The following is a 72089-nucleotide window of genomic DNA, read 5'->3' on the forward strand; positions in this document are numbered from 1 at the left end:
CTGCAGCCCAGTCAAAACCAGCACAGCATTAGATTTATATTTTTCCTAACAATGAGACAAATCATAAGCTAAAGGGGAGTTCCTAGAACATAAACCAGTAGAAGCAAAAATCTTGTTTAAAAGATGTTTTCTAAACCTATGACTTCTAAAGTTCAAATCTCCCCTTGGTCTACAGACCTTTTTTTTTTCTTGGTATTACAGGCAAAACTTAAACAAAAAATTCATTATTTTTTATTTCCCAACTTGCAAACTGTGACTTACAGAAGTGTAGGAGAGTTTTGAAGTTCCTACACTCTAAATGATGGGGGGGGGGTTAAATTTTCATGAACACAAAGCAGAAAAAATGATATTATAACATATCAATATTTGTGAAAAACTAATGGAGACAAATGTAAATATAACTTGTGTGATACTGTGCAATACTTCTTCAATAATTACTTATCAGAACTAAAGAGGCATCAGAAAAGTGAAAAAAAGAATGAACAGGAATGTGTCTTGAGTACTTTGACAAGTGGCATAAAGAAAACAAGAAATAAAAATGAAAAGATGAAAGCTAACCTACTTTAAAATAGTTATGACAGCTTGCTTTTCTTTATTTTTTAAGAGTTGTTTAAACTGCTTATTTATAATTGAGCCTTTCAAATACACATGATTTGTTAGAGTAATATGTACTTCAGCTTTGTCTCTCTCTCTTTCTGTCTTCAGATTGACTGCTATTTGAAGGCCTTATTTTATATGGCTGAACTAATGCTATTGCACAAATTGCCACCTTTTCAAGGCTGTGATTTCAACCTGCCTGAAGACTGCCACTTTAGCACCACAATAAAAAATACCTTTTGTATAACAACTCTCTTCCTTTTAGGAAGAATAATGAAACAAAGCAACATAAAAAGGCACAACCATCCCTTTTCCCAGAAGAGTCAAGCTCTGGGGACATCTCCTCCCCTCTCACCTTCCAGAGTTTCAGAGCTGCTGCACTGACACGGGCACGGCAGCACGCAGCTGCTGCAGCACTGCTCCCCCCAGCACACCCTGTCCTGCCCCTGGGCTCTGCAGACAGCTGTCCCCAAAGCCAACCTCGCTATTCTGTGGGGTTTTCCAACACCCACACCAACTCCCCAGTTGCACTGGGGCTCCTTTTCTGCTTCCCCTGCCCAGCTTTCCAGGGTCCCATGGAGCTTCCTCCTCTTTTCTCTCCCAGTTTCCTCACTGGAGGCAGGTGACACCTCCTTCAATAAAATAGTCCCTGTGGGAGAACACAGGGATTTGGATACTTCAGGTGACTCCCTGGAGTGCAAGGTTGCATGTCTACACTGACCCCAGTGTGCATATCCCAGATTTTATCCATATATTAGGCTAAAAGTGGTTGCCTTCAGTGCTCTTAGATGTCCAGGTCATGTCTGCCTAGCTGTGAGGTTTTGAGTTTATGTTGTAATTACCCAGTCAGAGAACCAATTTTAACTTGGCAAAAGATCCTACACTTCAATTCTTGTTGTTCATACAAAGGTCACTCTTTAAAAAAATTAATCAAAATTTCACTCCCCCTAACCTGTATGAGAAGATGTTTAATTAAGTATTTTTGACTAATAGCCAGCTATCTTCAGCATGGATGTCCACTTTCACTGTCTTGACTCTGGCCTAATGGAGATGGTCAGCTTATTCCTTGCCAGAACAATTATTATATCAACTACCAACTTCCCTTTTGCTTTCCATTCAACTGCATCCTATAAAATTAGGCTAATTCTTAGTCAAACTAAGCTAAAACAGAGAGAACTGTTTTGTGCACTTGACGGCTTTTATTTAAATAATAAGCTAATACAAAGTTCTCATAATACAGACAAGACCCAGAGAAAAATCTTGAATAGGAAGCAGAATTTCATCCTCATCCAGATACAGAGTTATCCTTGCTACAGTTGACTTGAGGGGGATCAGAGGAGAGAAACTTGGAGCTGTATTTTTATACTGAGTTTTTTCTGTGAATAAACAGAATTTCAGTCTCCAGGACCTTACATGGTACAGCATACAGTAGAAAATTTCTCATTAAAAATATTGTTAGAAGCTGCCTTCAGATGACAGATTTTCATTATTCTCTCTCCTAGTTCAGACTTCACTGAAGAAAACAACAAACATTTCTTACATATCTGTTATCTACATTTGGACTGCAACATATTGCAATTTGATTCTATGACATTAATGAAGTGGTCAGGTGCCAGTTCTGCAAGGGTCCTAATGTCCGATACAATTAATCACTTAATATCCCTACAAATCTGTCTAAACAGAGACTGAAGTAAAATAAAGGAGGGTGTTTAATTCTTTGCCCAGTAGGCTAGGATGAGCTGCATTTTGTTGTTACGAAAGTGCTCTGAGGCTTTGCCCTTCTTGCTACAGAGCAGTGTCTTGAACCATCACCTCCAGCTGATGATCCGTGTTCTATGTAACCAGGGGTGGGAGAGGGAGAGCTCTGACAAAGAGAGCCCTGCATGCTGAAGATCTCAGATTTTGTTCCAGAGTTTCATCATGTAACACATGAAAATGTCAGAACCATAAATTGGCTTTTCTCTGCTCTTTACCACAGACATAGCATTGCCTTCCCAAGGCCCTTATTTTCTTCTGCCTTGCTCTAGCCACAAGCAGCTGCTGCTGAACAGCAATGCTCACAGGCTTTTGAGCTCAAAGGTAGGTCCATCATTTTAAGTTGTTCTTCTGCCATCAGCAATGGGGTGTACTGGTTGCTCACCTCAAGTCAGGGTTTAAACTACATAAGGCATAAAATATTTTAGGTTTAGACATGGCAAAGATTAAATTCTTTACTCAGAGGTAATGAGATGGTAGTTTGAAAGGAAGTAATTATTAGCAGTCAGTTAATGAGAAAAGTCAATCTTAACTCCTTAGGAATTTGTCTAGAAATCCCCTAGCAATATGGAATTTCATTTTATTAGTGCAAACTATGGAAAAGTTTGACTTTTTCATATCCTTCAAAACTTATGTCTTGTATTTTAAAGTTTCTGAGAATTATTTAGTTGGTGAACATCTGACTGGAAGACATGATGCAATTTCAAGAGAAATATTTTTTTTAAATTAGACAGGAGTCAATACTTTTTAATAGCAACAACCCAGCAGCCAAAGGAGTCTAGCACCTGCATCCTCCTGGGGAGCAATTTAAGTATTTGGGTTCTCACAATTAACAGGTGCTCATAAAGGTATTTAACTATGCAACATTAGTACCCAGCAGATTTTCATTGCTCTCTTGAGTACCGATATTGCACGGATACCATTTCAATGGGGAAAAAAACCAACCAAAACAAAACCTGAAAATTATACCTAGCCTAAAAATTTCAGATAGAGTGCCAAATATGTTGCAAAATCCAGCCATGGTCAGGAGTAGGGCACAGTGGATGTTGAAGTGCTACTGTGGCAGAGGGTTAGTGCAGCTGGCGCTGTTCTGGAACATCTGTAAAGCAAAATTCAGAAAAGAAGATTATACTGATATGTCATCTAATGCAGCTTAAAAATAAATAACTACATAAATAAATAACCTTTTGGACTCCAAGCCCTTGCTTAGATCCTGAACAAAAGTACCCCTAGCTTTTCTTGTGCATTTCTGTCCCAACACTACTGCAGCAGTCATTTCATAACAGACCATGCTGTCCTGTTTTTATTTTTGTATCAAAGAAGTATAAAGGAGAAAAACGCAACTATATTTAACTTCAGAACTGTCCATCAGCCATGCAAAAGCACAGGTAGGTATTTCAACTAGTAAACCGCGTACCACTTCGCTGCTAGGGCAGGCTGGCAGGGGAGCGCTAACGCACAGTACTGCGTGATGCTGCGGTGCGGGCAGCATCAGGCGGGCACACTGAACAAACGCTGCTCAGCCGCCCCTGCCCGCGCCCGGGGCGGGTCCGCAGGTGTGCCCCGGCAGCGGGGCCGCGTCCCGCTCACCGTGGGGAGAGCGCCCAAAGCCGCACCGGGCTGCAGCTCGCAGCTCGCGTCCCGAAACGACGCCCCTAACACCGCCAAAAGTTTCAGTCGCCGGCGGGCGGGGCCGGCCCCCAGCGCGCCTGCCTTGCCCCGCTTCCCCGCCCGAGCGCCGCTCCGGGAGCGCGGCCGCGGCGGGGCCCTGCGGCAGAGCCGGGCTGCCCCCGCCCCGGACACCCTCCGGCGGCGGCAGGGGCGGGCAGGGCCGCTGCTCTGCCGCCCCCCGGCGGGCTCCGCGTCCCCGCCCTGCGCCCGCCCGCACCCGCGGCGTGGAGAGCGGCAGGGAGCGCGGCAGGGTGCGCCCCGTCCTGCCCGCCGGCCCCGGGGGCGCCCGGCCGCCATGTGAGAGCAGCGGGGCCCGCGGCGGAGCCCGTCCCCGGGGCGGCGGGGCCGCACCGGCTGCGGCCGCCGCGCCGCGCTGCGGGCTCGGCAGCTCTGCGGAGCCGAGCGGGCAGCAACAAGCCGCCCCGGCCGCCCGCGGCCCCGCCATGGGAGCCGGGCGCGGGCAGACCCGAGCCGGCCCGAGCCGCCGCCAGGGCTGAGCGCGGCGCCACCGCAGGTACGGAGGTGGGAGGGAGGCACGGAGGCGTCGAGCCGGGCCACGGGGGAGCCGGACGGGCTGGGGAAGAGGCTGGCCCGGCTCCCTCACGGCTGCACCGGGAGGGGTCGGGCGGCGCTGCCCGGCCCTCTGGAAAGTTTGGGCGGGCGGCGCGGAGCCCCGGCTCCCTTGCAGCGGCCGGGCCGGGCCGGGCAGCGGTGCCGGGCGGGCGGAGCGCGGTGCCCCGCGATGCCGTCGCCGAGGGCAGGCGAGGCGGGCGGGTAGGGAGAGAGAGAGAGGCTTTTAAATGGCTTTGGGGAGCGGTACCGCGGAGGTGGGGTCGTGCCGGGAGGCTGCAGCGGCATTGCTTGTCGTGGCCGGAGTAGTGTACGTATTTTGGTTTGGGGGTTTTGGTGTTTTTTCCCCCGATTTGGCGTGCAGTGTTTCAGGGAGAGGAGCCGGGAGCGCTGCCTAACTCCTGGAGGATGTGGGTTAAATGAACCTTGGCTGCGGAAACTCGGAGCGGCTCTACCTTGCCTTTCGAACACGGGCGAGGAAGAGGTGGTGTTGTGTGATGGTTCGGGTAGTTCGGAAGGGAGGTAGTTTGTCTTTGCTCGCTTTAGTGTGCTTGGTTTTAGCTGTCTGTTACAGAAACGTGCTCGCTGGTAGGTATTTAAACAGAACCCAAACCAGCGTACTTCAGACTGAAAAAAAGGTTATTAAAAATCATCGTGTGTGCAGACAGTGACTAGCACTCAGCTGGGTAATTTCTGTTCCGGACCCTGCTAGATTTTGGGGACCTTCATTTAATTCGTGGGGCGTCCGTCCTCGTCACATGTTGTCATTTGAAAGTTAAAAATAACCCCCCAAGCGCGCTGAGTTTTGCCTGCACCTGCCTTTGCCACCGCTGACTCCCCGGAGTTCTGCGCGGTGCTCTCTCGGAGCCGAAGACGCCCGGTCCGTGTCCGGAGCCCTGCTATTTATAAGAGTTGGCAGAGCGGGGGAGGAGGAGGAGGGATGCAGCAGCAGGCTGTTTGCCTTTTGCATAAACTACCGAGGCAGGTTGCATATTGTTTGAGATGTTGCATCGGTGGAGGCGAGGCGGGGTGCGGGGGGGAAGAAGTGCAGAAGCTGAAGTATTCCTAATCCTTCTTTTCCTAGGGAGTGTGGCTTTACGAAGCGCTTCCCTCCGATGTGAATGCAGTGTCCCCTGTGGGATGCAGTAGGTGATGCCCAGCTCTACTGCAATGGCAATTGGAGCTTTCTCTAGTTCTCTTCTCGTAACCTGCTGCCTCATGGTTGCCCTCTGTAGCTCCACCGTTCCCATACAAAAACTGGCCAAGGCTCAAGACAAACAGGAGATAAAAGCGAGCCAGGAAAAGAGAGATCACACGTCTGCAAGGGACAGCCAGACGGGTCCAGGGAAAATGAATGAGATCGGCAGGAGCGGGAGGGAGGAGGGTAGCAGGGACTGGAAGAGCAAAGGAAACAGGAACTACTCGAACAAGGAGTCTTGGACTAAGCAAAAGCAGGCTTGGAACAGCCAGGGGACAAGCAGTAAATCTGGGATCGTTCAAGTGCAAGAGCAAAGGGATGCTGCTCCTGAGGAACCTCAGGTGGCTGAAGATTCGTCTCTCCCAGCATCTGTTGCGAGCGTCACTCCCGAGCCCCCGGAGGAGTACGCCTATCCGGACTACCGCGGGAAGGGCTGCGTGGACGAGAGCGGCTTCGTCTATGCCATCGGGGAGAAGTTTGCGCCGGGCCCCTCCGCCTGCCCCTGCCTCTGCACTGAGGAGGGCCCGCTATGTATCCAGCCCGAGTGCCCCAGGCTCCACCCTCGCTGCATCCATGTGGACACCACGCAGTGCTGCCCGCAGTGCAAGGAGAGGAAGAACTACTGCGAGTTCCGAGGGAAAACCTACCAGACCCTAGAGGAGTTCATGGTAAGGAATGAAGCCAAAAGTCTTTTTGTGGGTTTTTCTCTTGTTTAAAGTGGTATTTTGGTCTTTAACTGTTTTCTCAGGGAGTGTTCTGTGTCTCTCCCTCCTCTTCACATCTTTGTGTTAATATTACTTCTTCAGTCCTGTAAAATATTCCCCTTAAACATGACCTTTCTTGCTCTATGGCACTCTAATATTTTTAAGTGAGGGTGCTGGTCTTTATTAATTCCTTTGGTATTTACAGTAAAAAATGCTACTTGGAAGGATGCTGCTCAGTGGTGTTATGGATTTTGTGAAAATTTTCAGCAATTTTCAGCAATTTGTTTCCTTATTTAACTATTAACTGTTAAACTTCTGCCTTGAAGGGATCAAGCAGGGATTTGTGGGCTGACTTCTATTCCTAGTAATCAGTTTGTGATGATCCCTTCTTTTGTAATAGTCATTTCTTTTTCATTATTAACTATTTAGGTAGTGTCGCCAAGATTGCATAATGTTTGCTTTCTGTGGATGACTATAGGCCTTCTTTTTAACAATAGCATAGTTTGCAGTCTTGATTGCAGTGATACCTAAAGAAAGGACTTGAAAAGCTTCATGTTCAGGGAAATCCTTTCAGACTAGGGTCTTTTTAGCATTATTGTGCAAGGTTGTTACCATTGAAAATGCAGGATGTTACAGTGCACTCAAAAGTTTTGGAGTTGGGGCCAGTTTTCTGGTTGTTTACCTTGTCTTTTTCCATTTAGTATTTTATTGTGGTTGAGACCTGTGAGCAGGCTCTAAGATTGGCTTGTGAAATTTCTTGTGAGATACAGGGCTGTTCCAAAACCCATTTCTGAATACACTGGAGAATTTCATGCTGAATATATTGAGGGGAGTATGAAATATAATTCAAGGTTCTGGAAGCTGAGCCCCTCTCAGGGTGGAGAAATAGAAAGTGAGTATTTGAAGGCTGAAAGTAAGTTGTCACCTTTGCTCTCTGGTATTTGCACGCTCCTGAAAACTTAGCTTTGGTTCATAATGTCTTTCCATGTTCTTCAGTTTAAGAGAAAATAAATAACAGAGCAGAACTACTTTCTCCGTAATAAGAAAGAGCACTGTCATTTGCTCTCCTTAGGCAGTAATGCGCAGAGCACTGGTGAATTGCAAGGTATGGCAGAAAACATTGTATCATCCTCCCGATTTCCATGTAATCCTCAAAGGTTACATTCAACTTCAGGGTGAAGTTTTCTACTTCAGAGGGAGCAGCTACCGGAACAGCAGCTAGTTGGTGTGACCTTTTCAGAGATGGCTTTTGAGATCCTTTCTTTCCCAGTAAACTTAATTCTTGAGGAGTGGCCAAAAGATGAAGCTTCTTCGCACCTTCTCCATAGGTCAGTGTTTTAAAGGCTTCTCCCTGCTTTTCATTCACACTCTTCTACGAAATTCTGTTTCTCAGCCTATTTCTGTAGTGGTGTTGTAGTAATGGCTGTAAAGCAATCCTAAAATACTGTGTTAAGTGTGTAGTAAGTGTAGAACCTTAATGTTCCCTGGTACATTTGAATGTGACTGACAGCCTTGGTAAAAATAGTGTTGAACAGTGACATTTATAGAAATGTTCTGAAAAGATTTTGGTTTTCAGCTTTCTTTTTAACTCCATTCAGCTTTTAGCCCTTGGCTTCAGATCTTCCTCTAAAGAAACATTACTGCTTTGCTTTACCTGGCTTTGGAAACACAAGTGAGAAGGGATGTCTGCTCAGTACAAACAAGGAAAGTTATTGATGCAATTAGGTAGTGGAACAGCATCCTGATTATTTTCCTATGTGAGAACATTGTTTTTTAGTTGAGATTCAGCATTGGTTCCAATATTTTGAGCACAAGCTGTAAGTGCCACTGTTTGCCCACGCCACTGCAATCAGTGGAGCTGTCTGGCAACACAAGGTGCAGGTGTAGTCAGGTTGCTGCTGCTCAGTGGAAGCAATTGTGAAATGCAAGCAACTGCACAGTTTCAAAGGTGATTTTGTGAGTTTAAACTTCATAGTCTTAGGCTGACCATGCAATCTCTTGATTAAGGTCAGGGAAGGAGTTATAAATGGATAGTGACGTGATTTTTCTCTGCATCTGCTCCTACTATTTGTGGCAAGAGTACCAGACATCACTGAAGGAAGAAAAAGGTGACCTCCTAACATTTAAGTGACATTTTTTGTACAAACATTTATGTATAGATGTATAATTATGCATGCAAGTTTTTGAGTCTGCTTATATCAAATTCCTATATGGCTTGGCATGGCAAAGAATTGCCCTGACTGGAGCCAGAAGCTCAGTGCACCAGGGAATTTGAGGTTTGATGTGTTTCTTCTTTGATTTGCAGTCCGTCCTTCAGGCATTGCTTGCATGTGCATGTATGCATGCATTTTTGTGTTTTCAAAAAGGACATGGATATCAGCACAAAACACAGCTTGGGTATAAGGAAAGGATGAAGTCTCATAAACTTGGTCACCTGTGGGTATTGTGGGGCAGAATAGCAGTGTGATCACAACATCTATATTAGTGGAACTGGTAGCAAAATCTTTATTTGGTGAAATGCAATGGGTGTTAAAGTTCTGCACTGAAGCTGAAGATTTCTAAGACACATGGTCCAAATCTTCCAAATAAAATTTGAAAATTATGGCTGATGTATAAAGTCTTATGAGAATGAGGAATTATCTTCAGAAGTGCAATGTTTTGGAAAAGACCTGTAATTCTGAAAGCTGTTGCTTTGTGTCTTCTAGAATTTCCTTGCTACCACAAGTGGTATTTGTTTTGTGGGTAAGTTACTTGGAAATCTGGAAGTCAACAAACCCAAATGAGTTTTGAAAGATCAGTGGTATTTTGAAGGCACAGAGGAGTAAAAGCATGGCTGCTGTGTTTATTATTGTCAGTGTAACGCCATTCATGTTCTCCTGGGTTGTGTCAGTGGCAAGAAAATATTAGTAAAAATTCCAGCATGAAAGAAAACAAATTTGGAATTATGACAGGTTTTCTTTTTTTCAATTTAGATGTTCTCAAGGCTTAAGGAACCAAATGTAGATTGTATATCTGTTATTAATCCAGCTTTTTGTTGGTTTTGTTTTGATGTCTTTTTGGTTTGTAATAAAGTTGGACATTTGGTAGGGGAAAGCTCAACTTACTTTGGACTGCAAATGATTCGTCACTTCTTAATTATGACGATTTACATTAAGCTGCTAGATAGACCTACTACCCTTACTAAGCTACAGCTTTCTTCACACCACACTAGTGGAAAATGTAGCAGTTTACAAGCAGTTTGCACACTAGTTCATTTCCTCTTTTACAGTGTCTGCAACTCCTATACCTCTGCTCATAAACTTCCCTTTAAACAATTCTAAAGTGCTAGGGTTTTTTTTACCATCTGTAGTCTATTTTCTACAGGTTTTATGGCTGCCTGGTGAATACACAAGACTTCTGTTGCATCTTGTTGTCTTCCTACAGTTCTTTCATAGGTAGAACTGCTGCTACTACAGAGTTAACAGCTTCATCTGTAGACCATGGAGATGTGGTATCATTAGTTGTCAGAGAGAGATTGATATTATTTCTAGTCCAGCCTGGTTATGTCAGAAGTGCTGAGTGTGAGTGCTGCTGGTCTGGTCATTCCCCACAGGAACAAGTGGGATGCTCCTTGCAACGACTGCCACTGGGAACTGCGCTGCAGGGAATGCGCTTGCTCTGCATGAGTACAGAGGGGAAATGAAGGACCAAATGTGTCTTTTCATTCTGATTTATTTAGCTGCTGTTACATACAGGGACTGTCTTATTGTCTCTCTCTCTAGTGATAATTATGTCTCCAAGTATTAAGCTGCCATTAAGGTGCAGAAAGTGGGGGTTTTCTACAGTTCCTGCTGTATCCTGATGATCAGTAAAAAGCAATGTGTTTAGTCCAAGGATGAACAGATAATGGCTGACACTGATACCATTTTAGCAGCCACTGTGGTTTACTTGAGTGCCTGAAAAGAGCTTTGTAGAATAACCTCGTGGAGACCCTCCTTCCCATTGCCATTACTTGGGTTGGTGGGTTGTACAGATGACAGTACTTACCAAGAGTGTACTGTAAGTATTCCCCCGAAATCCTATGATTTATTACACTTGAAGTGTCTTCATTATTGCAGTATCACATTAACAGTGCACTCTTCACAAATATGTAGTCTTCAGGTGTGTATGCTATATAGGACAGAAATGTGTATCATGAATCATCAATATTAGATAAGAATTAGACCAGTTTTGTTTCTCAACCAATAGTAAATTACTTATTTTTTCTGAGAATTTCAGCCTTTGTCAAATTTGGAAATCTAGTAAACCTATATAATTAGAACATGCTTGAATTTTACAGAGGAGAGATTTTAGGAATAACATCTGTGTGTTGCCTTGTTTCCTGATTGTCATCAGATACTCTAGTTTTTACACCACTTCCAATATTGAATGACACAGCTACTAAGCAGTGTCCTGGACTAAGCAATGTCTGTTGTGGCAGCTACTGATCTCATTCAGCTTTGATAGTTGGCAAATTTGCATCTTTTCCAAGTCATGGCAAAAAGTGTCAAATTTGATTGAAAGCTGTAGGTTTGCCTTGTTGATCCTGATCCTTGGAACTGAGTGCTGGTGGTTTTTTTTCAAGTAGGATTATATATTGTATGATATTTTTATATTAAAAATAATATTTTAAAAATAAATCCTCCTTAAAACCCATATTTTTATAATTTAGTAAGTATTGTTTCTAGATATAACTCTAGAAGGAGGGATTCTTCTTATTGAGTTAATACTTAGGAGCTCAGGTTTGCTGACACTCAAAACTTCACATGTGGTTCAAGTGATTACTCGAAATACCTGAGCCTTTCAACTCTGAGCATTGGATCAGAAACCTCCTCATCTGCTGACACTCCAGCTCTGGAAGTGAACGTGACAGTTTAAAAACGATTACAGGACAAAGTTGTCCTAAAGTCTGCAATAAAGATCTTCTGCACTGGACTGTCAGCCTCCGTGTGGGATTTCCTAAACATATGCATGGTGTTATCCTTGGTAGAGTGTAAAGCAAAGAGAAAATGCAAAGTGAGTAGCCAGCAAAGGAAACCTGAAATAAATAATAGTAATAAAAGCAGAAAGCAAGAGATAGCAGGAGACTCTATTTAGGCTTTCTTAGCATTGGGAAGGGCATGAAAGATATCTGAGTACATAAGTGAATAACAGCCTTGGCAGGTGGGAAGGGAAGTAGCAAAGCATGAATGAGCATTTAGTTGGAGATGATGCTTTGCAAGCATCAGCATGTTTGAACTTTGGAAGTGAGAAGGATGTGAGAGGCAAGCAGAGAATGGATTTGAGGAAAAAATGTGATAGGCTTCCTGAAAAATAGGGAGAAGAAGCAGATGATCTGCAAGTTAGACATCTGGGTGATTCTTCAAGGCGAATAATTATTTTCTTCTTTAGATTTTATTTTTTCTTCTCTTATTGGAGAAGTGAAATGGGGGATTGTCTGCATCAGCTGGAATCTGAAATGAAAAACAGTCCATAAAAAGAACAACCTCCTCCTTAAGTAAATCAGTAATCTGCACAGATTTTAGATTTAGAGGATCACTAATAATAACATTCAGCTGCATTTTCATCCTGTGTTCTGAGCATGGGTACCCATGTGGTTTTTTGGAGTGCAGCAAGGAGATTTACAATATAGCATTTATTGCTCTTCAAATCCTTGCTTCCCTCTATCTTGTGTGGTGTGAGGATATCAGCAATGCAAGTGAGATGTGTCTGGTCAGGAATGGTGAGGAGGACAGCTGGAATTGTACACGTGGCAAATGCAGACATTTCAAAGTCCATTTTTTACTAAAGAGAGTCTTGCTACTCTTTTGTTGGGAATTAATTTCTTTGAAGTAGGTCTTTCAAGTAAGTATCTCATGGTATTCCTATTCTGCAAGAGTTCTTCAAACGCAGTAACATTTTATTAGGTAAAAAGGATTACCTGTATTTTCCTTCACCCCTTTCTTTGAATTTCAACTTTTTTCCAGAAAGTTACAAGTATTAGAAGAATTGTCCAAAAACAATTAACCTATGGGAAATAACTGAATTCAAAAGAATGGGTTTTTTTCCTGACTTCTCTTTGAAAAATGTAATTTTCAATAAAATGTAACTTCCTGCTACCAAAATACTTTCAAACCTGAAAAAATTACAGTAAGGACTACCATTACAAGAAGTTTCAAACTTCATTTAGCAAAACTTTTCTTCTTAAAATAAATTTTTTCTCTAAATTATTTTTGAATCTCTAATAGAACTGAACTAGATTATGAACTTAATTTTCAGGAAGATCATTAGAAATTCAGTAAGGTAATTTTTGTTTAATTTGTGTTAAAAGTCTTCACTGTTGTTGTTTTCAACATCCCTCTGACTTTCCCATTTGGTGTGTAGGTTCAGAGAAAAATCTGTTTTGTTTTGGTATCTTTTCCTGCTGTGGTTCTATAATCTTGAAGGAGCCCAGTCTTGCTCTCTGCATTATTTAGGCCACAAAACCCATTTGTTTTAGAGTGGGGAGGGAAAAAGACGTGAAGGAAAGAACATTGCAGATGAGAGGGGAGCACTGCACACTCCAGGAGTGCATTAAGTGGAAGAGCTAAAGGGTGCCTGGGTTTGTGTTTCAGGTTTCTCCGTGTGAGAGGTGTCGCTGTGAGGGCAATGGCGAAGTGCTGTGCACGGTGTCAGCCTGTCCCCAGACCGAGTGCGTGGATCCCGTCTACGAGCCTGACCAGTGCTGCCCCATCTGCAAAAATGGTGAGTGGTGGCTGCAAAGCCAGGAGGAGGCCTCTGCCAGAGAGATCCATGGTGCCCTGTTCTGCTTTTGAAAAATTATTTAGATACTTGTCTTTTTCCTCAAATGGAGATGGAGTTGTTCATGGACAGTGTAATCCTTTTGTGAGGAATCAGATCTCCCTTGATTGTGGTGGACTCAATTATGACCTACATGGATGTTAGTATCAGCTGTTGGTGTATCTCTTATGTATATAATTTGCATGAACTCATTGTGGTTATGTTTTATCTAGGTACACAAAATGGTACTCAGACTCTTCATATTATCCACCTTTCAACATGAGCAGGAAAAGCTACTTTTGTTCTCCATTCATATTTGTTTCCCTTTCAGATATTCTTCTCCTTTTCTTCTTTTTTTTTTTTCCTTAAGGCAAATCAAACATACCTTATTGAGCTCATCTAATTTTCATAACTAAATGAATTAAACTCCCAAGTTTAATTGAATATTTTTTGTAACTAAATTAGACAGAAAGTCTCTCTACTCCCAGCAAGAGCTTGTATTTGATCAAAGTCTTAGTATATTTAGGCGAAAGAAATTACATGACATACTAGCTCATCACTTATAAAGAAGAAATGATAATTTATTAATAGAAATGAAAGCTGCAAAATCTCAAATGAAATTATATTTAAAATTAAAAATGACATTTAAAAATACTCAGATAATGTGCACACATCTATTATTTCTCTTGAATAGGTAGGTTTCATTACATTAGCTAAAACAAACTGCTTAAAATTGTGGGAAAGTTGGGGGAGGAGAGAGTGTACAGCATATGGTTTTCACAAATTCAACAGTAGATGATAAGAGATTGTTAATTGCATTGGAGGAGTTTCATTTGTATGGATATAAAAGTAATTGCTTCATATTCCTTAATTGGTTGTTACAACCCTGAAGGAATTTATTCTTGGCTGTAGAGCTTAAGGGCACTCTTGTTTCTGGAGATGAGGACAGGCATTTTTCAAGGCATTTAGGGACAGTTCCTAAGAAAGTCTGAATTTGGAAGCTGGTGATGTCATAGCTAGCTAGCTAGCTAGTCCGAAGGATCCTTCAGCACTTGTTTGATGGCAAGAATGTCGCTGACATTGTGCGTGACATGCTCTGCTGCAGTTCCCCAGGTCAAAGTGACTTTAGCTGGCAAAAGGTCTGTTTTCAATATCAGGGATGGAGTTACAAGCAGAATGTGTTAAGACTCTGTAGTCTTTCTCACTGAGCTTGTCCAGTGGTCTTAACAGTGTTTGTAGCTGGGTTGACTGTCCATCAGACATTGACACATCTGAATGTGTTCCTCCACACATTCTCCCACAAGCAGCAATGTAATGCACAGTAGTGGCAATCTCCCATTGATGGCTCTCTTTTGGATTAAGGTGGTGTGGCAGTGCAGGGCTTGGCTTGGCTGTTCACACAGATTCCCTGACACTTTTCCCAGAAATGAGCAAAAGTTACTGAAAACTGTACATGAAACATACCTTTTGTTGTGAGGAAGCTGCCTTTTCAGAGCTGTTAAAGGTGTATTACCTGAGTTCTACCAACAAGAAAAGGATGATCTTGTCCTTAGCCTCTGAATCCCCAATATTACTTGTGTATTTCTCCCATATAACTGTGAGCTGGCATCTCTGACCCAGTTTCAGACCAAGGTGACCACTGCTGCCTGTTTCTACTCAGCTGTACTGTCACTTCTCTGCATGTCAGAGAACCAGCAGTGGCTTTCCTTGTTAGCTTTTAGATGAAGAAGAAAACCATTAGCAATAACAACAAGACCAAGATAGCTCAGAAGCAGCTCAGCTTTTCTGGATCAGCAGTTTCAGTGTAATACCACAAAGAAACTTCTGAGGAATCGTCTCCACTGGGGGAGTGCATTTAAAAAAAAAAAAGGACTGTTTGCTTTTCGAGCCTAAAGTGTGGTACACGTGCAGCTCTCTAGGAACTTCAGTGAATTGCTCAATGTTTTTAATTAGATTGGAGCAAAAACCTACTGAGCAGGAAAACCTAGCCTGCCTCATCCTCTCTTTTTCAAGCCTGCTGGAACAAATGTGCTGTGAATGTGGGTTGGAAAAACAATCATTGTGTTGTGCTTCAGGGTTGATTGTTACAGCGATGACATTAATGACATCGTGTTAGAGACACAAAAGGGCTCTGGGTGATGTACAGGGAGCTCAGCCATTTAACCTGAGTGATGGGAAAGGTGGAGCCATAGAAAGCATCCAAGTGAGGTAACTGCCATCATGATCTGCAGTAGAGCAAGAAGGGGTGGGAGGTGAAGTTTGGATTCTCTACTTTACTAGCATTGGTATATGCTTTACTAGCATTTGGATTCTTTACATTTACTAGCATTGGTGTGTTGAAAATGCACACAAATCAAGCCAATTTCCCTCCCTTTTCTGCCACTTCTTAACATATAACCCCTTCCCAGCTTGCCTGGTGGAAGATTGCTGGCAGTGACCCAACAGTGAGAGCTGAGTGACTACCTCTGTCACTGGTAAGAATATACACAAATGCCCAATTAAGGAGTATGGAGGAGATCCAGTGAAAGCCTGTGATTATTAGAAATTAATGAATTCAGTATATTGACAGGTGTGAGATCCTGTGCCTTATCCTTTGTATGTAGTTGTAGTTGTAGGTATGTAGTTGTCTTCTCTATTTTCACAAGTTTGCTGGCAGCCCTTACAAGGAGGGGAGGATGTTTAACTGCGCATTGGGCTTGCACAACTGCTCATGTGGTGGTACAGACTTGCTTTGGATGTAAGCAGTGGTGAATGGAAGACTTGTGGAATTAAAGAGTAGTTGTATGTGTAGTATTTAATAATATTCTATATCACATCCTGACTTTCAAGAAGAAACCTGGATACTTCCATAGCTGAAGATAGTACTTCTTCGTGAGCAGGGACAGGGAGTGCTTTAAAAGAACATTTGCTCTGAAAAGTAGTATATAGAAGAGACAAATGATAACACCTCACTGAGATCTTTGGATTAGGAGAATTTTCCTTCTTTTTATGCTTCAAGTCCCTGCAACTGAGGGAGCTGTTTTGTGTTTATCTTATATAAATGTCCTGAAAGGAAACAGCGTGAGGACAGAAGGGGATGGAGGAGAGGCTTCCTTCTCATGTGGATTACATGTTAAGCTTTATGCTTTTGGTAACCATCAGCACCAGCCACAAGAAAAAATCCAGAAAGTTAAATCTGACTTCAGAAAGTTACATTAAGTAACAGGTGCCCAGTTCAGATCTCCATCGTGCTATACAATATTAGCATTGTGGTTACTTTTGTGGAAGACATCCCTGTTCACAGTGATATCAATAACCTTAGATTCAGGTACAGAAATTTCTACAGTTTGTGCAGAGTTAAGGGTAAAGATAATGGGCATACAGTCACTCTTTCATTGGGAAAAGTCTGAGTACTTGTCACTGATGCATTTGGGGGTAACACTAGTAGTGAATTGTCTTTCTCTAGATTACCTTGGTTGTGTGTTCCGCTTGTATTCCCAGCATTAGAGCCCTAGTAGACATACACAGCTGAGTTCTGCTTGGCCTAAGCCTGCAGCCATGGAGCAGCTGATGGAGTCAAGGGTGGCCCTGATCCTGACGGTGTGCTTGCAGGAAGATGAGATTAAACCCATAACCCATGCGGAGCCTGAGGGGGAATCATGGTTGCTAGACCAAAAAACATTTTGATCTAAGGTCCCCAAGAGATTTTTATTTCATTATATGGCTGAAAGATTGCCCCAGATAAAATGAAATGGATCCTGTTGCCCTCCTAGCATTCATCTATCCGTGTGTCAGTGTTGTTTCTCTGTCTACAGCAGGGAGAGCTGAGCTTCTCCTTTTAGCAAAGGCTCATAGCTGTACAGTTGAAAATGAAAACATTGATGCCTGGAGGGTCAAGTGTGTTCTCAGGGCCGTAACATTTGCAGGAGATGTCTATTCTTACTGGTTGTGCAATAGGGAGACTTCACTGATTGCAGTCCTTTCAGGTGCCTTAGGTCATTTCAGGACCTAATTTGATATTTGTGTTCATAGTTACGGTTGAAATACATGCATCATTTGGTTGAAATGCTTGCTGCTAGTGAGGTGCAGGTGTAATGTGCTGTGGCTAGGGAGGGTGTGTGGTGATGGTTTTGTGCTGAGGCTGACTCACTGGAGCTTGCTTTAGTACCTTTCCATACAATTGCAGTGTTTAGGCCCAAGGTGACTTAAAAGTGCTTCTGAATGGCAAGTGGGGACCTCCATCTGAGAGAAGGAGCTCTCAAGGGAGCAAAACCCTGGTAATGGCTGGCAGAGCTGTTGTCTCCTTTTGCTGCTGTTGGTAAAACAGGGCTTTGTCTCACCTCAGGACTCAGGTCTGTTAAACAATGGTGCTGGTTGATGCAGTACTGATGTCATCCCTCTAAGATCCAGGTGGAGAGAGGCTACGTTGGGCTGAGAGACCTATCTGGCCATAAGAAAGAGGAGGATGTTTATTCTGGGCCCATGAAGGGAACTTGCACCTTGGCAGCTCTCATGTGAGCTGGCTGTTGGCTCTGCCCTGCAGCCCCAGCTTTGCTCAAGGACCATGGTGAATCTGACCTGTAAAATTTAATGTCCTTCTGCAGTGTGTTTAAATAAAACATTATATGACCTTGACCATAAATGCCTTAATCTCAGCAATGAAGAAAGTATCGTCATGCTGGTGTCCAAGCAGAGGTCAAGGCATAACTATTGCAAACATCCGGAATGTAACTGCTGTAAAATTTAAGTAATCCATGCTTTTGATTGTCCTCCCTTCCTTTTTCTATTGTCACTTTAAATACCTTTTTCAGTCATGCTTTGGCAGCTAATTTATATATAGCAAATGAGATCCAGAAGTTTTATCGCCTGAGAGTGGATTCTTCAGTCTACATTATAAGGGGGAGATCAAATCAGGTGGTTATGGTGGCCTCTTCTAGATGTAAGATATAGGTACCATAAAATGATTGTAAGTTCTAGTTGATAATATTGAAACAGTATTTATTTTTTCTTTAATAGGATGTATGTTAAAAAGTAATAACCTAATGAACAAGAAATAATTTAAAACTAATCCCAGTTCTGCCCAGACAGTATGCACCAATGTGATTTGTTCCCTTCTAACTTGTTGCATTTGAATGCTTGTGTATGCAGGGTAACATTTGCTCCACGTTTCTGTGTGCACGAATCGCTTAGCAAAAACTTCTGCATGGACTCTCCACTTCAATAGAGTGTATTTCACAAATGATTTATAATATGGGACTCCTAACCAAGAAATATTAATGTTCTGGGGGAATGAATGTTTCAGGGAGAAAAAACATTATTTAAGTTGCATGAACAGCTGTATCTGATTAAAATTGCCTAGAGATTATGCAGGTAGGTTGAAAAACTGTAGCAGATATTTCGGCAGCCATGTATTGAAAACAGCAGCCTTGTTTCTTTTAGTCTGCATTGGGTGTTTAAAGTGGCTTCCAAATCTGGTAGGTGAAGTTGGTAAACTAGTTGCAGTAGTTTTTACTCTTGGTTTCTGCTGTTGATAAAGTTGAGAGGAGGTTTGGTCTGTGTTGTCTTAATTCAAGGAATTCCTTTAAACTCATTTCATCTCTCCACTCACTTTTTCTCTCCACTGTGGGAAAGTTGGTGGCTGCGTAGGCCATGTGTGCTTCTTGTGCCATATTTTAGATCCAAAGGTGTTTAAATGCACATGGATCAGCACTGCAAAGTGGGCTGAACAAAACCTTATGCCAAAACCACAGAGGCCTTGTTGTTTCCAGCTCACATCCATGTGCATGCCTGCGCATGGATATAGGATCCACTGCTGGCATCGCTCGCGTTCAGCTGGCTAAGGAGTGATAGGTGTGTTATTTCTGCCTCCAAGGGTGTTTATTTAGTGTACAAGTTATGTTGACTTTCAGGGTATACATGTTTTCCTAAGTATAGAAACCCATCAGACCATGAAAAGGATCTGTCTGAAGATACGGCATTAGTATCCAAATACTGAGCCTAGATCAGTTACATGGATAAATCAGTTTATATAGTCTGTATGTATTTATTGCAAATAAATATAGTGTGCATTTTTTTTTTCCTTCCAGATGCCAGAATGCTCTCAATTGGGAGTTCTGCTGTCAAGAGGCCACTGTAACTCCCCTGAGTATATAATGTCCCATCATTTTGCTCAGACACATGAGGACAATCAGAAATTATACTAACCTTGGTATTTAATGTGGTACTTTATACTTAAGTAGAAGGATGTTGAAGAGCCTATTAAACTATAAAAGCAGTGTATCCTATAAAGTTTTCAGAACTCACTTTGCAATATTTTTTCTTTACAGGCTGTTACAGTGAGCCTGAAAAGCATTCAGTTTTTTTCCTATTACTTGATACTGCAGGCTTAAGTCATATAGCAAAGCTAAATTCTGCTGTTTCAGTCCACTTTTGTGACAATTGCTTGCAGGGATTGTCATTTTACTGTAAGTTGAAGCAAAAGCCAATGATGATATGCCCCAAACTGTTGTTTAGTGGTGGTGGTCCCAGGTGAGTGTGGGAAACAAGCTGCCAGTTCCCCATGGTGCTCAGAACTTCCATGTGTCACAGCTACCTGGCTTCTTAAAGTGTGTTTTGTGTCAGCCTCAGGAGCAGAAAATTGAACATGCTTACTGTGCTGATAGAAAAAGAACAGACACTGAAATCCTGGGATGGTAGGAGAACATTTTCTAGCGACTTTCATGTATCTGATGTAGCTTGCAGTGCTTGTCATGGCAGTTTCACACATCTGCCATCCTGTATAGTTCTGGATGCTGGTTAGGGTTCAGACAGGAGAGTGCCTTCATGCCAGTACCCATCAGAGTATTGGAGTAAACAGTGTGCTCTTACTTGATTTGTCGTTCCTGACACTTTCTCTGGTACATTGAGCCACATTTGGGCATTTGCTTGGTTTCTAGCAGAACAGCTAGCCCATGCTCCCCAAAATGAAGTCATCAATTGCTTTGGGGTTTTGTTTATTTGTTTGTTTTGTATTTTTAAATTCTTCATGTAAGAGTTTTCTGAGTTTATATTGAAGTTTTATTTCCACACACCTGGAGATAGGTAAGATGTAAAAAGAGAAAAATAGATCCCAGATCTCACATTATGGGCTCCCCCTGCTCCATACACTTTCCCCCAGTGTTAGTTCTTTGCTGTTCAAAGAAAACAAACATTAAGGGAGTTGCCTTGTCTCCTACATCTAGTATTTATTTTATGCTTTTCATTAGAGAAAATATTCCCACTGCTAATTTTGTTCCCCCATTCTGCTATTGGACGTCTATTTTTATTTTGTCATTAGCTGAAATTGTGGCAAACATTTGGGGGACATGTAGGCTTCCAAGGTCTGAAACACTTGTGTGCATCTTGCTGTATGCAACATCCTTGGAGTAAAATTCCCTTTGAATAGAACACTACACTATTTGATTTAATTGTGAGCTCTTAGATTCTGAAACCCTGTCTTAATCCAGATTGAGTTACCATAGGTTAATTCATTATCCAGTGTCAGCTGAGCCACTGTACTGCCCATGTGAGCTCTTAGTTGTGTTCTTTGCAGATAATCCTGTTTGTAAATAGAAGCTGTTAGCTAGCTAGGTGCTACAGTAATAGGCCTACATGGCTGATTAGTATTTTGTATTAGTATTTTGTGGTGTGATCAAAAGGAGCAATGAAGAAAGATACCTTGTGCATTTTGCTTTATGTTCTTTTGCATTTTTTCATTGCTATTTCATTATGTTCAATGAGGCATCCAAGAGTTTGCTTGGCTTTGAGGGGAAATGGAGGCTTATATTAAAGTGCTGTGGTATGTTGGTATATCTCTCTCATGTAAGAACACTTGCCCTCTGATGATTAATGATATAATCAAAGTCTCATATAGTTCTAAGTGCAGTGTAGTTTTCTCTGCTTATATTTTCATAGGAAGTTGAGATTTAGGCATTAAGAAAGATGTGAATTGATCCAAGTGACTTACTGGTTGATGGAAACAGGGAATTAGCTGATTTCATAAGATTTCATTTTCTTACCACTTTGCTTTCCTGTGGTTGAGCTTTGCAATCATGATGGCCTTTCCATGCAGTGCAGGATTGCTAATGCCAGGTTTGTCTTAACTTGGCATGACTCCTCTTTCTTTTGAGTTTGTTGAAGGTCTTACCATGGCATGACAGATGTCTCAGAAGTTTTCTTCTAGTCCTGATGGAACTGTATTTGTAAATGAAGTCAAAATCTGATCAACAACAGGAAAACTTGTTTCCTTTCCTGAAATGAGCTTGACCAGGGGCTAACTGGGAGACCTCTGCCAGAGTTTGGAAAAGGATTCTGAAGAAAAAGAAATGATGTGTTCTTAGGGAAAAGGCTAAAAGCTTATCCTATTTTTTATTAATATTTGTAAAATTGCAGTGCTTGTTTTTCTTGTTGCTCTAAGTAGCATCTTACTGTTTCAAAGTACTGCACTAGGGATCCCCCCCGTGGTGTGTGCTGTGAGAGTCCTGAATTAAGTCCCTGGCTATTACCTTGGCCCAGCAGGTCAAACACCTTTGTCGGCTAGAGACTTAAGTACTTTCCTAATTTAAAACCTTGATCTTTAAGATGGAAGGAGCTTTTACTTCATGAACCTTTGGATTACTTTCATAAGGGTAATTATCCATACAGTTTTGTTTCCTTGAGCATGTGCAGCTGTAGAGCAGCAGTGATTAAAAAAAAAAAACCAAACTAAAAAAAGAAAATAACACACTTTAAGTAATTCCTTACCTTCACCAACACAGTTACCATAATGATTAGCATTTCAAAGCTGATAAGCAATCAAAAACTTTGATTGCTATTTTCATTTAGGGAAGCAGTAATTTTTTTTTTTCTGCCTACACTAGTGCTTGTTAAATTTTCATTAGAAGAATGACTTCCTACTGGTAAACATCACTTTCTTCTAAATGTCCTGTTCTTTTGCTGAGTCTTCAGCTCTGTTTGGTTATTTCTGTGCTGCTAGCCCTTGGGTAGGGGCCCATTAAAGAACTGCATGCATAAATTCTACTTACCTTACAGTCTTGTAGGCAATGAGTGCTTTTTCTCCTGCATCATTTCTTCTTGCTATTGCACACTGGTTACTGAGCAGCTTTCTTTGAAGTACTTGTGAGCAGCAAGTCACACACTGTATTATCCATGGAAAAGATAACTAAGTCTTCACTGTGTGCTCACCCAACGCGTTATTTAATTTTAGATTTTTTTCTCTTTTCAAATGGAGTTGATCAGATGGAACAGTGGCAAGAAGAAGAGAACAAGCAGTGCATTGTAACAGGATTCAAAATACTGTTTGGTGAATAGCATTGAATAAAGAAGATCCCTATCCAAACAATTGCATTTGGGCCTCCTATGTTTCAAATACTTGCAGTGTTATTTCATTTCTCAGAGGTAGTTTCACTGAAGTGTGTTGTTAATTGCTTTTTCCAAGTTACAAGAAAAAGTAACTTGTTGTGCTCCAAAATGGTTTTTATTCCTTTTCTTTCTGCCAATACCTTCTCGAACATTTTGAATTCAAAAGGGAGATCACTGGTTAAGCTGGACAATTTTGGGGGAGATACACAAATAACAAGGACTAGGAGGAGTAGCGACCATTGATAATATCTCATGAAGCCAAACAACAAGGTAGCACAGTGGTAAATAAAATTCAACAAAACCATATGTTAAGGAGTGAAAGAAATTGCCTGAGTATTTTGATGACCTTTTTTTAGGATTTCTGCAAAGGAGTTTGATTTACATATCAGTGTGAAATATTGTATGGAAACATCTGTCAGGTTTCATTAAGAAAGGCTTGCATGTATTAGAAGTACACTATTATTTGGAGACTGGTTCCTCCCACCTGCTTTGTATAATCTTCCATGTTTGCTGATCACTCAGCAAGAAGTGGTTGCAGAAGTACAGAGAAGAGCAGCAAGAAATTCCCCTGAATATTCCCCTGTGAGAACAGATGAGGCCTCTAGTAGTGATAGTGCATGAATTAAAAATCATGTGATAAAGTGTGGTACCAGGGGAGAGCGATAGTACCAATGAAAGTCTTCCCTGTGCTCACAAGTCAAGGGAGAAGCAAGAAAATAGAAAGACATTGTACATGAGGTCTTTAAAGCACCATGTAATTAACTCATGAACTCACTGCAGAAGATAGTGCTGAAACACAGCATCCTAGGATTAGAATAAAGATCATGTCTTTGATAGAAGGAATAAAATACTTTAACCTAGCTACCATAAAACTGGCTGGGGTGGCATGCTGTAGAGCCTACCAGAAACCTGCTAATTTTTATGTGAACAGAAATATAACATTGTTTTCTATTGTCCACATCTTACAATTTCCTTTTTGAACTGCCTTTTTTGTTTTTAAATTACTTTGCAGAAAAAGAGTTGGGCTGTCTTGACTTTAGCCCAGCCAAACCAGTGTTGGATGGGTACTTTCTTGTGAAGGCAGGAACACAGAGCTAATGAGAAGATGTTAAAACAGCAGCAGTCCTTTTCCTGCACAACCATTGCACAAGCCTTGTGTTGTGTGCTGGGCCACAGTAGCACCTTACTCAGTACTTGTAGCTGATGGAGATGGGACCTAATGAGGGGGCCTTTTTGGCATGGTCTGCTCTCAGCTATTCTATCAACCTTTCTTTAAATGACCTAAAGGGAAGTCACCCATGAACTGCTTGTGTAATAGCTGTCCAGGCTAAGACTTCTGAGACTGGACTCTGTATTTACAGTTTGTGCGTGTTTAATACAATCTGCTGAAGAACTAATGGGAAAAAGAGGGCTCAGAAGCAAATAAATTATAGCAGTTTATGGAGTTATTACATCAATGTGATCCAGAATGTGCCACCCCACAATGAAAACTAATTATCTTCTGGCCACAGCAGTTGCTAACCTGATATTTTGTTAATGAATGGATTAGATGGAGTCTTGACAGCCACTAACATGAGTGAATGATTAAAACCACTTTGTGCTGCTGTCTAAGCTAGGTGATGATTATGACAACTTAGAGGTAATTCTGTATCCATTATTAAACCCCTGCCCCCTCTTTCTCTCTCCCCTCCACTCTTCCCTGCCAACCCTCTTAGATAATTAAGTCTAATTATATATGTACATCCTTAAGCACTCCTACATGCGGCTGGCATACATGAGGAAGCTTCATTTACCTACTTTGTAGCCTAGACATTAAATCTGCAAGTTGGAGTTTGATTTCAGTGTGTTTAAATAAGGTTTGCTTTCCTTCCCACGTGACTCTTGTGTTTTGCTGTGATTAGATAAGCTGTTAAGACATTGGAAGAATCATCAAGTCCAAGTACTGGGGAAAGGAAGATCCAGGTTTGCTGGCAAAGGCTGCCTGGCTTGCTGGCAGGCAGGTGTATGTCAAGTGTACAGTTTATATGCCTGTGGTGCTGAAAAATAAACACTTCCTTGGATTTTCTTGCCCACAGCTTGTTCAGCAGAGATGTTTTAACCGTTGTGCAGTCTTCATTATGAGAAGGTGATGTATTTGTCAGTATGAGTGGACTTTTTAATTTCACATCAGCTGAGTGTTTAATCTCCAGTCTTCTGAAGTTAAGTTTGTTGTGACAGCTGATTCTTTCCAGTCAGAGTGACTGAAGAGTCAAGTCAATTATCTTGATATACATGGGTTTATGCCTAGGTGTGACTGATTAGTCTTTGGCTCCACGCTCTATTGTGGTGCACGCTTCCTCAGGGCCCTGGGGCTCTCTCCCTGGCTGTGCTGCTGTCTGTGCTGTCACCTGGCCATGGCTGTGCACCAGAAGCTGCTTCCATAAAAATCCCTGTGTTACCAGCTAAGTGCAGGAGCAGTCTGGAAACTTTAACTGTCCTTTAAGCAAGCTTTTAGGATGGCAGAATTTTTCTCTACTCTGGTTTTGAGGACTCTACCAGAGACAAATATTTGGGGTGGACAGTTGACAGAATGTGAAAATCCCCCCTGATGCCAGTCATGTCCATGTAAATGATATATACACAGGTTACAACATCTGGACAATGCAAAAGGGAACATTAGAGATTCAGATAACAAAAACCCACTTAAATTTACCCTAAGCTAGGATCACCTCCAAAGGTGGTTGTCACTGTCTGAGGTCCAGCTGGCAGATTTCCAGCCTCCTGGCTAAGTACATTCTTTCAGTGTGTGTGTGTGTGTACACAGATATGTATATACACACAAACACATGGTACAAGGGTCATCAATCACCATACTTCATGGAAACATTTCCCATTTTGGAAGCCCTCTCAAACTAGTTGCTTACAGTGGTCCACAGGCATCACCCTTTTACTTTGCCTCCCAGACACTGGGGCAAACTTTTTGATTGGGTCTCTTGTGATAGGACGAGGGGTAATGGTTTTAAACTGAAATAAGATAGATTTAAACTTGATATAAAGAAGAATTCTTTATGATGCTGATGTTGTTGATGCTCCATCACTGGAAGCATTCAAGGCTTCGTTTTGGAGTGGCTGCTGTCATTTCCTCCCTGCTTTCATGAGATCAGGTGGTTGGTGATTTGCTGTAACCTGAGTATCCTTCCATCTGGATATGTTGCAGTGGGTGTGCAGGGGAAATGCCTGCCCCCAGGGACCCATCACACCCTTGTTGTGCAGAGAAAGCTGCAGGAGTATTTCTTAAGCTGCAGGGCTGCTTTTGCTGTAGAGCTCTAGAGGACAAGAGGTTGCCTTGTTATTATGGTCCCAGAGATGAAAGATGACATTTTGGTTGTTAGCCTGAAGATGTGGGCAGTTGTCTGTCATTAATTGTGTGTAGCTGATTCTGTGATGCATTTGTTACAGTTGCAAGGCTCAAAATCTAGTATTTGTATTTTGTTGTTGTTTCCTCTTTTTAATAAGTGAAATCAGAGGTTTGGATTTAATCATAACATTGCTACGCACTGTGGTGAATCACCTTTAATTCGCCTGAGACTGTAATAAATGTGATTTCAGGGTTTCTCCTTGGCTGCACATTCCTTGCAGTGGGTGTAGCTGTGAGTTGGAGCAAGCTCTGTAATTACAGAGAAGGCCAGAGATGGATTCCCAAATGGGCAGGTCCATAGAAAGGTAAATTCCCATCAGTTGTCACTAGAGGTCAGCATTAATTTTAAGATCAAATCTATTCTTACCACGTAGTGAATTGTCTGTAGATTCAAGCTGTGGGTGGTTGTGACACAGGTAGGACTTGAATGAAATGAATAAAATAGGGAGCTTATATAGTTAGGTTGAGTCATTTCATACATTCTTGTTATCTCTTGTTTTGATGGAGTGACTGCTGCTTTTGAGATAAGTAACAAGATGATATGACTTATTATCTTTTCTTTTCCCCTCCCCGCTTACCTGCCTACTTTATAATTAAATATCTGTGTTCCTTTTCAAATGTGTGGGTTAGTTTTTTAGCAGAATTTGAATTGAATAGCTGTTAACATAATTTTCAGTCAGGGGTTGGGATCAGAAGTTAAATGTACAGATACTGTTACAATGCTGTTGTGATTCACTGTTTTTTGCAAGACAGCAGCTTGCTCCTATAAAGAAGGATATATGGGAAGTGGTGTCCATGTGTATGAGTGCATCTTGTGTGGAATCAGAGACCTAAAACTTTCTCACCAAAGCCCTGCCTCTAAACTTTAGTGTAGGTCCCTTCAATCTCCTCTGAATACTCCAGCTAAAGAAGCCCTGTTTGTAAAAGGCAGGTATCGCTCTGAGTTGAATTAGAATATTTAGTTAGTTTGATTTTTGGAATATATGTGTTTTAATAAAATGAGGACTAACCTTTGATGCCTAGTTTTTCCTTTTGGAAATTACATAGATCTAAGTCTCAAATAGCAATTTGGATCCATCTGTGCCTGGGCATCCAGTGCTTGGCCAAGTGGAGCTGCCTGTCTGTGTTGAGGACATGTTCGTAGGCTGTGTTCATAGAAAGCTTCTGGATACATTAAATTTTTGGCTGCCTGAGAATGTCAGGCCATGGATGTACAAGAAAAGATGCTGCCAGTTGCTGCAGCTCACTGAGCCAGGCCTAATCTCCATGGGGGTGATGAGCCTCTTGAGGAGTTGCAGTTAACTTCTGCCTGTGAACTTGCAAATTTGCTTGTCTTTGGGATTGCGGTGTGTGCTTTGTTTGTAGCAGATTGTGCTTAGCAATAATTGGCACTGTGTCTAATCCTTTCTGGTTTAGGATGTGGAAGAGAATTACCTGACGTGACAATGCCTGGAAAATAACAGAGTAGCCTTGTGTGAATGTGGTTATTCATCAACATGGCTTGTGGTACACATCAAGGAAGGAAAAACAGAATTGATAGGGAAAGGATGGAAGCCTCCCTGATTTCAGGGAGAGTATGGCGTCTCATATGGCCTTTGAAACTCTAAAATAATGAATTTATTTTCAAGCATCAGATTATTTGATAATATTTACATTTCTAATTCCAGATAAAATGATGTTATTTAAATGGGTGCCAGCCTTCCATTTATGGAAGGTTAAATGGCATTTGCATTTTGTGATGTTTGAAAGACTTCAGTTCTCTGAAATTGTTTTAGTGTGAGAAACCAGCTTCAGTGATAATTATAGAGAGAATAGCTTAGCATAAATGCATATATATGTGCTTACATCATTTTCATAGAAGGACAACTGAGTAGTTCCCGGCAGTGAAATCTCAGTGCCTGTTTTCTGTAAAGAAATTTCAAGGAATACTTAAGAATGCCCCAAACCAAGTGATTTGTGCCCTCACAAGATGCACCCGTAGGAACACCAAGGTACTGGGTGAGTCAGTATGGATGGCTTTCCATGGACTGTTTAGGAGTTTGGTAACATGACACAGATTTCTTCAGTCAACCTCTATTTCTGGGTTATTTTTATTAGGAAGGTCAGTGATCTGTCTGAGCCTAATTATCCCATCTGGTGAGTACGCTTGAGGCACACAAGTTTCCTGCAGTTTGTGTGCACAAAGAAATGATGTGGTTACCATGTTATTTAGTCAGCTCTGATTCCTTGAATGCATGGGAAGGTGTCTGCTGGGAGCTGCCTTGCCTGGGGTAGCCTTATATGTGACTCTGGAAAAGAGTTTCCCTCTTCAGTTTTATGGTGAGAGTTTGCTCTACTGCTCTGCTATTGGGATTTGTGTTTTCATCCCATAATTTATATTTTTTAACACATTCTTTTATTGGTCTTAGTTAAAAGCTGTGTGTTGATTCAGAATTTCTCTTCAGTTTGTCAGAAGTTTCTTCCTTTCTTCTTGCACCGCTGAGCGATTAGGTGGGCAGTTCAGAAAGACCTCCAGGTCTTCCAGCTGCATCATCTTACAGCTACCGTTGTTTATTTTAAGTGTTTGTACAGACCTCCACAAGCACAGTATGAAGTCATCCCAGCCATCTCCAGTGCAGTTCAGCCACACAGTGCCTCTGTAACACACAGAACTAGTTTGGAGAAGAATCTTGGTGTGCCAAGTACCACACCATTGGTCATGTGCACATGAGACATGGATGGAAAAGGAAATTGCGTATTAACTCTTGGCTTATGTCTTAGCCTATGAACTACTTAATCCCTCTGTTCTTTCCTGTGGCATTCATTCAAAATGCCAGCTGAAAGGAATACCGATTGCTGACATGTACTGTCACTATATTTAAGCCTTCACCAAGATTATGCACAAACCTGAAATCTGTAGAGACATCTTTATTAATGAAGCTTCTCAGTCATAGGCAATAATATAGATATATATTTTAAGGCTTTTATTTCCATGCTTTGTAATCCTATTTCAGCTCTGAAAAGAATGTAATATAATTCTGGCTGGAAAATGTTTTAGATAAATCTATGAATTCAGTCAAAACTGTAAATTCTTCATCTGCTGCTAATCTCTTTCATTAGTGGCTCTTGACAAAACAGTGCTACGTAGAAGGTGACAGTGAAACTGATAAAAATCCAATTTTCTTTGTTTAACCAGAAACCAGTGTGCAGTCTGTGTATTTTCTCTGTCAGCTTAGAGATTGCTGGTGGGATTGAGATAGGTTTGTAGCCATGAGGTTTGAAGCTTCAGTTCTGTCACTGACCATTTTCCCACTGGAATGAGCTATACCTATTTGCAGAGGCACAGAGCAAAGCTGTGCCAAACTGTGATAAAGATTATGTGCACAGGAATGGGAAAAGGATAAAAACCCCACACTGATATGAGGAGAACGTGCTGATATGAGGAGATTTGAAAATATGAAATAAGGAAAGCTTGCATTCTTTTTTTTCTTTTCCCCACCTCTATCTAGAACAATTTCAAACAAGAGTGCGTTAGCCCTTGTTATGTCCTTGTACATGTGCAGACTTGTGAAAAGAGTAAACTCCTCTCTTCTGATGTTGCACAGAAAATATGGGCACTTTCTCTGCTATCATCATTGAAATGTGAAATATTTAAGCAAAAAAAAAAATTTTGTTCATTTGTTTGGAATATAGCTCAGAAAAAGCCTGGGATATGAAACAAAGTGGTATTTTTTCCTTTCCTGATAAATTTGTTCTGGTGCACCTGTCTGGTGTAGATATTTCTTGGTCATCTAAGCTGGTCTTTAATTCTGCCAGCATCTCAGTTCAAATATCACTTCAGTGATTTAAGAAAAGGAGATGGAAGGTATGAGAATGAGTTAAAAATGAGAGAGAAGGATGAAGAGAAAGAAAGAGAGAAGGAGTCAAAGAAGATGAATTAGAGACACACTTAAGAAAATGATTGTATCCCCATAGTGAGGTAGGCAAGAAGTGCATTTATTGTAGTCTGATTTATCTTGTTATCTTTGTTTGGAGAAGAAGAATATACCCAGCCACATGGTCAAGTCAAAATGATTGTCCACAAAGAATTAGGGAGTGGGAGGCATGGAAAGCAGAGCTGCGGTGGCCGTGTATTCTGCACATACCTAGCCTGCATTTGCTTGGCTGGCCATAACCCTGCAAGGCAGATGGGCACACACTGTGTGGTGCATGTGTCTCTGTCTTCCCTGAATCTGTCCTGCACCAGCCCCAGATTTATTTAATTGTTTTAATCATCTTCAACAAAGTCATCCATCACCATCTTAAAACTTTCCTCCCAGCATCATAGGAGCTAAGCAGCCATTATACTGATGAGATTATTGGGATTTTGTATGTGTCTGACAGTGTGGCTTTCATCAAACCACTGATCTGTTGATTAGGCAGGAGATTTTTTAATTATTATTATTTTTTTTATGTATGAAACATAGCAGGACTTTTGCACAGCTAAATGTTTCTTTTTAAAAGGGAATGTGGTGGTAGAGATCTGTAGTCAATAGAGGCACTGGGGTATTCAAGAAAATTGATTGGGTTTTTTTGTTGGTAATTTGATTTTTTTAATTAGTTATTGCCTTTGGTCATAATAGATTTATCATGACCTTAAAACTAATTGTGAACAACAAAGGAACTTAAGGAAAGATTGAATTATTTCACTTCTGAGTTGTTTTTTTTCTGGGTGAACAGACATGATGCTTTTCTTTGTGGGCAAATTTTCCATGCTGCAGGTTGTAAGATACCATTTCATCTTTTGCAAGTACAAAAATCACAAGTAAATTGTTTTGGGTTTTTAAAGAGCGTGTGGCAAAGAGGAGAAAGACTCCCTTTGTTCTAAGGTCAATATCATATCCTTTGTTAGGTATTTTAGGGACTCTCAGATTTTCAGTGTCTAGGGCAAGCATCCTGAACATGAAAAACTTAGAATGGGAACCCAAGGGCATCTCGTCCAGTATGAGTCCATAATATCCCTATGCTGTGTTGTTTGAGGGGAGCCCATGATGCCCAATTCTGTTTGTAGCCATCAAAGCTGGCATTGGCTGGAAAAAATTATTTCAGGTTTGGGGAATTATTTGCTTTTTCTTCCTCTCATTTTAAGGACATGCCATCCATTTCAAACAGGAAGTTCTGAAATGAGCATTTCTGATGTCTTGTGGCACCTGTAGCTCATGTGACTTTTTTGGCAATGGTAATGAATTCATTGCTTGGATAAAATTACTCCCTCTCAGCTGCTTTTGGGTGGTTTTATATTTACTTGCATAACTCAGAAAGGACTTCTAGCACAGATTTCTTGACCAGATCAATCAATGTATCTCAGCATCTCAATGCCTCCTTCCTCACACCACATTGTCAGAAATCTCTCTTGCTTAGAGACGCTTCTAGTCTTGGGGAGACTTCCACTACATTTGCAATTGGCTTGTGTTGGCAATAGTACCACAGATTCTAAATCCATGAGCATTTGTGTGGAGAATAAAAAGTAAATCCCTGCTTTAACCAGTATACAGTCTAAATGCACATTTCTTATAAGGACTGTGTTGTTATTTTCATTAATATAGTTCTTAATGTCATACTCCCCACACTTCATTACCTAAACTATTAGTTGCCTGTCTTATAAAGGGTGGTTTTCTCACCCTAACATGTCATCTTTTGTAGCCACAAAACATTTGTGGATTTGGATAGCATCGAAGGATGTGTATCAAGTAAGGAGGAAAGAAAATCCAATAATTTTATTACTTGTGACCAGAACAATTCAGTACATGATACTGATAATCCTGTGCCAATGTGAAGTTTGAAAGTATTGAAAAAACAGAGAATGGTTTCAATCATTGATCTTGAAGCTTGGCCAATGAATGAAGCAAGAAATCTTCAGGACTCCTTTAAAAATAATTATTACTTGTAAACATGATTGTTCCAGTTTAATAAGCTTGTTTGCTTAACCCTGACTTCAGTTTCTTTAGTTGTTTTTATTAAACCACAAAGAAGGTGTACATGGGGAACTTTCCACTTCCACACTTAAACCATTTATTAAGAAAATGTGTATTCAGGCATTTATTAGTGCCATCAATACTGCCATGTTGCCCAGTTCCTTTGGAAAAAAAAAGTATGAGAGTCGTTCTTGGATAAGGACTTATATCTGAATGAAGGTGTAGTGTTTCTCAGGTAGTTTTCTTGGGTTGGTATAATTTTGATTGCCAACTTTCAAACTGACTGGTTTGGGCCATAGCCAGGTTACATTTGGGTCATTGCCTATTTATAGTGTTTTCAGAATAGACAGTGCAGGTGTTGATTTGTGTGCACTCTTATAAATGTTTCCCATGGGCTTCTGCTGTTTGCAGTTGTGCAGAACAGGAGAATTCAGATTGCCATTGCAACAATTTTACAGATTTAATTTAGCAGAACTGCAAGAAAGGAATGTCTTGTCCTGGATATAGACATTAAGATACAGCAGCTGAGCACTTTGGGTTACCCAGTCTGATTTGGCTGTGTTGCACAGCTGTGATCATGCAGTCCTAACAGACTGAAACTAGGATACACTGTGCTCTAACATTACTTCTGGACAAACTAAATAAACAAAACAGAAAAACCAAAGAAGAAAATAACAAGACAACAGCACTTCAGCAGGACCCTGATCTAGGACAAGGTCTTTTGTTTTGTTTATTACATGTAATAAACACACAGAAAAAACACCACCATGAAGTGACCAACATATCCATATTCCATGTGCTTTACAGTAAAGACAGGATTTGGTTATTTTATGTTTTTTGATAATGGAAGAGCAGCTGTGAGGTGAGAAAGCAGATGGTCCATCCTCTGAACAGCTCACATCTTAAATAAATAATTGTGCAAGCATAAGGAGAACTGGTGAAGGAAGAGGATGAATTTGTGCACACATTGTCATGGTGTGGGAAGATGCTCTGTTACCCAGTACTTCTCAGTGCTGAAAGTGTTCAAGGTGTTGAGCTATTCAGATCTCTTTTCCCCCCTGTGAGTTTAAGTCTCTACTGAGCTGTTGACCTCTGTGTCAACAGACGACTTGGACTGTGTCCGACCATAGGAGATTGTCCACAGCATTCCTGTGTGTCCCAAGCTGTGATGTGGATGGCTTGGAAAGGCTTGACTCAGGAGAGGTCTCTAAACTCTTCCTTCGATCAAGGTTTCATGTTACCTGCAGTGCTGCTTAGTTTTCTCCAAGACATGTAGGCCTCTCTGTTTTTCCTATCTTTGGCCAGCAGTTTTCTGCACTTTTCAAGTTCCTGCTCACCCACAAAGGGGCAGGAACCCCTTCCCCCTCAGCTCTTCACATGTGGATTGCTGCTACCTCCTCTTCTGGCTTCCAGGTGTCCCAGCAAGCAAAACAGGGTTAAACCTCAGTCTCTGGAGCCCATGTAGCATCAAACAACTGGCAGTGGAGAAACCAAGAGATTTTCTGATGTGACTGCACAGGGAGTTTGCATGTATGGCTGGAGCTGAAGGAATGAGTGCTGCAGTACCTTAGGAAGCTGTGCCAGCCAGCAGTGCTTGACAAGGAGCCTCTGTGGCACCAGGAAGCTGCTTTCACATAGAGCAGTGTAGAAGCAAATCATCTCTAAGCCACCTTGGGGTTTAAAGGACATACATTAGTATGTGGCAGTGTCGTAGTCAGGTGTGCTCTCACAAGGTCAGGGACAACTCTGTTAAGCAGTGAAAATGAGGACAAAAGCAGCAGCAGAGAGTTGGAGCATCAGAGTTGTCATTCATTATCTCTTCAAGTCATCTTTGGATTACTGATAATTAGAGGATATGTTGACTCATTTGCCTGTGCTGTGAAGCTGACGTTTATTTGAAAAGGAAATAAAGTGACCTCTGAGAGAGGTGGTGCTAGCTGCTCTCAGCTGGGAGTTGCCACTGTGAGAATCATGTACCCAGGCATTTAGGATTGCACATCTGTTCTTTGCTGTAGGTTTAATGTGATTTTAAATAAATGGGAAAATTGAAAGGCATGAGACAAAGAGGAAAAGTGGATGTCATTTAAGTAAAAAAAAAAAAAACAAACAAAAAACTATTAGAAAATGCTAGTCTTTGATGTCTTGGTTGTTTAGATCACATAGCATTAAAAATGAGATTAAAAACAAGATTAAAAACATGCTCATTTTATACATCATATCGCCACATTGAAAGCACATTACAAGTGCTTTCAAGTTGCAGACAGTTAAGGAGCTTTTAATGATAATGATCCAATTATTTTTAAGACTTGGTCGTAAATACATCATGTCAATATTTTAAGGGTTTAAAATAATGATTTCAGTTTTACAACTTGGTAAAAACTATTGTAAGAAATATACACACCATATGAAATTTCATTGGCCAGACACCCTTAAATCATACCCTATTCCTGGTGCATTACAAAACATAAATCAAAATTAGAATCCTGTGAGTAATTATTTCTTTACTTGCTCTTTTCTTGGAATGGCATTATTATGTTCAAACCCCACATGGAGGTTGTGGTTGAGGTGTTTCCAACAGCAGTAAATAGTCTGAGTCTTTCAGAGGTGAGGATCCACAAACTAGTGTTTTCCTATACAGTATGCTGTCACGCTTGCACAATTCTTTGTTTTCCTCAATTTTATTATTAGTGTTTTTTAATACCTCCTTAAAAGTGGAGGAGATAATTAAAATGGGTATAATATAATTAGTGGATGATGAACACAGGCTCTTCTAATTATCTTTTGGGGATGACAGTGAATCTGGACAGGTGATACTACAGGTATCACCTCTATAATAATTGCCCATAATTACATGCTTAATAGTAAAAATATTCTGAAGTAGTTTATCCCTGCTTTTGAGCTTTGTGGAGAATCCAGTTGAATACATTGTGGGGATCAGATTCCACTGCTGCCCTTTGATTCCTGGCACAACAGCCCAAGTTTTGAGCCTTGGTCAGACCTTTAAGTTATTCTCTTGAACTGGCTCCTCAAAGCAGTTGCAGTTTATCCTTTAGGCAAAGATTCAAGAGAAGTGGCTGAAGACTTAAAGAGTTCATCTGAATTTTCCTCCTGTTTCTTGTGTGCAGTTGTTTGTTGTTTCAGCACAGCACTGTCCAAATAGAGGCACCTCTCAGAATGTGGATGAGAGAGGAGTGTGCTAGCTGTGTGGAGAAAGAAATCTGTGCTTGTGTACTCATTTATTTTATTTGGTAAGGGAGGCTGAGCTCTGTTTTCGTGCTTTTTTGATAGTATGGTCTTGGTTTTAAAAAACAAACTATTCACAATTAAGCCTATAGTTTCAAATTTCATCTTGCAGAACAAAAACTTTGTCAGTCTTTTTGTGCTTTCATTTGCTCTGAGTTTTCGTGCCAGATGAACCAAATCTGTTTACTCCCAGGATCAAGTATTCATCTTGCTATGTGGGCAGGTGAGCACTGGCAGAGCTGAGCTCTCTTCAATAACAGCTTTAAATGAATGATGCTGAGCCAGTGGCCTCAACACACTTGCCACAGAGTCTGGTGTTCCTCTTCTGGAGCTGGTTAGCAGGCAGCTTGAGTGTGTTTATCCCTGCAACCTGTATCCTGCTTTAGTGTTGGAAAAAAATTTCATTGTTTCTAAAGCAGCATGGTACAGAAAATTCAGATCTCACAAAAGAAGAAAATATTGTCACTGACAGGCTCGTGTTTGCTGCTATATTTGAATATTTTAACCAAATACATGCAGGTTTTTTCCTCTGATTTATAATACTAAGTAGAATACTGTCTTTCCTTTTACACTTTATACAATGCATACAGATGGTGTAGTATATGATAATTGTATCTACAATACATTCTACAATAATTTACTATTTAATACACAGAATATATTAGTTATACGTGTGTGTAGACGCAGGTTTATGTGTGCACAGAAATATGCTTTATTTTGAAAAGCCTACTCCTGCAGGGGTAGTGGGTTTAGGTGTAATTATAGCATCTCATTGGCCAGGAGAGAGTGTAAGTTGTGTATAAAATCATCTACTTACAATAAGTTAATGGCAGGATCACAGCTTAGTCCCATTAGTAAATGTCCCTTGGTACATATTCTGTAATTGCTTTAATTGGTCTCTCTCCTAGCTCCCCTGAGCAGAAAATGCCACTGAAAGGCTGCCATAATACATGGAATATATCATTCACTCCATGCTTCTAATAGAGCAGGTGTCTCCCCCAATATGTTTTAGTCATTGAGCTTCACTGAGAAATTTCAGCTTGTTACAGCCTAGGGTGATAAATTTTGGGATTTTCTTTTGAATTGTGCCTCTTTGTAGACTCTGATTTGGCCCTGATGACTACCTCTCCATGGTAGCCTAGGAGTAATAAATACATTCTTATTGATGGTTTACATCTATATGCATATATATAGAGAGAGAGCATATATATATATATATATATATGCTTGCTAGAGACAAGCTTGCTTAAATTAATTGTAAGAAAAAGGAAAAAGTTTAATTAATGTAAGTATCTGTTGATAGCTATTGAAATACCACAGGGGAAGTAAATGATTCCTGTGACTGATTTGGTAAGAAAGGATGGAAATGACTGTCAAAAGCCCTGAGCTCCATCCATGTACTTTGTTGGTCCTGTCAGGAGGTTTTTGCCTTGCAGGATCTGTCTCCAGCTGCAACTTTGTTCTCCTATCTGCTGGTCCGGTAGATAGTGAATCAGGTTTCCTTTTGACAGGGGAGTTTGCAGCAGTGTTAATTGGTAACAGTCATTGTGCTCTTAGGGATGTGGAGGTGGCACATGAATTGCTGGTTCCTTCAAGAGAACAGTGGAAGCGCTGTTCCTGAGTAGGAACTTCTCACAAATACAGAAAGGAGTATAATCCCCAATAAATATTTGTCCAGCTGTGTAGATTTCCCAATTTTCTTCTCCTGCAAGTGCATTAATTGATTATCATACCAAAAAGGCACTTTGATCTGTTAGTGCTGTGAGGATTTGGAGCCCTTGTATTAACAACATGATTAATTTATGGTTAATTTGTGTTGGATGTTTCAAATTACTGGTGCTCTTGACATGTTAGATCACCAAAAGCCCAGGCACTGTGTGTGCTAATACGGGGACTAAAGTGGGTCTGCTAAGTATAGGATGAAGCACAAACAAAGTAATTTGTGGTATAGAGGAGTTTTGAGAAGGATTTTTTGTCTTTGGTTAGCTGGAAGACCTCATCAAAGACATGGAGAAACTTGTTTTGCAGCTCCTTTGTGTTGTTAGATAAGTTGAGCTAACCTTCCTTGACCACAGGTTCATGAGCCTTCAAATGTTGATGAGATGATCGTTTTTGACCTCTATTACTGTAAGCTGCAGCTGTTTGCTTCTGTTGTGGTTTAACCCCAGCTGGTAGTAAGTACCATGCAGCTGCTCACTGACTTCTTTCCCTCCCTGCCCCCAGTGGATGGGGAGGACAATCAGAAAAAAGGTAAAACCTACAGGTTGAGATTAAAAGAGTTTAATAACTGAAATAAAGTAAAATAATAATAAATAATAATAGTAATGAAAATCAATATCTCAGATCTTTTCAGATATTAAATATAGGGCCAACATACATCTGTGCCCTGGGATTGTTCAGTATAACATGTCCCACAGCAGTCTTTGACAAGCTGACAGCCAAAAATCTGTGGTACGTATATCTGTGTAAATTCTCAAAGTGATATCAGCATTCTTATTCACCTTAATTCAAAGTATTGTCAGAAGCTGAAATTGCACTTGGAATACAGATCTGTGCAAATTACTTAAGAATATTCCGTGTACTTATGTCCTGTGATGAGCTGAAACTTGGGTCTTCTATAGTGTGACTGTGTAGTGGCCCACATGTTTGGAAAACTTTATTGAGAATGTAGCTGTGCAATAATGTGTGACACACTTCAATCAGCTTTTTTTCTTTTTTACTTTATGGCACAAAATCTTTCTTTTTTAGCCAAGTCCCTAGCTATCAGTAGAAGAGCATGAGGCTGAAGGACACTGCCTCTCAGTACATGTTTTTTCCATTGCAAGGAACTTCATTTTTCCTGTTGTTGTGAGAGCATGATCAGCACAGAGCAGCAATTTGAGGAGTTACAAGCTGGCACATTGTGAGACCAAAGACTGCCAGCTGGGCCTGAGGAGCAGAGTGATCCCTGGTTGTGTTTTCCTGAAAGTGCTTGGACAAGTTCCATGTTGTGAGCAAGATGGACAAAACTCATACATCCAAGAGCAGTCCTTGAGGCACTTTTTAAGTGTGCTCTGCTCTCCAGCTGTGTTTAATTACACCTCTAGCTGGGTAAAATTTCCCACAAGTTTTAAAAGTCCCTGGCCCATACATGAATTTATGCAGCTTAAGGTAGTTGACACTGTTTCAGACTTCCTACTATTTGTCTTCTAATCCCTAAAATAACTTCTCTCTTTTAATCCTTCACACAAACGTATTTTCAAAGGCCCTTTTTTTTGTTTATAGTCAGCTGCTAAAATTATTTGGCATCTGTGGCTTTTTGCATTAGCTATCGAGGGAGCAGGAGCTGAGACACAAATGCTGGTCCAGCACATCCAGTGATGAGTTCTAAATGATGACTGCTTTTCCACTAAACTTTTGTCTGTCTTTGTAGAATTAATATAATTTCTGCAGGCAGTGTAAAGCTCTGGTGGGGGGGAGGGGAATAATTTGTGGGGAAGTTTCTTAAAAAATCAAATGGTACATGTTTGAGGGGTCTGCAGAAAATTATTCTAATACTAAAACCAGGGCACTGGAGTTTTGTTATTTTGAAACATATGTATTAGTGAGACAAAAATCTCAGATGAGAATTGTCAGCTGTAGATGCTAGAAGAATTATCTGAAAATCCTGTCTGCAGCTGCTGGGGACAGAGCTGAGGTCAGTCAGCCTGCAAGCCGTGCTTGTTTCTGTGGGTATTCCAAATTGTCCAAATGCTTCCCCAACACTGGGGTGGTTTGGAAGGCTTGGTGCTTATCCTGCACTGTTCTTCTGGGATGTGCAGAAAGATGATAGGGGGCAGAAGCTGGTCTGTTGTGTAGTCTCTGTGTCATCAACCCCCTCTTTGCCCTGGGGGAGCTCTCTGAGGCCCGTGCATGTTTCCCTGCTTTAGTTCAGATTCCTCAGCTGTTTGCCTACCATGAGTCCCATTCTGGCTCTTCCCTTTTTGGAGTGCTGGTCACTGGGAAGGACTGGAGGACATTCTTGGCACACATGGGTCTCTGAAGAGCTTGCAAGCTGAGTCTGGGGCAGACTCATGTTTGAATCCGTTTCAGAAGATGTTCCAGAAATGCTTTTAATCACAGACTTGGCCACTATGTGTCTTACCCTGATCCATTTCAAAGGCTCATCCAGTTGTTCTCCCCAAGAGAACAATTGTTTCTCCTCGAGAACTGTTTTCTTATAAAAAAAATTCTCTCTGCATGAGGCATTTCCTGCTGTGCCAGGCTGTGTGTTTGTCCTGTACCAGTTAGGCATCACTACACCTAGAAGGTTTATCTCCCTCAGGGTGGGCACAGCTTTGCTTCATTTCCATTTGCAAAGGTATTGGCTATATGCTGAAACATTAGTCTTGCCTTCAAAAGAAAATGCTTAAATTCTCACCCCTCACTGATGATCATATAGTTAACTACTTTGCAGCAAAGTAGCACTGATCTGTGCTGGCAGCGAGGCCCTGTCAATACAGGTCATTCAAGCTCATACTTCCAAGCCCATGGAGCTCATCTGGTGTATAACAGCCATGGATCTGGCTCATTTTTCACATGCTGTGAACACTACTAAACATATTCATAGAAACCTTTGCTTTGCCACAGAGTTTCCTCATGACCTTGAAAAAAAGAATTTAGAACTTTCTTATGTTTAAAATTATGAGAATGAAAATCTCTCTTGCCTCATCTGTTTTTTTCTTGCTTGAATGTGAATTATAACAGAACAAGTTTTATTATACATTAGTGCATTGTATCATGATTAAGGTCTCTGCTGGAGCATTAAATATTACTATTCTACATAACTTTCATTTAAGCAATTGTTCTTGCTCTTCAGTTGCTTTCCATGCTGCTCCTCTGTTTATGTGTGTGTGCATAGGTGCTTCATTTCATATTGCACAGACAGGTAATACTAAATTTCATAGAAATTTGAGTGTGTGTGTCTGTGTGTGTGCCAACCAAACAGAGACTCAACAACAGAGGTTATGAGTATGATCTAAGACTAATCTATTTATTGAACAGATGTTGGGAGGGAGGAGAGTGGTCTTTCTGCAAAGCGCCACTTTTAATTGTGACTCCAATATATTCTTACTTTACAAAGCCTTGGTAGAAGTTTATTGACTTGATATATTCTTTGCAAATGAAAGTTTCAAATGCATATGGAAATTACCATAGCAAGCACCAGTGTGTGTTCCTATTTGAAAATGATCAGGTTTTGAATTATCTTAGCCATATATAACTTTTTAGTGAAGTACAGAAATTTTCATGGCATGAGTTTGGGAAGCCAGTTTGTTTTGTTCTCCCCTTCTTCCCAAACTCTTTGAAAGAAACACCTTCCCTCCATTATTCCTGGGTCTTATTTGGCTGAATGTGTAGATTAGTTCTAATTCTGGCATCTTGTTTGGTCCTTGGAAAGATCAGCACTGCCCATGCTGCACTAGGTCTCTGCAGGAGGACAGGCTGCTTTAGCCAGGTGGTCCTGGGGCTCTGACTGATCATATATTTTGTTTTCTTATGTGCATCATTAAATCTGTATCAAAATAACCTTGAAGTATATCTATTAGAAGATGACAGGTGTCTGTTTGTCCCCTCCTTGAAGTTCACAGGCTGCTATTAATGCTCTGAAAGGTGCTTTGCAGTCTGCTTGGCCTGTGATTTCTGCAAGTACCATTATTCTAAAAGCATGAATTAGGGAACATCAAAATGAGTATATCTATAATATACTAAAAGCATAGGTTATAAGTGCTCAAGTGCCCATAATTATTCACTGTGTCTCACAGTTTCATTCTTTTTGTGAAAGGAGATTTGAGTCCTCCTCAATTCACTGAACTACTTTGGAGTTAATAATTTACATGAGTGTGTGCACAGGTGCATGAAGACAGCAGTTTCCAGCAGTTTCCCCAAAACATCAGAGTTTTGGGTTGGAGTTGCATGTGCAATGTTTTTTTTCTTAAAACCTGTAGGGAATCTTTAGGTTTTTGGATGGTTTAGAAAAGCGTATCAAAATGCAGAGGAAAAAAATGAGCAAAAATGTGAATGGTCAGCAGCATTCCATGACTAAATTAGCAGTTCAATCTATGTAATGACTACAGGGCAAAAAGTCATACAGTAAGGGGCCCCCTACAACTGTGAAGTGACACAGCATATTGCATGGAGAAAAAGAAACAATTTAAACTTTATTAAGGTATTCAGTATGCTACACATTCGGTAAATCATTGAAAGAAAATGTTACTGATTGAAAAGAAATTATATGAAGCAGCTCTGTATTGCCCCAGTGGCATCAATTTAAGTCAATGACTAGCCTGTATTAGAAACATGGAAATTTTCAAGAACCTGAACCTGTCATTAAAAACAAACAAACAAACAACCAAACAAAACCACAAGGCAATTGTTTTTGTAGATTTCTGTTGGGATCTTAATCAGGCTCTTTGATTTCTTCTGGGAAAAAAAAATGCCCCTCTGAGAGATGCAAACTTACAGCAGTTGTTCAAAAGCACCAAAGTGGTTGCAGTATTTTTGATCAGCCTTGAATATACTTCAGAATATTAGTGACAACCAAGATGTCAGGACCAGCTTTTTTATCCGTGTTCTGCAGGAGTTGAGGAGATGCATGGGTGAATTCATGCAACATGCACTACTGTAATATAAGCTGCAGTATTCATGAGGAGAAAGCAAATCCCTCACCAGGGTGTGGAATTCCTGAAGTGAATGTGCAGCTGGGAATACTTGTGGTGCCTGTCTGAGGGAATGTGATGCTGGGCACCTTTCTGGTCAGGTCTGCTGTCTGGGCTTGAACAGGCAGCATGAAATGGTGCTGTTGCACAGCAGATGATGGGGTCCTGCAGCTGTCTCAGAAATCAGAAGGAGTTAAGGGCAAGAAAGGAAGCAAAGTAAATCTGACTGGAGCAGAAGGAGATAGAAAGACTAGAGGTGAAGACAGAAAGATAAATGGAACGAGAGCTTGGAGATCTTTGCTTACTGTAACTTGATTTTATCAACTTTAAAATTTATTAAAAGGTAAGAAAATTGCTTACAGATTGTACTTGTGTGTACATGGCAGGTGAGGGACTTGGATAGTAAGAAAAGTAGTGTGCTAAGGGTGATGCTGGGGGCTGCAGCACAAAAAGACTTGGCAGTGGGTATGTTTGAGAAAACTTGTTTAGATGTGATGTGCTCATGCCATGATAGCTGGAGGAAGAAAAAGTGCTTTTAAGTTTCATTTATATTGCCTGACCTCTTTTGGAATATTTTTAGTGTTTTGGGCTTGGTTTCCTTAACATGCAGACTTGCACATTTCTGCATGGGAACCTTGTAGGTTCTTTCATTTCCTTACTTTCTTATTTTTCCACTATTGTTTTTATCATTCCCTATTACTCTCTACAGCAGTATGGCCAAGGTGCTCTCTTCTCCTAAGTCTTATGCTTAAATGCCCTGTACAGTCTTCCTACAATCCTTTCACACAGCTCACATATGGAAACTGAACACAGGGCAGGACTGTACCTTAAGGGGGAAAAATAAATGTGGTGAGGGTTGAAGCTTTTCTTGAAATCCTTCTCTAAACACTAAGCAAATGAATAAGAAGCAAAGCCAAAGGTGTTCTGTCTGTGATGGGAGTCAAATGTGGTCAGATATGACCACACAGGCTGGCCCTCTCCTTTAGACATTTTTTCTCACTTTTTAACAGCCTGGAAGTGGAATCTGTCTTTTAACCAGAAACCTGTGTTAGAAATGTTATTTTAAAAGCAATGTCATCTGCAGGAAGAACCCACAACAGATTAGTTATTGGGGAAAAATAATTGACTGAGTGCAGCTTTTAGGAGTTCCACTTTGATCAAAAGTGAAAACTAATGAGGGGAAGTACCAAAAAGCAAAGTTTTTCTTCCTGCCTTCCATTATAGCTGTTATTTTATCCTATTTTAAGAGTTTTCCCCTTTCTGGCTTGTCAGCATCTGTATTCAGTCATTACTTGACAACATGATTATTTTGTTTTTATTATTAAGAATGGATATGCCATAATTAGCTGAAATATCAGTCTCATAGCTACAGGTATAGAAGTGTTTCATTTGATAAGACGACGTGCCCAGAGGATAAAAATTACTTAATGTGCCAAGAAGGCTTAAAATCTGAAATATAAATTTATCAATCCAATTATTTAACCATGATAAGGGTATTTTGACTTAGTTTCAGAATCCTTTTACAGTTCTGGTGTTGGCAGCACTAGCCAAAGATGAAGATGTATTTAACCATGGGTTTTATTGCTGGCATTTTGAAGAGATGTTTGAAGGAGATCTGTTTGTGTGATTCCCTCATGAAATCTCATGTTTGCAACTGTATTATTTTGCCTTGCTGCCAGATGTTTTTACCTGGAGCAGTGTTCCTAATACAGTAGAAATCAGATGGCAATCATGCTTCAGGAAAGAGACTCCTTGATGCATTCTATTCCTTGTTGTAATGTGCCTGGAATTATACATATTCCGTATGAAAGTTCCCATTCCCAAGTGTTTTAGTCTATTTTGGAGCATTTACATGGTCTTATTCACAGTATTGTGGTCAAGATTTCCCTTAAAAACTGTTGCGGAGTTTTGGTTTTTGGTTTGGAGTTTTTTGGTGATTTACCTCCTGTTCTGACCAATTTTCTCTCTTCTCCTGAAAACCCATCCACAGCTTTTGTTCCACAAAGATTCCCTACAGAATTCATTTTTTATGCATGCTAATACATGGATTTCAATTGCACGCGCATAAATTACATATAGACTTGGAATTAAGAATCAGAAAATAAATTACTAATCCAGTAAAGGTTGTAGACTTTACAAGTACATATCGTGCTATTAATGGTTATGGTATCAAGTGCAAAGGGAGTAATTGCAAATTAAACCCTGGAGCAAGACAGGAAGGAGCACTGCCTTGCTAAAGGGAGCAAATTAGAAGATCCGCTGCTTTCTTCCACTTGGGCTGATATCCCCCCTTTGCTAGGACATCAGTTCTTCTGCAGGAAGCATCTCCTTTCCACACCTCTGAATCTCACGTTTTACAGCATTCCCATCTACTCTGTAATTAAGAGCTTTTCATTTTAATTTAGTTTTGTTTTCTAGGGAGGTTCTTGAAAATAATAACTTCTACTCAACACAAACTTCTCAAGTCTTCTTTACACTTATGATGTGTATGCCCTTATGAACTGAGCAGTGATCACTTTATCACCAGAGGGTAGAATATCCCCAAGACAGATTGAGTAGCTATCACTGTAATCATACACCAAGTGTTTAATTGTTGGTTGTAGGACATTCTGGAGTAATAACTTTATTAGAGAAGTAAAATTTTAGGTTTATCACTTTTGTATTATTTTATTGCTCTTTTTCTAGTGCTTTTATCACTTTTGTATTATTTTATTGCTCTTTTTCTAGTGCACTAATCTGAGTTTCAAAAAAATCAGTTCAAAATGTCTTGGGAATCATTTACAGTTTCATAATGCTTTGGTTTTGCCTAGGAAAAAAACAAACATAGCTTTCAGATAAACATAAAAGCACCAGCTGTTTTCCTCCAGAACTTTTATTTCCATAATAATTGTCTTTGGAGGTAATTTTACAAGAAGAAGCATATAATATGTGGAAATATTTATGAATAGGTTTACATAATTCTATTACTGTATATACAAAGACTGGTTTTCATGCCTCAGTAGCTGCTCCAGAGGTCGTACATGTTAGGGAAAAAAAAAGGAAAAGAAAGTTCTAGGAAGCAGCCCAGCTTCCCAGTGCCAACTTGGCCATCTTGGGGGCCGTTTCTGGAATCTAATTTTATTTTTTTCAGAGTTTTCTGGGCTATTAATTTAATGAAAGTCCTGATCGGATTTCTTACTTTTCCCTGAGCATCTTTGCAGGAGCTTGATGGCTACTTCTCTGAACAGTAATAATTGGTAGTGCTTGCCTCCTCTTGGGCTTAGTGCCTTGACTTAGTGGTTGGGCATTTAAATAGTTCAGCCCCTCGCTGGGAATATCTTGTCTCTCCTTAGAGGAGCAGATATCTTTGCAATGTCCATTATATGAATTTTGGCTTCTTAGACTGTGAGTTTGCACTGGCTAAAACCAGAGGGCTGTACATGAGCCCTGGTGTTTTTTGAATGTGTCTTTATCCTGCTGTGTGACTGGGATCAAATGTTGAATCTTCCTAGCCAGAATAGCCCACCCTGTGATGATAGTGTTGGTGGCTGAGCATGCAGACTCAATCCATTGATACCCCTTAAGAAGTCCATGAGAATGTTGAAGGGAACATTGAGCTTATCATCCTCACTCTGTGTTTCTTTCACTGGCCCCTGGCCCAGCTGGCATATGTCCAGGAAGCCAGAGATCTGTCTGCTCCAAGGGAGTTTTGCTCTTTGCTGGGCTCTGCCCAATTTCTCACACCTGTGTAATGGAAAGAAAGAGCCTGCACCAAGAACATCATGGGAGAGGAGCACTGCACTATCAAATGGTGCTCTTGGCTTTGCAGCACGTGGGAAAATAAATGCTGTTTAAGACTAAAAGTGAAGAAGTTGGGTAATGTTATGTGGAAGATTTTTTTTTTTTTTGGGTAGTGTGTGTCCTTTTATGTGTGCCTCTGTGAGTGACAAAATTTCTGTGCTGCTGCACTTCTCTTGAATGAAAGGATTTGTATAACTCACAGAGGCAATTCTTACATTTAACAAAGACGGTTCTCATATCTTTCCTGATTCATGTTTCTCACTTTAAACCATATGTCTTTCCATCTCAGCAAAAAGGTGATTCCTTAAAATAATTTTGCCAGTCACCCTGCCTGCTTTCTTCCTTTTTGCTTCCTGCTTGAAATCACACTGATTTGGTTTCTTCCAACACCAATGGCTTCCTAATCTCTTGCATTTGCAATGAATCACCCTTCCCTCTTCTGATTTCCTGCTCTTCCTAGCCCAAAGCATCCCTGTTAGCTAGTTTTTGATTCATGAGTTGTGTGAGAGTGATGCAAATGGAAGTAAGAGGAAATAAACTTCAGGTAGTGATGGATTTTCATGTTGCAACTTAATATATTTAGATTTTCATAATACCTGGTCATATTTCTTAAAAGCTGGCTTTAGACATAGTCCTAAGTGCAGTGTGTGAATTCTCCTCCGGAATGGTGTCTCAGATTTTCAGCTCTGAGTTGTTGACAGTTTCTGATCAACAAAATAACTAATATTTGATGCACCCCTTCCTATCCTGAGTATTTCTTTCATTCAAATTGTGTTGTTTTAGCATCTCACTCAGTATTCTGTGCAAGACCTTGATGAGGTAAGGGAGTGATCCAAGGAGCCCATGTGAGAAATGGGGCTGAAATGTGAGCAGGATTCCTGTGTGCTGGTGCAGGGCTCGGCCTGCAGCCCAGACCAGTGAGCAGCTGTGGCAGCACCTGTCTGCAGGATGTACAAGGACTTGTCCCCAGAGGTGCCTCTTGCTTTCCCTCTGTATGTGGAGTCCGTGGGTGGCTGGCTTGGACCAGGTCCCTCATTTTTAGGTGGCAAAGCTGGGTGCCTATGCCCAGAACTGTGTCTGGCCAGAAGCAGTGTGCTGGAATAGGGATTGATGCCAAACTTTTCCCAGACTGCATCCTGGCCACCCATGGGAGCAGGGCTGCTCAGGGAACCCTGCCTGGGGTACCAGGGGCAGGAAGAGCCTGCTCTCACAGAGACATTTTTCTGTGATTTTAAATTCAGCTTCCTCCACAAGTACAAAATGCAGTCTTTCCAAAGCAAGCTGTGTCAGGGCTGTGTTTCATAACCACCAGGGGAAAATTGTTAAAGGGGATAAAAAGCTGGAATTATTGATTGAGTAGCATGGAGGGCAAAACATAACCTCTCTTTTGCTCTTTAAAATACTGTGATTTTTCTCAGTTGTGGAGTAACCTAGGTGCATCTTAAAGCTAGCTGATAAGGAATTTTTTCCTTAGGAAAACTTAAAAACTCAGTTTTTTACAGGTGTATTCACACAGTAATAGTATGACATTAAAACAATTATCAATTGCAACTGTATATTTTGTAAATTTTCACACCTATAGAATTAATATGGTAATATTTTGACTAAACAGGTTCTTCATTTTTCTCTTCTGGTTCCCATGAATTACACCTGTTTTTCACAAGGACAGCTTTTTATTTCAGTCAGTGAAGCTAACAATGCACAGCAAAGGACGTTGTTAGAATTCATTGTGTTCTTAAATGATGCATGGCATGCTGACAGTTGTAGTTCATTCTTTGGCACACATCCCTGACATTTCTATTCCTGTAAGAAGGGGTACTATTTTTCTGGTTTTAGGAGGAAGATTATTGGAAACGTTCTAAATGAGAAAGGTAGAAGAGGGAAAGAAGGTGGTCAGTCTTCAGTATATATTGAAGAATATCCTTTGTGGAACTGTTTGATTTTTTTAATGCTTTAAATAACAATTGTGCTGGTCTCGGCTAGGTACTTACCTTTTGTAACTCAAAAGAAATGGATAAAATAAGCACAAAATCACAGATACAATCAAGAAAATGCCATAGGGCCAAAGTCCTCAAGTACAAAGCTGAGCAGTTCAGATGTCACAGACCACTTATTTCTGTTACTGCAGAAACTATAACCTTAACCTCTGTTTCCTATTTCTGCAGCTGTCAGCTGTGCTCACAGCTTGTCTGTATGAGAGGGTTACACAGGTGTCTCAGATCCCAAACTGCAGCTCCTTCAGTGATAACACTTTTTTCTCATTGGTGTGTATTACTTCAGCAGCAGATTACCTAGAGGAAGGCATGTTAGGGACATCTGTGCACATACAACCAGAATAAATCAACTCTAGTGAAGAGTGGCTAGAAATCTGTCTGTGTATGCAAGCCCCTAAGTTCATAACTAAAACAAAAAATAAAAACCTGAAGGATCAGTAATGATGGCACAAAACATGAAATAACAACAAAAAGTCAAACCAAGTCTTTATAAAATACCTAAACTTGCAAGGGGACTGTATAATTGGGAGAATTGTCACTGTTTGCTGTGACGGTCTATCAGGACTTGAATGATAATACATTTAGGATTTTGATATATATCATTGTCAGTGAGAATGATAACCACTGGTTTAACTGTATTCAGTGTGTTTATTCTAAAATGTGGTGAGAAAAATGGCTGATGCTTGACTGATGATGTTTTGTTGGTTCAATTGAATGATTCCTTGTACTAGTAGGTAGCCACTGGTCATCCTCACATATGGTATTCTCAATACCCAGTGATTTATAGTGCCTGACTGGAAAAATACACTGATTTAGATTCTGCTTCATTGCTAAAGCAGAATTATACTGCATTTTGGTACCACTTTTGATTTAGTTGTAAGCTTTAGGGATTTTCTCAAAATAATTCTCTAAATCTTATCCTTCATTAGTATCCTGCATTTAGCCTGTGTTTCAGGACATATAAAATCCTGACTGTGCATTTTGCCTAAATTACTGACCACTTCTCAGGACCTAACTAGTCTAACTGATAGATACTACAGCGCCACAGTGCTGCAGTGTTTTGGCTAATTAAAATGTGTTTTTTGTTACAGTGTTTGCAGCAAATCTCTGAGGCCTGTATCATATGCTTTTGGAAGAGCAGAATCTTTTTAAACTTATAACAGTTTTTAGGACAACCTGTTGAGGATCTTTCAACAAAGGCGTTTCACATGGCTTGCTTAATCTGAAGAGTAAGCTGATGTTTCCCAGCGCAAAGAAGATGTCTTAGTGCTGAGCAGATCTTTCACCAGGCCCTCAGTTATCCTGCCAAGCCCAGCAGGGTCACTGGGATTAATAAACAGCTTAAGAAAGGGAAGGATTAGCCCTGCTAACCTCAACAGAAGGGTTTTTAAATTCCCATGCTACAAGTACTGGGGCAGGCAGGCATTTTACTCCACTGCAGCCCACAGACTGCCCCATCACTGCTGCCAGTCCTTGCAGTGCCTGCAAATGCTTCTGCAGTTTCTGTAACAGAGGGAAAAATTAGCAATGATTCAGTTTGTTTTCTTAGACGTAAGTGCCCTCTCTGGGCTTCAGAAGCAATTTCCAAGTAGCCAGTGCTACTCCCACACACTCCCTGGGCTCCACTCAATTGCCAGCATCTCTGCAGAATGCTGCACCACAGCTCCTGTCCCAGACCAAACCACCCTCCTCTCTTCCAGACTGGCTTTAGCCAGGCTGGCTCACAGGCCAGTGTGGATGGTGCAGGGGGAAGCAGGGAGGGAGCTAAGGGGAGTGCAGGCAGGCAGCTTTCTGCAGCTGTGCCTGGGCCCAGCAGGCAGGGACAATGGTAAGCAGGGATAGGAGTGCCAGCCCCCAAGAGCTCCTGTTTGTCCCACAGCATTCTCCTGGAGAAATGGGCTGCTCATGGCTTGGACTGGTTCACTGTTCACTTGGTAAAAAACCAGCTGGATGAGCAGACCCAGCAAGTGGTGGTGAATGGAACTACATTCAGCTGGCAGCTGGTCACACTGGTGTTCCCAGGGCTCAGCATTGGGGCCACACCTTGAATCCTGTGTCCAGTTCTGGGTCACTCACTACAAGGACATCGATGTGCTGGAGCATCAGAGAGGGGCAGTGGAGCTGATGTAGGGAATACATTTCCCATGAAGATCAGCTGAGGGAGCTGGGTTTGTTTAGCCGGGGGAAAAGGAGGCTCAGGGGAGACCTTATTGCTCTCTAAAACTACCTGGAAGGAGGTTGCAGCCAGGTGCATGTCACGTCTCCCAAGCAGCAAGTGACAGGAAGTGGCCTCAAGTTGTGTCAGGGGAGATTTAGACTGGATATTAAAAAAATTCTTTATAGAATGGGTGGTCAGGCTGCCCAGGAAACAGTGGAGTCACCATGCCTGAAAGCATTGATTAGGCATGTGGATGTGCCACCTGGGGACGTGGTTTAGTGGTAGACCTGGCAGTGCTTGGTTAACATATGGACCAAATGAACTTGGAGATCTTTTCCAACATACATGTTTCTGTGATTCTTTTGTTATCTCAGGTATCTGACATGATTTTTCTCCATACATTCAAGCCTGATGTTTTTAATTTCCTAGTCTTCTGGGTTGTGACAGATCTGCAAGAAAGCTGAGCCTAAAATCGATACACAGCTTGCTGGCTTCTAAGTGTTTATGTAATTTTCTGTGAGATACCCACAATGTTCAGCTCATGTCTAATTGGTGCTGTTCCTGGGTGGAATACAATATCCTTTTACAAGTAATTAAGTCATTTTAAGTAGCCTATTTGAGTCTTTCTGTATTTTCTCTGATAAAAGAAGTTGTTTGATGCAGTATATTTTTATGGCAGTCAAACCTCATGTTTAATTTGGCCCTTTTATGCTTCAACACTTCCTATTTGTCTCATGTGGTATTGGATTGTGTGGTGTTCGATGTTCCTTTGCTTCTTTGTATTCAGTACACAAAAAACTGAAATGCTGCTCACTGGATACACCTGAAAATCTAAGGTGACAGCAGCAGTGGCAGGTTGCAGACGGTTCCCTTCCTGCAAGCCATTTCTATCTGTGCAAAACTGTGCAGCCCTTTTTGGTAGTGGTACTACTGGCATTGTCAGTGATTTTGGTAGTATTTTGCATTGTCATTCCAGGGATGTTAATATGACCAACAAGTTCAAGGTGATGGAGAAACAGAGCTGGGAAGAAGCAGTGGTCAAAAGGATCAAGTCCAGTGGCTGTGGTGTTTCATGTTCTGTGGGTCTTTTTGGACACTACTGCAATTTCTAGAACTGGAGCCAGAATAAAATGTTCATCAATGGTGCTGTCACATGTGATAAATGAAAAAGAAAAACAATGGGAACGTGGTCATAAACAGGGCTTGGAAGTCTCATCAGCAGAACATTAAAACCCAATTCTTAAGTAGATTACAGCTGGTTTATCTTCTGGATTAAAGCCCATACACCCACACAAGGCTACAGCAAGTGCCAGAGCTTTGGTAGCCACTTTGTCACAGCAGTGCCACTGATGGCATGGTCACCCTGTTTAGTTACAGAAGAGCTTCCTTGGGCTCTCTTCTATCTGTCCAGTCACAGCAGACACTTCTATACACATCCTTCTAAATTAGTTGGCAAAATGTTATTTTAAATTCTTTCTTCCAATCTGTCATTTCACTAAGCATCTAAAAAAATACGGCCCTAAGAGAAGGAAGGATTTTATTATTGTTAAAATCACCAAAGTTCTGTCTAGCATGAAAAAAAATATCCTTTCATGGAGGGTTGAATATTGCACCTACTGCTTTTTTTGTTACTTCCCATAGCAGGTAGGAAATATCACAAAATGGATATACTTTTATTCTGCTTTTCCTTGTCATACATAAATATATACAGACATTTACAGGAAGTATGTTAGGATATCTGCCATGGTTCTCTGACTGCCAGTATCTTAAAGCATTGATAAACTATGGAAATAGTACATGGTTTTTCAGGGTCTTAAATTGCTTTTAAAATTGGGTTTACCTGAATCCTTCTTCTGTTGAAAACTCTCTTTTGGGGTTGGTTCAGTTGTGTCCAGAGATACTGAGGCAAGTATCACAAAAAGATTTCGATGGACTGGGAGAAGTCAGAACCATGACAGTAGCAGGGGTGATGAACTTATTTTTGTGAGAGAATGAGAGTCTGCTGTAATCCTGGTCACAGACTCCTTTTGTCAGCTGCTGTTTGTGCTTTATCTTCTGAGCTGACATTTCACAGGAGACAGATGTATTATATATACACACACACATCCACGTGAGAGGGAAACAAAATCAAGTCAGGGAGATACAAACCCCTTAGAAGAGATTAGAAATTGGAAGGACACAAAGCAGGTACTGATACCATCTCTGGGGAAAGTGATTAGGTTTGAGAGGGATGAGGGAAAGAGTGCCCGTGTCTCAGAGATCTTTCTGTGGCACAGCAGCCTTATTTTAATGTCTCACCATGCCACATTAGCACGTTTCAAAACCCATCTCAAACAGCTAAGCAGGTGAGAAGGGACTTTGTGTTCCTGTGCACTGGGAGGCAGGCATAGCCAGCATATGCCTGTGGTTTGGTCCTCAGTTGTCCTAGCTCCTCAGTGTAACTTCCAAAACATCCTTGGCTTTGTATTGTGGCATCACAGGTCATCTGCAGCAGTAGACAGCTTGAAATGCGGGCAGGTGGTTGTCTACATTTTCCAGCTCAGTGTTTCATTAGTCTCCTTGGTATCTGCAATGGAGAAAGTCTCAAAACGTCAGAAAGATCTGAGAGATGGGAGGGAGGCTTTGCTTTCTCCAGCATGTTCCTGAAACTACTAAGCAACAAAAACACTTCTGCTGTACATGGTAGACTGTCAAGTTGCATTTCTGGACAGCCAAACTTTAATATAACACAGGCAGCAGAAGGTTTTACTTGAGTGCAATGACAGTTGCAGAAGCTTGTTTCTGTAAGATTTCTATCTGATGTAAAATTCATAACTTTAATGAAAATGTCAGCTCAACTTTTTCGTCAGTGGTCACAACAGGAAGGCAAATGTCAGGAAATGGGAGGAAAATAGGAAACAAAACAGGGACTATCACTGTGCTACTGTACGGATCCATGGTGTTTGTACAATTTGTGTATGGTACACAGGTCTGATCCTCACAGCCCCAAAAAGGGGTAGCAGAACTGGGGGAGGTCTGGGGAGGTCAGCAGGGACAGTGATGGTGCAGAGCTGGCCTCTTCAACCCTTAGGTGAGGTAATGGGATAGAAGGGAATCATGATATAGGTCATGACAGCATGACAGAAGTGGAGATGATTGTTACCACCTCTTCCACTATGAGGATTTTGAAATATCAAGTTGAGGTAGTGGGTGGACAACAAAAGAAAATGGTTCTACCCTGTGCACAATAGCTGTGGACCTCCTTGCAACCAAATTCTGTTTATCAGAATTTAGTTTGGCAGGATGTTGGAGAGGTTAATCATAAAGTAACCTTTTAACTCCATCCATTAACTCCACTAACTCAGCAAGGAGGAGCCATTGACCAAATATCCAATGAAGGCAGTGCAGGAAGCTGGACATGTGCTTGTTCCGTTCTTGTATGCTTCCCCATGCATCTCCTTCTGCCTCCTGCTCGTGCACGTGGACCTCTGATCTCACCCAGCACTGCTCATTCTTGTATACTGTCATGGTTCCCAACACTTCCAGGGCAAAGTGTAGGACCTCTCTTTCCACATTGTAACCATTGGAACTGTCTCTGTGAAAAATGAAAAAAGGAGTAAATAAAACCAAGGGGGTAGGCTAAATACTGAAGTTATGTAATTTACAAAGTGCTCTAATACCACATGAATAATGCCAGAATGAATGATGCCAGTGATGAATGTCAGAGAACTGTCAGGGTAGATGGGACTGCTGTCAGGTGCCTTGGAAGTGGCCTGTTTGCTGCAAGGAGCTATTAGAGAGGCAGCTGTGAGGAAGTTTAATACAAACCAGAGCCCAAAGCAGTCTTACATCCAAGTGTTGTATTACAGAGAGGTTGTCACTGTAGTTTTAATTGGTAGAAATCTGCTGTTACTTATTCTCCAGGCAAGCACATTAACTTGCAGTTGAACAGATTTCTTTGTCCATGATTGGGTTTAACACGTGATGAAAACAGTTGATTAAATAGTGATTTACCAAATTGCTGTATCCCATATTTTGTAACTGATTGGAACATGTGCCCATACAACAGCAAGGACAGGAGGAAGAGGAAACAGGAACAGCTCTGTGACATACAGCTGTGGTTTTGTGGAAGGAGGGGAGGAGTAGTTTCAGAGAGGCACTTCTGAGGTTGCCAAGGTTACAGGTGCTTCTATAGGTGAGTGGCTTGGGCATTCTCTGCTGAGAACTGGCATCAGCTGTTTCTGTCTGAGATAAAAAAAAATACATTTTAATTAGATTGTTGCCTTTGCCAACACTGAAGCATAGCATATAAGCAGTTGGAAACTTTCCACAGGACCAGTGAAATTATTAAAAAAAAATTACAACAGCAGCATTTACCCCAATAATATTTTGAAACTTTATTAGTTTTTAAATGTTTCCAAGATGAGGATCTCTTTATAATCACTCAATGAATTAACCACCCAGATCTGGCTTCTTAGCTCTTAAGATCCCAGTAAAAATGTTGCTTTTGGAAGGTAGGATTCACTGTTTCAGATGCAAGGAAGCCAAGAGCTGCGTGCCAGTCTGCTGCTCAGTGTGAGAACTGAGGATTTGCACTGAACTTGCTGCTTTGAGACGTGGCTGCAATGGCAGCAACTGTGCCTTAGCCCTGGGAAAGAAATCTGTGCTGATACCAGCATGGCATGGCTCGAGAGGAGTCTGACAGCACCCCTTGTACACTTTAGGAAAACAAAGAGTGTCGTGGTAGATTTCAAGCTGCGCTCAGAATTGATACAATATGTCATAATGAATTTTCTGCCAGATTTAAGAGTGATACAGCAAGATCTTCTTCTGCTGTGAAGAAGTGCAGCACCACTAGACTGCCCTAGTGCTATGTAAGTGTACACAGCTGGGGATGGGGCCAGGGGGTTTATAATGCAGAGCAAACAAGCCAGCACTGCACTGAGCAAGTACCAGGTGCTGAAGTTGGGCGGAGTAGTGGTGTAGCCAAAAAGGAGCTCAGAAAGCAGGCAAGCGTCTTTGTAAACCAAGGAGAACAAATTCACTGCTCCTGGAGCAGCAGAATTTAGTGAGAAGGCCCACCACTGCTGTGGGGTTGGAGCAGCCCCAATTTACTTGGAAATGCTTTTTGTAAGCTAAGTCATGTAATTTTGCAAACTTAAAAACTCAAAAATTAAAAAAAAAGAACCAACTTTTGAAAACCTTGCTCAATCAATGTAAACTGCCCAGTTTTAAGTAAAGCAGTACTTTCAGCGAGTGCCTTGCCATTGGGACAGCTCGTCCTCCCTGAATGTGGAGGACCTCGCTCTTCAAAGGGACACTGAGGAAAAGGTACTCTTACACTTTTAAAACCAACTTTTGTGTGCCTGCTGTGCCTCCAGGCCTTCCCACTGTCTGTTCAAAATCTTCAATTCCTCAGTTTCCCTACTGCCCTTGTAGACAGGCAGAGAATCTTTAGTGGCTTCATCATCATTGTCCCTTTAACTGGACTTGATGATCCTTGTGGGTCTCTTCCAACTTAAAATATTCTGTGATTGTGTGACAGGCAGGGGCAGGGAAGGGCTTCTGGAGGCACAGGAGTACCAGAGCAGCCCTTCACCAAGGGTCCACCAGTGCTGTCCCATGTACACCCCATCACTGCAGGCTGGTCTCATCAGTCCAGCCGTGTAAGTCTGTGTTCTGTGTCTGCTCCTTGGAGGAAGAGGAAAGGGAGGAGCATTCCCTGCCTGGTGGGAAAGGAGTCTCAGGACACCAAGAGCCAGGACAAGCTCATACAGCTTCAAAATTGAATGAGGGTAGGGGTGAAGCTCAGAGTTATTTTCCCTAGAAGTCTGAGACTTTGGAGAAATGATAAGAGTTGTGGAAATAATTTCCCTTGTTTGGACACTGTATTGCACTGACATTTATGTGGATGATGTTGCAGTAATCCAGTCAGTTCAGCCTGTTCATTCATGACCTTTTCTGTAACATTACCCACAATGTGATATTGCAGAGAAAAAGGTGAGGTCAAGGATGCCAGCTGACTGTTGTCAGCTTAAGTACGATATAAGATTTGCACTTACAGTAATGAGTGGGGGCAAATGCAGAGCCAGAAAATGGGCAGTTTTCTAAGGAAAATTTCCATGGTACTAAAACAATATTTGTTGCTGCCATTTATTTTTTTCAGGTCCCTTTTTCAGGTCAATGATTACTGTTCTTCTGTAGATTTACCAAAGCAATGACTTACCCCCATATAAAATAGTTTAACAGTTGAGATCTAACTTGTTGAATCTTTACATTAAATAACTTTCTGGTGTAAAAAGGACTCATCATACATGACATTAAAGTGTTGCTAATTGTGACTGGAGGCATTTATATTCTGAATCCAAGTGAATTATATTAGGTGTGTTGCACCATTTTTACTTCATTCCCCAGTTGGTTTTATAACCAAGTATAACCTATAACATTTGCTTTTCCAGAATAAAATAAATCTTGTACAGGGGATTGACATCACTGTTTTTCCTATGGTGCCTTTTAAGTAGTGTTTAAATTTCAAGTGGTCATGTAGCTTTCATACAAATTCTTCCTGGAAAGTAGATTCTGTTTTTAATATTTTAACTCTTTATATCATATAGCTTTGTAAATCATGGGACTGTTACAGTCCAGCATGAAAAACATTTAAGTATTTTTACGTAATGTGCAGGTGAACTCATTTTGGGATGAAACTTTATTAATTGCAAGAAGAATACTGTATTTTAGAGAAACGGAATTGTACAGATCAGCATTCAAATATGTTCCACCAAGGACATCACAGTTTACTCTGCTTTACCTTGGTTGAAACCCAGGGCATCTCCCAGTGTGCAGTAGGGACCCAGGAGCATTGCTTCCACCCAAAAAGTCCTCCTTCCAGTGTTTCCAGCTCAGTAATACTTTGCATGTACAGATGAAGGGACTGAAAATGCAGAAGTATCACAGTAAGATTAAGATAGTAAAGCAGCTGATTTTAAATGAGATATGCTGTACTTTGCTGCATTTTCTGCATCCAGATGGGCAGGAAGTCACCCAAAATTGTGGAAGAAGCCACATGTTGGAGATAATTGTCAACAGTCAGTTCCAAAACTAGGATAGGCTGCCCAGGGAAGTGGTGGAATCACTATCCATGGAAGTGTTCAAAAGGTATGTGGATGTGGCACCTGGGGATGTGGTTTAGTGTGGAACACAGTGGTGCTGGGTTAACAGCTGGACTCAGTTACCTTAGAGGTCTTTTCCAGCCTTAATGATTCTACAGTCTGTGATTCTATGAAAACAAAGTATGGGCTTAAATATTAAGAGCATTAAGAAGGAGTACAACTTGGGGAAGCAAATTTCTGCAGGTCTTGCAGGTCTCTTCTACAGGTAACTCTTATGTGAGGAGAGGCTTTCTTTATGGCCAATTTAGCATCTAGTTTTCAGGCTGTTGTGTGCACACAAAGACATAGCCTGTTTCAATGAGGTAACTGTTAAAACTGATTTGTGCACTATTTGGTTTTTGCTTTAAAATGCACAGCCCAGGAGGTGGGCTACATTTCTGTAGAAGAAGAAGAAGCTATGCTCTTTGGTGTAGGTCTTGGAGTAAACACTCAGCAATGGAAGACTGAGCCCATGTGGGATATATTTATTTGTATGAGAAACAGGCTGGCAGTCAACTTTGACTGTGTTTTGTGCATCCATAGCCTTTAAGAATTTCAGCAGTATCAGATCAGTGTATCCTGGCCCCTCTGACGAATCCTGCCCTGATGACAGTGGTGCCAAAGTGCTGTGAAGTGGCCAGGCTGTGCCTGAGCTGCTGCTGCGTGTGCTCATTAAATGGAAAGGCCGGGTTCCACTGGGGGCATGACAGTGGATAGATGCATGGTTGGAGGGTTTAATGCTGCTCTGCAAGTGCATGTGGATTTTCAAGGCAGAAATAGACTTTCTTTTTTGACAGAAGTGTAGATAATCCAGCTCTCACAGCCTTCTCCTTTTTGAAAGAACTAGATTGGTCTTCTGAATGTTGTGCTGGTGGGTTTTTCTCCTGCCTCATCCTTGGAAATGAAGTTATTTCACTGTACTATGCAAAGAGGTGTTTGGAGACTTACTGACTTACATAAAATGGAATATTTCATTTTGTACATGAAAAGTATCCTCATTCAGAAGAGGCTGAAGCTATTACACTCTGCTGGAAATAAACTATTTTCTCATGAAAGGGAAGATAAAATAATGTGATAGTATGATTACTACAGAAAGTAAAATGCTTGCTTCCAGTGGGAAAAAAGTAATAAAATGTATAAACAGCTCTCTAGTAGCTTACAGTAGCACTGTTGAATTATCAACAGCTGACATTTCCTCTAGCTTCAGTCTGTGTTCATCTGCACCATCAGGGTGTGCCCAGGTCTCTGTCACAGCTGCATGTTGCACAGAAAGGTTTTATTGCACCTTCCTGCACAGGGAGCAGGGACAGTGCATACCAGAAACATCCAGCCACTTGGGCAGGCAGCTCCTTGTTTTCTTTGCTGCTCTTGTGCCCTGTGCACGATGCCCATGTTTGTGTAATGTGCCCAGCATTACTCACTTTGCTGTAGGCTTTCCGTGCCCAGGACCAGGACTGTGCTAGGCTGGATTGCAGTATGTGTTGGTGTCACATAATGAACTCTCTCCTTCTTTCAGGCCCGAACTGCTTTGCAGAAACCCTGGTGATTCCAGCAGGCCGGGAGGTGAAAACTGATGAGTGCACTATATGTCACTGTACTTACGAAGAAGGCACGTGGAGGATTGAACGGCAAGCCATGTGCACTAGACACGAATGCAAGCAAATATAGGGAATCTACAAATCTACAAACTTTTCGTGGTTTTTATAAAATATCCCACAGCAGTGAGCACCTGAGATGACCCAGGGAAATCCGAATGAGAAGATTCTGGCGAGGAGCAAGGAATAAAATACTGATATTTTGTTTTTCAAAGTAACATAATACTGCAAGGCAAAGAAATGCATATATTTAAAACATTTGGACATAAGAATACCTGTCTTAAATGTGTTATTTTCACAGTGAGTACACTTAAATACACTATAAAATATTCTATGTATTTCTATAATACCATTATAGAGCTTAAAAATAAATGTTTTATATAGACAATACAGATTGAAGTACTGTAGCATTGCCTCTTCTCTTGTATACCTGCGCCGTGGCTAAAACTATACAGTTCTGTTCCAGTTTCGCTATATGAAGATTTTCTTGTGTGTTTTTTGGTTTTGTTTTGGGTTTGGGATTTTTTTGCTGTTGCTTATTTTGAGTTTATTGGGGCAGGCAAGAGATAGCACATGAGAAAACTTTGACATTCTCCATTTTGGAAAAAGAGGAGAAGAATAGGCTTTCAGAGAATATGTGTTCATTTATGAACATAAATGGGCTGTAATGTAGAGGTGAGTCAGCTCCAAATCTTACTTTTACTTGTGCTCCTGTCTTCTGATCCACTGCCAAGATGACTTGGAGCAGTGGGTAATGTGAAATTGGTCTCTCATAGCTGCTGCTAAAAATTTATTCAGATGAATTCAGTTCTTAATATTCATTTCAGACATAAAATTTATCAGCAGGACAGATATGGCTGTGACAGAATATGGCATCACCAAGCTGGTGGAAGTGATGGTAAGTAATCACAGAGCATCTTGATGTGATGCATAATGGGTATGGAGAAGTGCAGCTTGGGAGGGCTACAGCAGCCACATAAGCCTTCACTGATGTGGCTCCACATTGCTGAGTTTGGGCAGGAGAGCTGGTTAGTAGCTGCACCATTCCCTAGCCCTGCTCTTGTCACCTTGTTGGAACCTGGTTCAATATTCTGTTTGGCAGAATAATAACAATAATCTGTACACCCTCTGTATTGAAGCGAAAGGTTTAGAACTCTGTCTTTGAACACATCAGAGGATTTCTAGCACATAATCTGACCCTGACTGCAAGGGAGGTGAATTACATCTCCCTGCTTCAGCCACCAACAGCCTTTGCTTAAATTCATTTCAGTTTTAGTTTAGTTTGTCACCAAATCCAACAATATGTCTGTTTTGGATACCTGTTTAGGCAGTGACTCAAGAAATATGGATTTACTTTTAAGTTTTTGCAGGAGGGAAGATTTGATGAATAAATGTCTTAAACCAGAAGATTATTGCTTAAATTCCCACTTACTCTTTGCTAATTTCTCCTATGGTGTAACCTGGTTGCACCTTTGCATCCATACAAATTATGACTTTCTGCTGCTTCTGAACACTGAGGAACTTTTGCCAGTGACTTCAGTGGATCCCAGTTACCACCTCATGTCCTTATTTTGAGCATATTTCTATCACTGTGAGTGAGTTATTTGGGAGTGAAGGATGTATGTTTTGTCTAAAACTTGTGATAAAGTATACCAAGCAATTCATTTCAAAGGAGTCAGTAGTCATATGACAGAGAGCTAGCTCCTAAGCCAGTCAGACCCATGCCTCATGGCTATTGGGCTTCTGCTTACTGAAATCAAGTGTCAGCACAGCTCTGAGAGACTGCCATGAGTGCCAGTGGTCTTCCATGAATGACTTCCCAAGACAAGTGGAAGTACCCATGTAGGAAGCAGCCATAAACTTGAGCAGGGAAGGTGAACTTACAACTCAGTGTGGGATTGCCTTTCCAAGTGGGCTGCTTGGTGACTCTAAGAGACATATGTGTTTTCAGTGAACTGTGAGAAACTCACAATTTGTGTCTTTCAATGTATGGCCAAAATGAGTAAGTTTTTGGAATTCTCACCTCAGACTAGTAAAGCTTTGCTTCTTTACTGAAGGTTCTTGTGAAGCCTTAGACCATTTCTGAGGGGAATTTCTGTTCTTTTAGGCAGTTCTCTTTGTTGAAGCAGTGAGTACAAAGTTAAAGGGTTAGTTTCTAGCTTTTATAAATATTTTCTATTGCACATTCTTTGAAAAATATTTTTCTGTCTTTCAGTCCTGGTACCAATATATTAATGTCATTTTTACTGTAGTAATAGGATGGTCCTTTCGATTGCATGTGAAACTTCCCAGGCATGTTCATCTTGACATCCAGCACTGTGAGTTGTTCCTTAAAGAGGTTATATTTTGAGTTATATAATGTTTTTTTGTTTTTTGAGAAGCAAACTTCAGGTATTTTTAGATTTTTTTTTTTCTTTTTATGGAGTAATGTAGAAGTTATTCTGTTTTTGACCTTCTTTATGCTTAGATCACTGGCCACATCCAGCTTTGGCCTGTACTATTAACACATGAGAGCTCTTTGGCTGTCCCTGAGATGGGGAAATGGGCTGAGTGACTCTTTCTAGGCAGATCTCACCAATCTTGGCCAGTTGCCACACAATGTGCTAAGGACCACATGGCCACTCACTCCCCACCTGCCCACCCAAGTGGAATGGTGGAAAAGAAAGAAAGAGTAAAAAGCAGGAGAACTCATGGGTCAAGGTGAAAATAACTAAATAAAAAGAGAAAGGAGACAAGAAAGAAACAACAAAAAAAGCAGGGCAATTGCAATCACTCTCTACCTCCCATGGACAGGCCAGTGGCCTGAGCAAAAGATAACCTCAACCTCACTCTCCTTCATTTCACTGCTGAGCAGAGCACTATATGGCATGGAACATCTCTTTGGTAACTTAGTTCAGGTCACCTGCTGGTTGTGAGCCCTCCCAAGCCCTAACCCACCCCATTCTACTCACAGGGGATGAATGAGAAGACTGTGGCACTGTGCATGTCCTGTTCAGCAATAGCCAAAACACTCATGTGTTTCAGCGTTGCTTTGGTCACAAGCCTAAACCACAGCATCCTACTGCCTATTTTGGAGAGTAACTCCATCCCAGCATGTGGTGCTTCTGCCGGCAACCTCACACAGGCACAGAGGCAAACACACCAAAAGACCCCAAAAGCCAGACTCCAACCAGTGACTGCACCAAGCAGCACGTGGGCCTTTGGCAGCCTATTTTGGGAGCTGAGATTTGCAGCCTGATGTATGTCACTTCACACAGACATCAGGTTTAAAGGTTTAAAATTTTCTTGTTATTAGAGTTGATAATGAAAATAGAAAAAGTAAAATATTTAAAGTTAGCCATTATGGAATGCATTTGGGAACCATTTGCCTTTAAACTAATTTAATCTCAAGGCAATAAAATAACAACCCCAGAAGGGCTGTGGTGGCCACATGTACTAATCTAAATGTTATGCTTTGGTTATGTGATACACCTGTTCATGTGTAACCTTAAAAAATAAGAGAACAGTCATCTGCATCATTTCCAGTGAACTAAACTCCAAAGAATATTTTCTTCCCTACTGAAGCCTAGATACTCAGCTGGTTTTTGCTTCAGTGCAAACAGGATTATGCATCCTACACATGAGGAGTTCTTCGGCTTTGCAGGTGGGTTGTGTCTATTAAAGCTGTATTTCCAGACACACTAATAACTCATGAATAATTTTGTATTTGAAGGCCTGTTGCTTGGATAATGAATATTCTTCTCAGATGTTCTCGTGTAGCTGCATTGGCATGAATAAGAGATTTCTGTTACTTCCCAGTTGAAATCAAGACAACCCATTTCTGTACGAGTGCATTATACATGAATTTGTCCTCCAACCTGTGTAAGCAGGTGCCTGATGAGATTACATTCTAGATGGTTTCAGGTAATTATAAAATTGCACTGTTAGTGTGCAGTGGGATTCTCTGTACTACTCATTTAAGCCACAAAAATGGAAGAGCTGATACTCAAATATTATGTGAGATTTAAAAGGCAAAAGTGGAAAAAGAGAAAGTATGAGAGACAGATGAGCTGGGCATTACAATAGGAGTGTCCAACAAAAAAAAAAACCCAACATATATTTTCAAAGAATATGCTAAGAAAAGTAAATGAGAAAAGTATTTGGGCACAAATTGAAATACAAAAAATTCTAGTTGGCAATGAAGAAAAAAAATCACACAGTAAAGGTGAATGAATACTGGAGGATGCTGCCCGGAAATGTTTTGGAGTCTCCATCTTTGATGCTGGGCACAGCCCTGAGCAGCCTGCTGTAGCTGAACTCGCACTCAGCAAGGTATTGGATGGGATGCTCTCCAGAGGTGCAAAATTAGAAACCAGGTTCAAATGACATTGAATTAAAGTCTTTAATACATACAAGAAAGAAAAAGATATGATGAAAGGTTCCCTCACTTTGGAAAACAGCTGTCCTGTTCCCATATGGGGAACTGTATTGTCATGCTTGTAAAGTATTTGATGTTACTTTTGACAGTAACTTTAATACCAAAGTTATCATAGCTCCATGATACATAGAAGGCTTTTAAAGGCACACATTATTTAAGAATCTAATGTAATCCAATTAAATGCTCTATTTATTCCCCTTATCAGGCAATGAGTTTTCTTCACAGCCTATGTTAACATGTGTTTTCTCTCTGCAAAAATGCAACTTCCTACTGCATTAAAAACCAAACTCAAACTTGGGAGACAGCACTGAATATCACAGGCTATTTTCCTGACTATACAAGAATTCAAAATTTTCATTACTTTTTGGTTAAGGTAAGTACTACTTTAGAAAGTACATAACTTGCTCCGTTTTGACAGCCACTCCTTCCCAGATTTCTCTTTCCTTTGAAAATATATTTAGGCTCAACCACACTGAAAATGAAAATTTGCAGTCTCTTGAAATGTCACATTAAATAACTTCCATAGCAGTTAAAAAATAAACACAATCTAGTATTTATTTATTTATTTATTTATTTATTTATTTATTTATTTAATATGCCTTTAAAAGAAATACAGGAAAACTCCAAACTAGCGTGTCACTCGGTAGTTACAGAGAAGTGGAAGTAATGATATTAAATTATCATTAATAGGAAAAAATTCTTTTCTCAGCTAAATCAGCATAAAACAAGAGTTTTTCAGAAGCCCAGGTAAACACTGTTAAAACTGGGTAAGTATTTCTTCCACAGCTAGAAATAATAAAGTCTCTGTACTTGACTACAGTCGATGAATGAGAGGGAGCATTCACAAATCCTGGTATAAAGTGCCTTTGTTCATAGTAGGCAGATTTAAAGACAAACTTTTATTTATAATCATTTACTTTGCTTTTTCCAGTAAATCCTAAAGGTTGTGCAAACCTTGTGAAAGAAGGTGAATTTCACCTATCAGTAGGACCAATTCCCACTATTTCTATACTCTGCTTAAATCCATAAATGTGTGCATGGAGAAGAAATTCAATATTCCAGTGTGTATAATACCCCAGTGAAAAATACATCAGTTTTATTTTTCTCTCCAAAGTATAGATGCAAATCTATGAATGCCTTTAATTGATGGAAACATCTGCCAACCAGAGCTTTCCATTTCTGATATAAAGGAAGGCAAATTATAAAAATGTCAAAGTGCTGCTTAACCTAAATGGCTATTTCCTTAAATAGCTGCATCCATTTCAGAGGCTAATTCTCAAATGTTTGCTATCCATTCCTCAGTAAGGTCCATGTGCTGTATTACATGTTACAGTTCTGTTTAACAAAACCAAAGTCTGTATTTTCACAAAAGCAATACTGTATATGATGCTCTCTTGTTAGCCACTGCTAATTCAAATGAATGCTCACTAATTTAGTGCTGTTGTGAGTGAGAAATCATGGAGATAACACAGACATGCAGTGCCCCTGCCTAATGTAACAACACAGTGGTCTGTTCTACTCTGGTTATCACGAGAGGAATAAGGAATAGGTGGCCTTTAGTCATTCCAAGGGTTACAGTAAAAGAGAGTTCAATTTATTAAATGCCAAACGTTTTATAATGTTCTTTCCCAGCTATTTATTTTCAAATGTCATTTAATAAAAAGAGCTATTTTATATATTCTGCTAGTTATGCCACTTATACTAATGTTTGAGCAGTTAACAGTCTAACTCTGTAGAATGCTAAAAATGTGTTCTTTCCATTTTCTTCCAAGGGCCTTATCTGCCTATGTTTTATACAGAAAACTTCATATATACTTAATTCAAACCACAAAGGCAAGTAATACAGTCTTAGTAGTTACTTTCAAATGTACTGTTTTCAGTTATTCAATTCTCTTCATAACAAAATATGATATAATTGGAGCTTCAGGTTCTGTCATGTCAACAAGATATTAGTGGGTATCTTATAGTATAGTATCTTAAGATAATACATCATATTGAGAAATTATTTCTTAGATGTAGGACAGTATTTCTTTTTAGTCCTTTTTTTCAGAGTAGGGTGGTCCATATTTGTGCTTGAAAAAAACAAATACCTGCAAACCTTATTTTCCAGATGTGGCAGAGAGATGAAAATGGTGTAATCGTTTCACCCCAGCCAGCAACCAAGGTCTGTGCAGCCGTTTGCTCACTGCCCCACCAGCAGGATCAGGCAGAGAATCAGAAGTGTAAAAGCTGGAAAACACATGGGTTGAAATAAAGACAGTTTAACAGGGAAAGCAAAATCCACACGCACAAGCAAAGTGAAACAAGGAATTAATTCACTGCTTTCCAGGGGCAGGCAGGTGTTCAGCCATCTCCAAGAATGCAGAGTCCTATCACACATAGAGGCTACTTAGGATGACAAACACCCTCACTCCAGATGTTCCCACTTCTTCCTTCTTTCCCCCATCTTTATATGCTGAGCATGATGTCAGATGATCTGGAATATTCCTTTGGTCAGCTGGGGTCACCTGTCCTGCCTGTGTCTCCCAACCTCCCAAGCATCCCCAACTTTCTCACCAGCATGTCTGTGAGAAGCAGAAGAGTCCCTGGCTCTGTGTAAGCCCTGCTGAGCAATAACAAAAGCATCTCTTTATAATCAACCCTTCAGCAGAAATCTGAAACAGAGGCCCACAACAGCCACTGTGAAGAAAATAAATTCTACCCCAGCCAAAACCAGCACAAATGACTTTCACGTCTAGCTGATTGTTATACATGAATTACATGGAAAAGACGTGGAAGATTATAAACTCTGTAATACTTATTAAAAACTAAGCAGTTTGCAAATACAAAACAAATAGGATTTTAAACAGGAGTCCACTAGTGAATACCAACTTAAACAAGGCGCTTAGTGAATGGTGATGACAAGGAATGCGTTGAGTCAACCACTTAGTAATTCTGAGCAGTCTTACAAAAGTAGATGAGTGTCAGGAAAAGTATCACAGTACTTCATGTCGCTGGTTTTTTTCTTCTGGTAAGAGCAGAAGTCTTGTGCTCAACATGGTCTCTTAAAGCTGGACAGATGGCTGACCCAAGTGGATATGTTACATCCATCGGGAGGAAGTTACCAATGGGTCAGGAGTGGTGATACAATTAACCCTGAAAGAAAGACTTTAGGACGTTCTTGCACTGGGGGCTACGTGGCATCATTCATGACCTTTCTCGTACACAATGAGCTGCTGACTCTAATCCTCTAAACCAACCACCGAATGGGCAGGGAACTGAAAACTACAGTACAGACTCCTTACATCAGCTCATCTTTATTTGAAATAGGCTTCTTGAGCATTCAGAGTTGATGATGAAAAAATTGTATATATTTTCTACATCATCCATTTCTTAAACCATAATTTTCTTCACTTTTTACTCCATTTACATATGGAGGATATGCCCATCAATTGCATTTTAACATGGCCTATATGCAGTAGTATTTTAAATACACTTCTATAGCTCCTTGTATAAGTACTACAAGACAAAACAAAGCTGAAATTTACACTCTGGTAATTATTAAGAAGTAGTGCAAAAACAATAGATCAAATTAGAAAACAATGTATGATGCAGAACAAGTGTTCTGAATGAAATCTTTTTCTCCTCTTGGCTCATGTTATGCCATTTGACAAAGTCTGCACAGTCACCCACAGAATGACTTCAATGCAGAAGACTAACTCAGCATTGTGCTCTTGGCAGAAAAAAAGCAGGATTTGAGCTACTTGGTTATGACTGTCCTAAATCATGCCTTGATTTGGCAATGGTAGCCTTTCTTTGGGATGGACCTTTAACTGACAGCATTTGCATTCAGTATGCAAAGATAATTAGGGCCTTCTTCCCTTTTGCAGAGTTGGCATTTCCCTTGTTACTGGGTTCTGCCTTTCTCAATGTTGACATCATAGTCGCTGCTGCACAAACCTCCAGCAGGTTTTTCAGTATTTCGTCTGGTTTATATTTTTTTTCTTGAGGCTGGCAGGATTCCCTGAATCTCCAGGGGCTGTAACCAACTCACCAAGCATTTTTTGCCACTGCTATTGATGGAAGGGGTTTTAGAGGTTATGAAATGTGAGAGAGAAGGAGTCCTCTTCAGGTGATGTCAGAACATTGCTGTACCTTAGTACAGGCAGACCAAGATGGCTTCATTGGAAAGAGAAAGCTTTACAGGTAACTAAAGATATTTTGCAACCTTTCTGTCTGGAAAATCCATCATCTTGTGCACCAGAGGAATAATTCTTCTCTTTTTATTGAAGATTATAGGCACATATCTAGCAAATCCTTCAGAATTTTCAGCTTCTTTAAATGTAGGAAGGTGGGCTTTTCTTACAATGGGATAAAAACTTTATTTCTTAGAAGTGTCATCTGCTTGTTATCTATCAGAAATCATGAAAAACAGAAAGGAATCAGAAGTAAGAAGCAGTAGCATGCTTACCCAGCTACTGGAAACTTTCTCTAACTGTTAAATTGTTTCAATCTTTTCACTAATGGAAAACCCCTGTTTCTCTATATTTACTTTGAAAGCATAAAATCTTAACAAAATACTTTTACAGCATATTTTACATACTTGCCACATCACGAACCAAAATGGACACGTCCTAATCTGTTCTTGTATCCTATAAACTAAATAGCATTTTGCACTTTCTTCTGATTTTTAGGACTGTTTCAAAGTTCTTTGAATGCTTTCCTTTTGAACTTTCAAGTTACTATATGTCTGCAATAAAAATAATCACCATACTGTGAGCAAGAGCTGAAGAAATCCAAATTAGAACTGACTATTCAGTATCTAGTCTACTAAAAATAACACAGAAATCAAGCTTTGCAGAATAAAAATATTTCATTAAGTTACTACAGCATCTCATATCAAATTTTCTTCTCAGAGAAGACCTAAGAAACATATGACATTTTGTACTGTATTAATCTCACAGCTGCACATGATTTTTATATATATAATATATAATTATAAAACATACAAATTATATTTAAAAGTTTTGATGACATGAAAGTGACTCCATCACTTAAGTAAAATTTAATAGTGGATCAAACACGTTGCCAAGATATTTAATTAACTTTTTTCTAAAAAAACATTCCTTATTTCACATAAAACAGGATTTTTAAAGTAGAAAAGCATTAAAATTAATACAAAATTATATTAAATAATTTCTCAGATGCTTGTGCTTATCAATTCTGTTATTCAAGGCTGCTTTACAGAAGCAGAACACTAAATGAAATTACTAATCATCATTAACTCTATGTCTTTAAGACTTTGCCTCTGCAAAACTGCTCAGTATAAGCTTGGCCTGAGGCTTATCTAGTACTGGATGAACAAAACTTTGATATGTTTTACCACCTCTGTTTTCTGCCGAAAAGATTTCTCAATCGATATGTACAGCACACAATGGCTAACCAGGGTAACACATTTAACGGATTCAGAAAGAGATTTAGACTAGAAAACAGAAGTTGAGACAATAGCTCAATGTTTCCTGCCATGTTAGTAGAAAAGTAGAGGTGAAAAATCAAATCAGGATATTGTTTGATACTGAAGAGCATGAGGCTGATGCATGGAGAAGATGAATGCAAGTTCTGATACAAAGATTTGGATTGGCAGATGATGCAGTAAGTGAAAGGAGTTCACGCTTAGTGCACAGATTGTGTGATGGCAGTGTGAAATAAATGATGCACTGCACAACAGTATGCAGGAGCAGAACTACTGAAACACCACATGGAAATAGATATTCTAAAAATAATAGAGGAAAGAGAACAGATGTAATTGAACATCAAGCTATTTTGCTGTATTAAGAAGTAAAAATAGAACAGCCTTGGTTATGAAACCTGCAGAGACTATGGATAGTTTTTTTAATTTTTCCATGCTCTTGGGCCTACTCCATAACCTTTTTCCTTCTCTCAGATCCTTATCAAGACATGGAGACTAGAAACAGATGCACTACTCAAAATTTAGAAATTCTTGAGTGACATCTCTTTGCATGTTCCAAAGTGGGACTGACCCACAGAAGATAATATGAGGTTTTCAATGTGTCTGTGATGATTGCCTATCACCACAGACACATTGAAAATGTAAGAAATGCACTATAAACTTTTCAGAAAAGGGAAAAATAAGAAAATAAGAAATCACAGACCAGCTGATCAGACTTATGTAATATGTAAAGACTTTATGAATGAATGCTGAAAACCATGCAGGTAAGTGTAAAGCAATGGAGTCTGATGTGGTTTTTAAATTAAGATAAACGTGTAATTAATTTGAAGGTGCCAGGTATGTCATCATATATAAATGTAATTAAACAAAAAAGACAATGTTTAGAATGAAATTTTAGAAAGATTATTGAATAATCCTAAAAGGGAAATGAGAGCTAGAGAGAAATTGCTAAAGGGGTTACTCAGGAGCTTGCATTTAGAGAGGCTTACTAAATATTTCCACTAACAAGTTTATCATAAAAAGTCCCAATTGACAATGCTGACAATAAGAGTGTGAGAAGCCATGAATAAAGACAGTGTGTAAATAGGCAGGAAGAAACAGAAGAATGAGAGTGGCCTGTATATTTGTTTGATTAAAGAGGACTGTGGGCACAAACAGTCACAATGGAAAGGGGAAGTGTGTGCTGTGACATCTTTGGCAAAAGAGGTTCTGTAGACCAAGAGAAAAGAACTAATGATGTAAAAGGCACATGTCAGAGCTCATATGAAATACCATGTTACAATCTAGTGACCCCTGTGTGAGGATATTAAAATCAAACATGACACATAGGATGCAGGTTTGCTTTTCAGTGGTGAGGATGTGCAGTACAGAGTTTTATTTCCTTGAGAGTCTGTGTAGCCTTACTGGGGTTTTTAAAGCTTATGGAGGATACATCTCTCAGATATAACTGAAGCTCATATCTTGTCTTGAGTTAGAATGATAAGCAGAGGATGATAAGCAATGTGATTTGGATTCTGGGGAAGGAAATTCCTGATTTTACCAAGACGTCAGCCTAGGAAACTGGTGTATTTTTGGGCATGCTGACACTCAGACTATGGGACATCCTCAGCCATGGGAAGTAGCAGCAATCAGGTGTCAGGATTGGCAGTTTCAGATTCTTGGGTTCTTCAAATGTGAAAGCTTGCCAAAACCTCTGCCAAAGATGTGTCTGCTGCAGTCCCCAGTGAACAGGAATCAGCTGCTTGGGTTGATGCTGGGGTAGGGCTGTGTGATGTTTCTGTCTAGTGCAGGAGGTAATGGAGCATGGAAGCTAAGAAAACAGTGTTATTTTTTGCTACTTATGTTAAACAGCCACCAGAGCTAATATGAAAGTTGTGTTTTGAAGAAAAAAAGAAATGCAAATTAACTTAGTCTCAAGTAAAATATTCTGAGGGAAAGCCCAAAACAAAAGTGCAGTCCATGCAAAGCAAGTGATCCTAAAAAAACCCTGCTTTTCTAAACTTGATTTTCAAATTCAGATTTATTTTGCAAATTTATAGAGAGCGATTATTGTACCTATTATCCTTATTATACTTAGATTTGTAATGGGGCATTTGAATTTGTAATTAGATGAAAGCATTGCATTATCATGACCCTCTTTATAAATTCAAGAACAAAAATAATTATCTTGTTTGCCTCATTGTAAAAGGGCCCTTGAAACATACCTTGCTAGATTACAGATTTTATATCCTAATGACAAAAAAATATCATTGCTACTTAGAGGTCTGAACTCAATCTGATTGTTTTTAATTAGAATCAGGCCACAGAAATTTAGGGTCAGGCATGAAATCTAAATCGATGAGGTCTTATTAAAGTTCTAGCTAAGTTCTAGCCTGATCTAGTGCTTGTTACCTTGACAGGCTTGTCCCAAAACAGTCTGGCATAATAATCTTACGAAGTTAAGTATCAAAGTACTGAGTCCAATCAGAGAAAAAAAAGCATTGTACCATTTAGTACTTCCAATGATAAATTAATTTGGCACTTAAGACAACAGTATGGATGTATTAGAACATTCATTCCATGGATATCCCCTGGGTACTCCTGGGACAATAGCAATCAACTCCTGCCATTTGCAGGGTACCTTCAGTGTGGTGTACTACAGGGAAGAAATCAGGAATTTCCCTTCTGACTTCAGGCAGTTCCAGAATGAAAACATCCCCATACAGTGTTTTGCCTAAATTGAAGCATACAGTTTTTTTCAGAATCTTTGATTTAAAGCAGTCAGAATACAAGACAAAACCATCTAGGTATGAGTTAGGATTAAGATGTAAAGGACCTACCACTGAATCTTTGGGCTGTGGCTAAATGGAAACAGGACAAGTAATATTCTTGGATATGTTTGGTTTAGTTTAGATAAACCTTGAACCAAGTAGTTCAATGTCTTTGAAAGTGTTCAGAATTATACAAATAGAACTTTCAAAGTTCATCTGTGGCAACTTTGCCTACATTAGAGAGCTGGAGCCCACCCTCGGTAGACTTGGAGCTTTCCATCTGCATAAATACTACTGTTTATGTCCACTTATATTTCAGAAATACTTCCATCTTTATTATCTTTTTTTTCAATAAAGAAAAATGCCAGAAGTCTCTTGAAGCCAAGTTAAATTAAGATGATGATGGTGATGATGTTGATGATGATAATGATTAATTAATCAAATATAATCATGGAAGACTAATGCCCTTATTAAAAAATATTTGTACAAATACAATCCTTGATATGGAAAACATTCATTTCAACCAAAGTAGGGTCTGCAGCACAGAATCACATAAATGTTAGAATGCAAAGGAGCTCTATTCCATCACACCTATTCCATCTCCCTAGCCAAAGACAATGGTTGTTTTTAAAAATGCTTTACTTTCTTATGAATTTTGGACTATTTTTATACACTATTTTACATTTGAATATTAAAGGTTTTAAGTTATAGCAGTTAAATTTGAAGATATGACTTCCAACTGGCTAAAATGGAATACAGAACATGGAAATAACTTGGAATACAGAACAAAAGAAAATAAGCAATCTGACAAAAAGTGACATTAAAAGTTGTCAGTGCTTCATATCCACACACTGCTTTATTTGTATAAAGGTTCTGGTTATATAGAGAGAAAGCTAAGAAGGAATAGTAAAAAAAAAAAAAAATCTTTTTAATGCTTACAAGG

At 40.3% G+C, this 72089-nt stretch overlaps 1 protein-coding gene across 1 annotated transcript; it reads left to right on the forward strand.

The window, feature by feature from the left end:
* The first annotated feature begins 4411 nt into the window (after positions 1–4411).
* On the forward strand, positions 4412–58929 carry VWC2 (von Willebrand factor C domain containing 2). The gene is made up of 4 exons (XM_066545846.1): positions 4412–4537; positions 5678–6459; positions 13107–13236; positions 58452–58929. Exons 2-4 carry the CDS (start codon positions 5746–5748, stop codon positions 58601–58603), a joined length of 996 nt encoding a protein of 331 aa, XP_066401943.1. The 5' UTR covers positions 4412–4537; positions 5678–5745; the 3' UTR covers positions 58604–58929.
* The last annotated feature ends 13160 nt before the right edge of the window (positions 58930–72089 follow it).

The sequence above is a fragment of the Molothrus aeneus genome, chromosome 1, assembly GCF_037042795.1.
Source record: "Molothrus aeneus isolate 106 chromosome 1, BPBGC_Maene_1.0, whole genome shotgun sequence".
Classification (NCBI taxonomy): domain Eukaryota; kingdom Metazoa; phylum Chordata; class Aves; order Passeriformes; family Icteridae; genus Molothrus; species Molothrus aeneus.

Coding starts and splice junctions, on each gene's coding strand:
- VWC2 (XM_066545846.1), top strand. CDS start 5,746: ATGCCCAGCTCTACTGCAATGGCAATTGGAGCTTTCTCTAGTTCTCTT. Junction 6,460..13,106: donor AGACCCTAGAGGAGTTCATG/GTAAGGAATGAA, acceptor TTTGTGTTTCAG/GTTTCTCCGTGTGAGAGGTG. Junction 13,237..58,451: donor CTGCCCCATCTGCAAAAATG/GTGAGTGGTGGC, acceptor TCCTTCTTTCAG/GCCCGAACTGCTTTGCAGAA.